The following is a 72,089-nucleotide window of genomic DNA, read 5'->3' on the forward strand; positions in this document are numbered from 1 at the left end:
GTACAATTATTCTGGTTGAAACTGACTAAAGTGGAAGTAAAAGTAAAATTACTGACTTTAAAATGTACTCAAAGTACAAGTACACAAAAGAGGCTCTATTACAGTAATTTGAGTAAATGCAATTAGTTACTCCCGCACCAGGAAGAGAACTTTTTATTTTTGCACCCTTAACTTTGAAACTTCACTGTGCCTGGATATTAAGACAGCGACCTCTCCAGGTGGTTTTAAGAGTAGCACTTCCTTTTTAATCTGCCTTTTAATTTGCAGTCATTTTTACCCTTACTTTACTTTAATCTTGTTTTGCACCATGTTTGTCTCTGGCCTCATGCTGTCAACATTTTTGGTATTATAAAAATGAGTGCTGGACTGCCACACAAGTTTGGTCTGAGACCCTGACTTGGTGGTTGGAAAACGCTCCAAAGTGTTTCTTATGTCAAATGCACAGCTTTACACTGTAGATATTTATATTCACATGGAGGAGTGCATGTACAAAATGACTCAATGTTTAGTTTTACTTTCTCTGTACAAGGAACCCCGTTAAGGACAAAAAGCTTAGATTTTCTCTTTAAATTGTTATGCTTTTACCTTGTCATTTGTACTGCCCTGAAATAAGAGGGCTTCACTTCCTGTTGGGTTAAAATCCTACTTTTGTTCTGAAAAAAAATAAGGAATTACTGTTCGATCAAAACTTAAATTAACCACAGCAAAAAGGGAACTTGCCATGGGTAAAATGAAAATGAGAAGAGCTACTGAGAATGTTAAAAAAAAGGGAAATGGTTTGTATCACAAGGTGCAGATGACTTGGCTTGTGGTCTGAGCTGTCTGGGAGTTTTTAAAGTGAAATGAGACGTTAAAGAGTAGTGGTGGGCTTATTTTACATCAATGTTAGAGCAGAAAGATGCAAGTACGAGTGAAATAGAGCTGCAGCCCCGTTCAAGTGTGCAAAATAATTACAAAGTAGCACTTGATTTATGTCATTGAAAATGTAAGCCATTCATTTTGGACCTAATCTTATCACTATGTTGTATTGAAATGTGTATCAAACACTGACAACCCTTGTATTTTTTACCTGTCCCCAAGACTGCAGACTTGTGATCTGATCATCTTATGATTCGTCTTTGCACTGGTTCATGTCAAAGTCAAGGCTCCAGTTCTGGATTCTTCAACCATGTCATAGACCTGTTTTTTTTAAACAACTGTACGAATCTTCATGTTAAGGAGATTATGAAACCTAGACAAAAGAATTTAGATGTCCACTTACTTTGTTATAATTGAGTAGATACCAGAATGTGACAGCTCAAGTCTTTCTTTATAGCTCCCCCTGCTGGCAGAAGAAAGGTCAAGCATTTTAACCACATAAACATGGAGGTGCACAGGTGCGTGTCATAACATTAGAATATCGTGGAAAGTTCATTGTTTTTCCTGATTTGATTCAAGAAGTGAAACTTCCATTCATCCTAGATTCATCATACGGGAAATATTTCAAGACTCTCCTCCTAATGTTGTTGATTACGGCTTACAGGTAAAAAAAATAAGATATCCACTATCTCAGAATATTGGAATATCATAAAAAAAATCAGTCGAAAAAGGATTTATAATACAGAAATGATGACCTGCTGGAAAATTATGTTCATTAATGAACTCAGTACTTGGTTTTGGCTCCTTTTGTATAAATTACTGGGTCAATGTGATGTTGCATGGAGCCGATCAGGCCGTGGTCCTGCTGGGGTGTTATGATGTCTAGGTTGCTCTGACAGCAGCCTTCAGCTCATCTGGATTGTTGAGTCCGTCTCTCGTTTTCCTCTTGACATTTCCCCAGAGATTCTTTATGTGGTTCAGGTCAGACCAGTTGGCTGGCCAATAAACACAGTAATACCATGTTTAGTAAACCAGTTTCTGATAGTTTTGGCTTCACTGTGGGCAGGTGCCAAGTTCTGCAGGAAAAGGAAATCAGAATCTTCATTAAGCTTCTCAGCAGATGGACGCATGGACTCTAAAAGACAGCTGATAATGTTGATTCCGGACTTAAATCACAGTGGACCAACAGCAACAGATGGTAGACATCCCAAACTAAAACTGTGGAGATTGAAAACACTGGACTTCAAGCACTTTAATTCTGTGCTTCTCCAAACTTCCTATAGACTCTGGGAGCTTATCTTGAAATGAAATTCAAAGCTTGGTTTTATATGAAAACAGGACTTTAGACCACTGAGCAACAGTCCAGTTCTTCTTCTCTTAGGCCCAGGTGAGACGCTGATGACGTCTTTGGTTCAGGAGAACACAACACTTGTAGACCATTTCCTGGACCTGATCCACTGACTCCAGCATTAGTCTACAGCGTGTAGGGTTCCTCTAAGTTGTTGAATCTGCTTTCTTTGACAATCCTCTGAAGGCTGAGCTCGTCCCTGTTGCTTGTGCACCTTTTCCCACCAAGTCAACTTTCCATGAACAAGCTTTGATACAGCCTCTGAGAATAGTCTGCCCTCTCAGCAGTGACTTTCTGTGGCTTACCCTCCTTGTGGAGGTTTCACTGATAGTCTTCTGGACATTTGTCTGGTCAGCAGTCTTCTCCATAATTGTGACTGTGTGTACTGAACCAGAGTGAGGGAATGAAGGCTCAGGAAACCTTTGCATATTGGACTTTCCTTAATATTCTAACATTTTTAGATGGTAGACTTCTGTGAGATTTAAGCCGTGATCGTCAAGGTTAAAACAAACAAAAAAGTCTTGGAATATTTGTTTTGTATAAGATAAATCTAAAACATATGGAAATTTAACTTTCTGAAGTAAAACACAGAAAAAAAACTTAAGATATTCTAATTTTCTTAGATGCACATTCATGTGTAAATAACAAAGAAACTGGAAGATAAAAAGGACCAGAAACAGTTTTCAAGTTTTTTTAAATATTATTTTTAATACTTTTCTTAAAAAAGATGCTGTACTCCATAATCTGAACAAGATGAATCTATTGACCTCAATGCCTCACTCACCAACATACCAACAGGTTGTTCTGGGTAAAATAAAATCAGAGCAAAGGAGAAAAAAAGAAAATAAGCTCAAAACAATCAAATATGAAAAGGGAAAAAAAGAAATGAATGAAACATTAAAAAAGCGATTAAGAATCTTGAACACTCACAGATCTCTGGGCCAACCTAAGAAGATCAGGAGAACGTCCTGCTTCCAGAAAAACACAATGGCACACGACATCCCAAATCAGTTAGCATGGACGATGAAAGGTTTTTAAAATAAGACAGGAAGACAAACAAAGGAGCTATGATACAGACAGAAGCTGTAAGGACAGAACGACTAAAAACATGTACAAGATGAAGGAAACTTAAGATGTAAGTACTGATGAGCTGAGTGCAGATATTGATGGGTTTTAGTAAAGTAGTGACATACAGTGATGTTGAACCGCTTCTTTAAACTATCACAGAGCAAACTGCTGCAGAACTTCAGATTTAAAAGGGGATAATGGAAAAATTAAATAGCAATAAAAACATAGCCTTTAATATAAAGTGAAAAGAAGATGCATCTTGCACGTAAAAAATGTGAATGAACTTTCAGCACTCAATAGATTGGTTTTGGCATAGAGTCGAGAAAAAAATAAACAGAAAAAAAAGGTATGAGAGAGATAAGACAGACAAAACAATCCTCTCGATAGAATCATAAAAAAGTTTTTTTTCTTTACAGTAAATTCTACAAAATCAAAACCAGAGCTCAGAGATGAACACAGAGACGAGCTTTGCTCCCCCGAAATCCTAATTCCTCTCATGTTCTTTTGCGTTGACATTGCGTCGTATATAATATATATTCATGTATCTATTGATATATATAATATGTATAATTTGTTGGGTATGATTGTTAGTTTACAGGCCAGAGCGCTAAGGCAAAGATCACACTCTGAGGCGTTCAAAACGGCCATTCCTTCCCCATCACCATCAGATAGTTGAGCCTCACTGACGCCTCCTTCTCTTGAAGAGAGAGGGTAAGAAGGAAGTGAAGGGAGGAAGGATATATTGAAAAGTGTGTGAATGTGTTGCGTTCCCACTGTGTCCTGAGGAAACAACCCACTCTCAGGTGCCCGACAAACTAGACCACACCAGCTTTGGTTAAAATCCAACGTAAAATAAAAACAAAGGAGATTAGAAGAGAAGAAAAGAGAAAACGATCTGTCTGTTTGTAAATTTGTTCACCTGATCCTTCTAAACTTCTCACATTAGAGAACAAGGTTTTCATTGTTTTCTTAAATTAAACCATTATTTTCATGTCAAAGTTCTGTCCCCTCAGTTTCTTTCTGTTCTTGTGTTTCTCCTCGACGGAGCCCACTATCGGATTAATTCACTGTCCGACCATGAACACCAAGCCAGACACCAAAACGTATCTGAGGTTGGAGGGAAAGAGGGTTTGCTTATTTCACTTGCCCCCTCTCATTCACATGACACAAGCCAGCTGTTTCAACTACTGAGAGAAAGGGACAGTTACTATCAAGTCTGTGTGTACGTGTGTATCTGTGAGAGCAGCGACCGTGTTTCAGAGCTTCGTGGTTTATATGCATGTTTGTAAATTTGCTTATGTGTGTCTACAGGTCCTTCCCTCGCTCACACCGTCTGCTCTCCTCCAATCAGAAGAGGTTTTCCTCAAAAATGGCCATCAGGTCACTCTGGAAGTTTATATCAATGGTGTCAACCTGCAGGAGAGAAGACAGAAAAAAGCAAGGATTAAAGTCTGACCTTAAAATAGACCTTTTATTGCAATTTCATAAACTTGATTCTTTTCCTTGGACATTAATGGGGCAGAGTGACAAAATTCACCAATAATAAGAGCTACTACTGGAATCCTGCACCAGGTCAGGCTACCACAGATACCTGATGTGTGACCTGCAAAAACATTCAGCTGCAGGTAGAAAAAAATAACTACATTTTCACGGGTAAAGGAAAAAATAAACTGGGTGTAGTGGAAAAAATAACAAAAACAAAAAAACATAGCCTTTATGACAAAAAACACTATACTTTTTACATCTAAATAAGCAAAATACTGCCAAGTATGATCAGAATTAGTTCCTTAATGCTTTAAGGCACTGCGGTAGACTTAAGAGGTGGCAGGCTGATTTCCTGCCACTTATTTGTGTATGCAATGTGCACAAGCATCAGGGAAAAATACATGTCCTTGCTGCTAATACAATGATTTGTTCAACAGCTAAAAAGAAAACACTTCCATAGAAAGTAGGGATGCACGATATTATGGCCTGATATCGGTATCAGCAAAGATAAATACTGGTATTGGCAGATATTAAAATTTCTGACGATATTTCAGCCATGAATATCAGCATATCGGCTGCAAAATTTGGCCATATAGTCTAATAAATTAATGGAGTTTTAGGCTGGACCAACAGACCTATGTAAGTTGAGATCTTTTTCTGTATTCATCTTCAGTCTTTAAAGTGTGTTTAAAGAAAAAAAGCTTTTTTTTTTCATCCTCAAATCTTAACTTGTGTTCAAAGGACTGAATTTTTAGTTATGTAAAACATATTCAAATATCAGTATCAATATCGGTATTGGCAAAAATCCAATATTGTGCATCCCTAATCGAAAGTGAGAGGTGGTACGTATATCCCCAACAGCTCAAGTCGGGTCAGGATGGGACGGGTCGTGCAAAATAGGACCTGTGCAGGACTCTGGCTACTACCTGGCAGCTGTTTGGTAACAGTGGTGGATCAAGAAGAAGGGCTGGGTTTTTTTTTTACCTTTGACCTACAACCTCAAAAATGTAATCAGTTCATTCTTGAGTAAGAGTTGATATTTTTGCAAAGTTTGAAGTAACACCCTCAGTATGTTCTTTGAGTGTATTCAAGAGACATAAACGTAAGTAAAATGCACCTTAATATCCTGCTCCCCTGGCTGGCCCTGGCCATCCCAGCCATGGAAACTAAATAACATCAATATAATTTTTACTTTTCTATCCTTTATGCAAACCCCTAAATTTATCATGTTCTTTAATCAGCTGTTCAAGCTCATTTCTCTCGACAGACCCCACTTTATTTTAGCCACATTTTTTTTTTGTCCTGAGGGGAAACAGCTACTTCTCAGATCCATCAATGCATGAATGTATTTTCAAAAATAAATATGTGATACTTGTGCTTTATTCTGACATCAAACCACAGTACATCTCTATGGCAGATACTAACATTGGGCAATAATATAGAAGGTTTTTGAGATAAATCCAAACAGTTTCAGACAAGGTTTAGGGTAAGACAATATTGTTTGGACAGTTGTAATTTATGACCATAAAGTTTATAATGCTGCTACTGCATCTTTGCCACTTTATAATAAAGCTCTTGCATATCCTATATTGTAACTGATGAAATTGTGGCCTCTGCAGCTACAACAGATAACTTTAGAAAGTATTTGTTTTAGATTACTTTTTAAAAACACTGTGAATAGGTTCTTGTTTTAATGTATAATGATGTCATTTATGCACTTTGTGTTGTCAGACGTATCATTCTTGCTGTGCTGACATTTTCATTTTACCTCTTGTGACAGTTTTTTGTGGGATTACCGATGGAGATCAGCAACTTGTGAAATATGTGATTCAAACACTTTCATTTATCATAAATGAATGACCAATGATATTTCATACTGGCCTTAAACAAACAACTAAACTTAACTGATTTCAAGGAAAAAGACTGCAAGCCTAAAGCTAAGTAAAAAACTGTTTACAGTACAAAGAATTAGGAGTAAAATGCTTATTGTTACATGGTGTTTACCATTGGTAGCTGCAAATGCTTCTAAGTGAAGCAAGCACAAATTTTCAGTAAATTAAGTGGGATTAATATAAAGAGTTTTATGCAATTTAAAATATGTTTGGTCTTTGATTTAAAAATACAGTTTCAAGTTTAATACCTGGATTCCCTACAACAGGTAATTTATTGATTTTAATTGTTAAAATTACTGATAAACTTAAGCGGTTTTCATGTGTTGTGTTTCTCAGAAAAGCTGAGGTAGAAAAAAGAGTTCTGCTTTAAAAAACCTGTCCGAGATAATCAGACACATTTTAAATCATTTATTAGCCATGTTTTGTAACTTCATACTATTTAGGAACAGAAAAGGAGGATTATTACAGCTTTAATCTAAAAACCTGAAATCAGAGATTTAATATTAGTCATGTACATACCGCCTCTCTCCGACGCCTCTCCTGCTCACGGCGGCGTGCCAGCTCCCTCTGGTCGAGGGCGTTCTGTGAAGCAGAGGAGGGCGGAGTTGGAGCTTGTTGTGGAGGGGGCAGAGCCTGTGGAGAGTGAGTGGGTGGGGTAGAAGCAGGAGGCGTGGGAGCAAGTGGCGACTGTTGCTCCTGGCGACGGCGGGTGTCTTCATGAGCTCGACGGGCATGCTCCATGGTGTCATCGTCGTCGCGGCTACAACATTTAAATAAAAAACCAGAAGTGTTAGACCTACAGCTGTATCATTTCAGGGGCTTTAATGATGTTCATTATATTTTCTCTGTTTTTCTACATATTCAGAATTGTCAGTTTTGTTTAAATAGATCAAACTTGAGTGAAAGCTGGGTTCAGATATTCATTGTGATGATTACCCACAGAATCTCAACCATTCATGCGTTCCAGTAGATAGTCATAGCTCAGTGGGATTCACTGAATGCAAGTGCTGCTGGGAAAGATGGTTATTTATTTGAAAATAAAAAAATTCAGTTCTCTTTAGGAGAAGAGATGAAGAGCTTAAAAACATCTCCTCTTCCTCTCATACCGTAGTTTCTCCTGCTCTCTCCTGGCCTGCTCAGCTTGTGCTTTCAGCAGTCTCTCTCTCTCCTCCTTCTCCTTGGCGGCTCGTTTGAACTGTTCGAAGCTGTCACTGGAGGAGCGCACAGAGGAGGCCGGCGTGGACTGGGACCGCTGAGCCAGACTCGCCCAGGAACCCATGTTCTTTAACTTCACGTCCTGGGAGAGGAAATAACAGATTCAATGGAGGAATTGAATTTTACATAAGACAGCAATGTTTAAATCCAGAATCCTACTGCAAACAGACCTGTGTCTTCTTGGCAGCAATGGGAGTTTTGGGCTCTTGTTTGATTTTCATCTCTTGCTGGGAGTGGGGGGGCAATGGGGAGTCTGTGAGGCGGGAACTAGCTCGAGAATTATCCAGCGACTTTGAGTCTAATCCTGAAGACAAGGATATGGGCATTAACAACACCTGAATCTTTCTGTATATAATTCACAGACATGACAATAATAGCTGGGAAAGTTTTGAACTCACTGTGTTTGATGTCAGTTTTGTGTGCATCCTGACGCATTACAGGACTGAAGGGCGATGGGGGCAGGACAGGCGACTGGGAAGGTTTCTCATCTTTGACCCCCACCAGGTTGGACCTTTGCTCCTGTAGAGCCACAGTGCGTTTTCATGAAGGCAGGCATTAATGAGACTTTTAGAATAAACCTTCTGCTACTGAAACACAGCAGACTGTTTTAGAGATTATAAATGCAGTCAACACACACATCATGAATCAGAGGTGTATCACTCACATGTTTCTTGGTCTGCAAGGGCGACTGCTGTCCCATTGTGTGGAACTGAGGCATCTGAGGAGAGTGCATCATGAGGGGAGACGGGCTCTCACGCAGACCTTATAAAGAGGATATGAAAAATCACATAGACCACCTAACACAATGGGACATACAGCTAAGAAGTGTAAAAATCTGCAATCTACGTGTTGTATTATTATCAAAACAGCCCACTGTGAGCAATCTGAATGCTTGACTTAAATATTACAAGAGTGGTACTAGTTCTTTGAAATTTCCATTGTATCTTCAGAGAATCTTTAAGAGCACAGATATTTAAAAAGAACAGATAATTAGCAGGAGTTACAAACTGTAGCATGTTTAGCTGCATCTTCTTTTTGTAGGTTGTAGTTTCTCCAAAACACAGCAACAAACAAGTATGAAACAAAAGAAGACTCAAGGACAAAATGCGACTCTTCTGTTTCTTAGACATAGCTTTTTTTCCATTTCATTTCAAAAAAAGAAGCTGTTCAATCCCCCTCTTTAAAAACTAAAAAAAAAAAAGATTTGTAAAGGCAGAATTATTTCTACACAGTGCATGCAAATGCAATTTTTCAAATATTCAATTCTAAGGTTTTGATGAAATCAAACAGTACTGACACATGTTTTAATATCACGGCTAGGGCCAGACCATCATGGTTTTTGGGGACCAATGCTGATATTAGGAAATAAAACATTCTGATAAGTGATATATCAGCTGATTAAATCTTTATATGAAAATGTTTTTATTAATAAATAAATAAAACAAATAACAGCTTCTGGTTCCTTGAATTTAGTTCAAATGTGTTAGAAATATATAAATTGTAGGCAGAACATTTTACTATTACCTAATACTTTATCAAAAAATAACTTTCATGAACAAACTAATGTGAAAAAATGCAGTAACCTCTGGGAGCAAGACATGTTGTTATTGGTGTGCATACGATGTGTGTGAAGAAGTTGTCAGTGAGTGTATTTGCAAATGACAAATTAATGATTATGTTCAGGTAACAGGTAATGGATAAACACCGCCATAAAAGTCACTGGTAAAATGAAACGCACCTCTGATGTTCTCTAAACGTTCATTCACATTAGCCGTGTTTCCATCAGGGGGTCTGGTTTGACTGAGTATGGTTTGGTATGCTATACCCCCAAATAGTGTGCAGTTCCACAGACATCCATGCCCTCACTTGGTGGGCAGGCTGTAAAGGCGATGAATGTGAGGTCACATGCAGCATGAGTCTGCTGGTTCAGCCTCAGAATTGTAGAGAGGATCAGTGACAAAAATCAGTCGCCAATAAGCATTAAACTGCTTTATTTCAGCTGGAAGTGCCTTTTTAAAAAAAAGAAAAATAACTACATATTAATTATATTAACCACTGTCAGTAAAGAGCTTCAGCTGATGGACCACATGTAAAGAGACGTTTTGACTTGTAACTGTACGTTAATATGTAAATATGTCTGGTCTAAAACTGTTTATATGACAAAATATACAAGTTTAGAGCTGTACTGTAAGAATTCGCCCCATTAATAATAAAGTAAAAGTTTAGCTGGCCTTAAAATCAAACTAGATTAAGTCAGAAATCCTGGGTGTGCTGATCTCATTTTAAAATAGGCTGCAGCCCAAAGTTTTATAAACATGTTCAACAACCACAGTGCGATGTTGTCAGAAGTTACCTAAAGTAAGTAGAGTAACGAGAAGTAACAGTACAGAGAATCAACTGTTCTAAGGCTGAGTATTCACAAAACTTCAGCATTAATTTAGTTTCACATCCACCATGGATAGACCAGGCTGATGTGAGCCCTCAGGCTCTGCTTTGTATTCTTAAAATCAGGTCCAGATAAACGTCAGGAAACTAGATTTGTGGCCAGATATCAATATTTATAAACTAGTAAACAGTTTGGAACTCCGTCGAGTCAAAATATCCCTGAATTAAGCAGATATTAGTCTGTTTTTCTCCTGTTTTCGCCCGCTTCTCATAGAGCAGACTTCCGTGTTTTGCAACCCCAGCTGAGCAGCTGTGTCGCGTGCTGACGTGACGTCAGTGTTATTCCCTATTGTGTGTGTAGCTCCACCTTTTTGGGAGGGATAGGTAAGATTTGGTACCCGTACGGAAGGGTGCCTAAAAGTGGGACGGTGCGGGTCGAGATTTTTTTGGGACCATTTCCAACTTTCCTCGATGGAAACGCAAAAAAAAAAAAAAAAACCGTGCCGTTCCAAACTGATCTGAGCCGGACCGCTTGGTGGAAACGACCTAATTTTCTTTCCTTCAGCTCTCTGAGCCATTATGACTCAAACTCCGACCAGAAATTGACTGAACGTAACATCACATGAGATATTGCACCATTACGTTAATTGTGCCGTTGCTGACTCTGCGGAAGTTTATAGCGGGATATTGTTAAGCTAGGTTATCCTTTAGCTTGCTAACATAAACAGATAAGCGTCGCCGTCACAATGAGGCACGACATGGCTCATGGACAAGCGGGTTGAATGATACAGGGAACTTATGGAGTGACTGCTAATTTCACAAACTACTTAGAAACTCACCACTGTGGTAAAATAACCCGTTCTCTTCAACAGTCAGTGCTCAGCCAAGCTGCTCTGAGCTCTAGTCTCTCTACTGTACTACTGTACTGTATCGCGTGGATTGAAAAAAGTCAGAGCGCCCTCTACTGGATCCATAATAGAACACATGCTGAGACATCACGTTTAAATAAAGCCAAGTCTTATCCCTTGCTCTTTATTAGCGAAAATTAAAGTGTTTACATCGTCGGTTATCGGCAAACACTTTTGGCCGATTACCGATTATTTTCAACAGGCTATAATCGATCAGTTAAATAGGTCAACTAAAGCTTAAATATCAAGCATGTTTGATATCACCCATTCCCTCTCAACCATCTGACAGCGAGCAGACAGGGGAGCGTCACCAGCCGCATCATATGTACTTTCACCGATCACAAGCATAATGTCCCAATTTTTGATTGTTTTTGTATACCTTACACTGTGTTTAATTTATCCTTATATCTTTCCCACTGAATCTGAGCACTTGTCTGTTAGTATCATACTGTTCAATAAAAAAAAAACAAAACAAAAAAAAAACGCCCACAAGTATAAACAAAACCTTCATTCCAGACAGGATTCAATCCCAATTCCTTTCCTTGTTTAATGATTTTTGTTGCACCTGCCAGAACAGCCTGTGGTGGAGGGACAGCAAGTCGACTATATCCATAGACATGCCATTGTTTTTTTGTTTTGTCTTTTTTTTTGTTTTTGTTTTCTGAGGTCACGTGATCAGGAGAGGTCGCATGTGGTCTGCAGGTGTGTGGTCTCACAGTCTGGCTGAGTCCTCTGGTGAGTGCGTTCAGAGAATTAAAGACCAAAAACCGTTTGAATTTGTCCTCATGTCTGTGGTCTCACACGTTTATAAAATCATTTAAGATTCTAAAATTGTCTAGTGTGTGGGCAGCTTTACTGCTGCCCTAGAAGAGGGTGCCAACAGATTTGCGTTATCGAGTTAGCGCTCTCTCTCATTCACTCACAGCAGCTTTGTGTTAAATATGTCTTAAGATCTGCACTTTAGGGTCTAGAGTCAGTGTCAACAAATGTTGACACACAGGTGTGTCAGTAGCCAAGCTCAAGCTCAACAGCATTTCCACCCCTAGCGATATGCCCAGAGACCGCTGCCAGTTTTCAGGACTTCGGGACATCCACAGCACAACCAGGGGCTCATGGCAACCCTACGACCTGCCCAGACAGTATCCTAGGCAGAGCCTACTCCCCACATTCACTCCTACTGTGCTCTAAAGGTTACTTTTCAGATTATTTTTACGTGCCCCTGGTAATATGCAAGGACATCTAGAGCACGACCAGCGTTGTGTCAATCTTCCTTTCTGCCTGATGACGCCCTCAGGCAGGCTTACTCACCAATACACACCTTAATTCAGCCTAAGTGCCTCAAAGTTCTGCACAGTGATCTATATAAGACATACTACCAAAAATAATAAATACTTATCATTTTTGGTAGTATTATTATTTTTACTGCTGCTTTATCCTTCAAGCATCTTGATTAAGAACCAGTCTCGATGGTTATGGTATCTTACCGGCTACAAAAGGCTCAGCTTTGCTGCGTGGTGACAGCTGCTGTTGGTGTTGCTGCATCTGATGCACCTTCTGCTGCAGGGCGACCCCCTTCTGCTGCTGCGTTGAAGTGTTCGTATGTGGGAACGGCTGTCTCATGTGAGAGTGGCCCGAGCCGTGTCTCTGTGTCAGGGCGGGGCTTGAAGTGGGCACAGCCTGTGAGTTCATCGACTGCATGAGCTGAGAGGCGCTCTGAACGGGCGAATGTGTGAGCGTGTGTGACGTCTGTGCCGAGGGTCGAGACTGGAGCGACTGCAGGAAGGTGTGAACCTGACTGAGGGGCGGGATTTCAGAACTAGGGGGCGTTGGTTCCTCATCGTCCTCCAGCAGAGCTTGGGGCGGTTGTGCGGAAAGGGTACCCAAGATGCCGTGCGAAGGGGGTGACGGGACGCGGGGGCGGGGGACAGGCTGGGGCAGTGAAAGTGGAAGCGAGGGCTGAAGGTGGGGTGAGGATGAGGGAGGCAGAGAGGGGAGTGTGGATGGGGGAGGCTGGGAGATTTTAGGAGGAAGTGGCGCTGCTCGGTTGCTGGGTCTTGACGGTTGTTGGGGCAGAGCGTTGTGGATCGCTGCAAATAAAAGAAAATGTATCAGAAATGAACAGAGCAAATTAACTTCTGTAAAGTTTACTCAGCACTTGTACATTTTAATGCCTAAAATAATCAACAAAACATTCACTTTTGCAATTTTTATAAACCCCTAAAATGAGACAAAATGAAAAGTGCTGCCCTACCCCTACATTTTGCACATTCACAACAAGGGTTAGGGCTATCTGCTGTTTTTAAGAACTTCCTTGCCCCTTCAGACAGAGTTACAAGGCAAAATCTCAAAATGGGACACTCCATCAGTGTTGATGTGATTGTGATGCTTACAAGGTTCACTTCATTATTCCTGTGAAGGGAAATGTGTTATGCAGTCAGCAGTCAAACCTACTGTACATGAAGACTGATCCTAAACACAGCTTAAAGACACAATAAACAGAAGCTCAATGAGTCAAGAGCAAAAAAATAAGATACTAGTGCTGCACAATAAATCCAATTGCTATCTCAGGCTATGCAACTACACAATCACATAAGAGACTGCAATTATTTTGTATCAGGTAGTCCTTGAAAGGTTTACAAAAATATACCTTTGCAGAAGTACTTGAATAAAAAAGGGGGGGGGGAGTAGAAATGTAAACCTCAGATTTTGTACTGTTATGCAACTTAATATTTGTATGTTTTGAGTTGAGAAATACAAGCTTCAAAACTATCATTATTCTCTGCATATTCCTTCATAGCCAAGCATAATGGCAATTGCAAATCACATTACCCAGAATAATCACAATCACACATTATCATGAGGCAGTATTAGAAAAAACAAGCATTATTAGTACTGTCAAGATTAATTGAGTTAATCGTGATTAATCAAGGTTCACAAGTCAGCAGTCATGTGAACCTTGTGTTATAAAACAGAAAGTCAATTCCGGAAGAAAAATATAGAATGACACAATTTTGTTTTAATGCATAATATAATTTTAAAATGTGATAGAAAACAGTGCAGTGGAAATTCTAAGATTTATTGCGATTGAATATTTTAATCTTTTGACAGCCTGCCATAGCTGCCATAAATTAACAGCACTGGTAATTACCAACACCATTTTTGTTGTTTCTGCAATGGTTAATACACCAATATGTAGAAGCTCTTTAACCCAAATGATATTTTTAATGCTAAAATATGATTATTATTGTTATCCATGAATTTTCAAGTTTACTGTTTTACAAAAAACTGAAAAAATAGTAAAGCACATTATTATTTCTTGATTAATATGTCATATTATAGTTATTTACTTGCATTCCTGAAGAGAAAAATGAGTTTTAGTGGTTGAATGTTATGCTTAATTAATTTCTGACTTCTCAGAGAAGCCCAGTGAGCTGGCTCAAATTTGGGTATAAAAAGGTGAATTCAGTTTGAAATTCCTCATTCCTGTTCAAAATGGTAAAACATAGGGAGCTCACTGAAAATGAAAGAGTCCGCATTAAAGCACTTCATGATGCAGCTGTGGCATAAACCTTACTTTGGGTGGTGGTCTAATAAATTTGTTAAGTGCTGTATTTCCACACACTCTTACAGGCTATTGTGATTTTAATACTGAGGGACCCTAACCAAATGTTAAACAGTTCAAAGCTAAGCTTCCTCAAAAGGTGCATACATTGATACACCTTTTAGCAAACTGCATCCACCTGGGACTCAAATCTAAGGTTGTCATCAATTATAGTACCAAGACATTTGTAGTAGGGCTCGGCAATCAATTGCAAATGAGATTTAGTAGCAATATGGCCTGCTGCAATTTACAAATCACAAAGGTTGCAATATTTCTTTAACTTGAACTGTGTCAGAATACCAGTTTCATAGTTTTTTTTGCAGCAGAGATTTTATGCACATTATGCAAACATTCAAGTTTTTAAAGTATAAAAATACCTGTTTTACCAATGAATGTTTTTTTAATTTAAAACGAGATTGACATAAAAATGATCATCCTCATCAATATAGCAATTGATGTCAAATCTGCAAACAAGCCAAAACAATTGCAATTATTTAAATTTTTTTGTGTTAAAAGATATCTGTTTTAAATCATTTTGTCTTGGTATATTCTATCTAATATTGTTTAGGTTATAATTTAGATGATGTATTTCTTGTCTTTATTGAAAAATATTTAAGATGAGGAATCTAAAAAGAATTGCATATTAAATTGCAATTGCAATACTGGGGAAAAATATTGCAATTAGATTATCTTTGCAAAACATTTAGCCCTACTTTGTAGTGCTGCACAGCTTCAACAGCCTGGTTTTTGTTGACACTTTGTACCATCATATCCCATAAAAATGGTTAACACAAATTTAAATAGTATTTTCAAAAGTTCAGTAGTTTTGACTGTGCCGATGTTGCTTCTGAAGCATGCAGCACGAATGGTTATAGACATAAACTTCATTTCTCATCACTTATTCCCCCCCAGAAAGATTGATTCAATTGTTTTCATCTCACAAGGCTGTGAATCACAATATAACCAGAGGTGCATGTTGTAAAGTTTGAATTGAAAGAAAAAATAGCGCAGTACACATCCTTGTACACAGGCAGAAGTGCTGCTGCTGGAAATGGATATACAGTCATAAGGCATTACAACATAAACATTTGCATCGTTTAACTCCAACCATGATGTAGCCTTTTCCTTTCTATTCTTATTTTCATTTGTACTTACTTAGTCCCCATTTTTAGTGTGTGTGCTGCAGCAATGCTTCAATTTCTACTCTAGGGGTTGATTAAGGGCTATCATATCTTGTCTCTTCTGTCAGTTTTGCTTGCAGGCTTTTTGTTGTTCCTTGTTTCTGCACAGCTACTGAAAAATGCCATGAAATACAGATGACGGCAAGTGCAAGACACACAGACAGAGCTTACGAAATGAAGAAATGACAGTTTAGGAGGAGACTGCCTTAGAAAGCTTTGGGACACCTCTTTGATGCTTGGTCAACAATGCCCTTATATTCAGTACCTGTGAGTTAAAAATGCCCTGATATTTCTCGTTCTTAGAAATCAGGTGAGGAAAGGCCCAGAAAATAAGTGTACTAAGTAGAGAGTCACATTCATAAACTTTCTTACTTGTTTTTGCAGCGTACACACCTGGGGAAGGTATGATGGGATGCTGGTTGAGGAAAGGGTGCGTCTCAGCGGGCGTCTGGTTTGTTGGCGCGTTTGTGTTGAGGGGGCCGGTCATGACAGGGGCACCAGCAGGGGTAATGTTTGTGTTTGGCTCTGCGTTCGACTGCGTCATGTGAGGGTTCATGAAGTGAGCCAGAGGGTCAAATCCAGGACTCAGCAGCTGGGAGTCCAGTGACGGGACAGGGACAGAGACCGGGGGAGGCGGGACAAATGGTGGTTTGGCCTGGGCCGCCTGAGGCTGAATCTGAGGTTGAGGAGCGACCGGGCCTGCTCCGCTATTGAGTGCCTGGTGGGGCGGTCTTTTGGTGTCTTTGTTAGTCGAGTTCTTCTTCTGCTGCTTGGGAACCAGCCCTGCTGAATGAAGATATTACAGTTTAATGTAGTGGTTCCGAATACAGTGTGTTCATTTGATCAGTTTGTGCTTTCATTCATGTTGAGATAAACTTTCCAGCTGTTCAGGAGCCAAAATCTCATCTACCATCTCTTAATATGATGAATGAATGAATGAAGATAGTCAAAGCTGATATTGTGGGTATGCTCTTACCATTCTCAGAGTCTTCACTATCAGAGGAGTCGCTGCTGCCAGAAGATGAGGATTCTGTCTTTAATTTCGTCATGTTTGTCATTTCTGAAGGCTTCTCTGCTGAAACAAAACACAAAACATACTGAAATTTGCTGTCTCACATTAACAACAGTAAAATGTTTTGAACAAAATACATCTGATACCTTGTTAAACAAGCTGAGACACATAAATTAAAGCATAATTCTGAGTCAAAGTCTGAAATGTTTGCAGACAAGCTTAATGACTATCAGCTAGATCGACATTATCACATCTTCATGTCTCAGTGCTGTGACTCAAACAGCCTACCTGACGGTTTCTTCTTCTTCTTCAGACAGCTGGAGACATATTTCTCCAGCTCTCTCAGCGTAGAAGGCTTCAGCGTCTCAAAGTCTATCTCTATTTCGTCGGGGTTGGAGTTCTTCAGTGATGGCTCACGTGTCTGGATTATGTGCACGACGCGGCCCAGTTTGTCACCGGGCAGCTTGTTGATGTCCAGGCTCAGTTGGCGTTTTTCCTCGTACGACATCGGCTTGCTCCTGTCTGTAGACCCTGCCCCGAAAACATCTGCAAAGCAAAGTTTGTAGCAGGTCAATGCAAGACTGTTAAAGATGATTTGGCAGGTTAGTTTATTTGACATTTATTCTAAAACATGTCTATTTTTAGTGGAGCTCTTAAATAAAACCTTTTTTTTTTTACCCAAACTGCCTTGTTATGTCACTGAAGGGACCTGGCCTTAGCTCAACCTGTAGTGGTAGGTTATAATGGGTGTGAGCAGTTGTTTCACACAGTTTATGTTGTTTTCAGAGCCGTCACTTAATTTTACTAGTTTTCAAACTGGTTCAATGTTGTGTTTGTGCCAGTTGCAAAAATTCTAGCTTGACTGGACACAGGCTGCACTGTCTCCTTGACAGGAAAAGGTGTGAAACTACTGTTTGGAGATGGGACTTCAGTTCCATTTGAACTGTCATGTTGGGGCCATATTGATGTATTGTTAATAGTTGTGGATTTGGAAAGGCAAATATTCATGCACAAAAATATTTTTTTCTGTTGTTGGTTTGTGGCATTTGTACCTTTCCCCTCCCGCCTAGGTTGGAGCTGCTACCTGCAGTTTAATTTAAGGGTACTGATGACACCTGTGAGTATCTCCTGTGTGAGTGGGAGCAAAACAGTTTTTTGACTGCAGAGGGCAGAGATGCAGAAATTGCTGTAGAATTCTTTTGTTTATCAATCCTCAGTCTAAGTTCTTGCTGAAGGTTTTTGTGAATAAATTCTTGAGCTGACGCTGGATCCGCTGCAGCCTTTTGTTTTGACTGCGTGTGTTGACCCGCTCAGCAGTGGCTTTTCTGGAAGATTGACGTTTGAAGCCACCACACGTCTGGTTAACTGATTTAAGCTACTAGACAAACAGCCCTGACTCTGCTCAATGGGCTCTGGTTGTAACTGGTTTTCAAAGCAGTGGCTGTAAACAAACTCCCTCCAGTGTTACTTCTAACTGCCATTGCTAGTTGTGGCTCTGCTAAAGCCCTGTCAATTACAGAGTAAAACTTTTATTCCAACACATTCTTCCCAGTAAAAGTCACCAGTTTTTTATTTACTGGAAGGCTTTTAATATGAAGCAAACTATCAGGATGTAGGAATGTTGAAATAGGCTAATCAGAATGCATCGCGATGTTGATGTGGACGATTCTGCATCGGTGCAGAGGCTGCTCATAATCAATGAAGCCAGGTGCTGGTTATGTATTTTCCACCCTGCAGCTAACCTGGCACACCAGATGGACTTGTTTCACACATCCATCTGCTAAATTACTCATAGACAGCATCTGGGAAAGGGCAGAGCCTTTAAAAAAACTCGGAGGGTGACTGGATTAAACTTCTGTCTGTCACATCTTTACAGGCCAATCAGAGCAACAAAACACGTGATGTCGTAGCCACTACAGAGAAGTAAATCTGTAGAGAACTGCTCCTGTGTTGTGAAAGCCAAACAACTGGTCGTTTATATGTTCTTGGCAGAAAGCTTGGACCTCCTTGTTGTGGATTTTAGTATTTATTTTATTCTCAGTACTCAATGCTTTTTAAAATGTAAGTACAATACTTCCCCAAAGATATACTTCAGTAAAAGTAAAAGTAGTGATTTTAAAAACTACTCAAAAAAGTACAAGTACTCAAAAAGCTACTCAATTACAGTAATTTGAGTAAATGTAATCAGTTACTTTTCCCCCCTGGTTGTCTGTGGCACACATTTTTGAGAAGAAGAATGTGACGTGATTGGATCTATCCCTATAGAAATACACTATTAGATACCAGTGGTTTATGCCAGTCACATGTAATAATCCATGTTCTGTTTGCTACTGGATCTAACCTGCTGGTCTCTTTGATACATTGCAGATGTATAATTACAAGCATGGAGTCCGTTATTTGCATATAAATAGGTATTTTCTTCCTCAGTGACAATGGTAAGTTCATGTTTATTCATGTTGGACATGATCAAACTCAGCAGGACTCCCTTTAGTTACATCACTTCCAGCTGTCTGGTTTAAATGTGGATGCAAAATTAAGTATTCACTCGTGACTCAAGGGTTTACTGAAGTGTGTCTTTCAAAGTTATTTATCCACTAATTGATTCACCGGGGCCTCCAACCTCTAAGTTACTCTTAAAGACACAAACCTTCACATTCAGCATCTCTGTCATATACTCACCTACGTCATCCTCTGCCTCCAGAGCAGCTGAGGGCACGAGAGGGGTCGGTCCAGGCGGAGCAGGCACAGCTGGGCGGCTATTTTTGACTCCTTCTTTCTTCCTGTGATTGACAAATGATCAGATTAGCTCCACATAAAGAGGCTACAATAACGTCACTTATCTTGTTACCTCTGGAACACCTACCCAGCTTTTTTCCGTTCCTTCTTTGCAACTAATGGCTCTTTGCTACTTTTGTTTTTCTTAGAAGTCTGAAGAGGAGAGCTTTCCAAAGGCTCATCTGCTGTCATCTTCTTCTTGTGCTTTTCTTTCTTCTTCTCTTTCTTTTTGGGTTTACTGGCTTGGGGTTGGGAAAGTGCTGCCAGCTGCTCGTGTACAGCTTTAAGCTAAAGAACACATACAGAGCAGTGATGTTACATGACAAAGAAAGAGCAGCGTGTAAATGTGTTTCTTCATGTTTCAGCGTTCACCCCTGGTCGGTAAAGCTGCTCTGCGTGGCCCACCCACCTGTCGTGTCTCATTAGCCTCCCTCCCCCTTCATTTTCCATCCTCTAACCTGTTCCTGTAACTCAGCCAATCGCTGCTGTCTTTCGTGCTCTGAGTCTCCTGCCGAGGACTCCGATTCAGAGGAACTGGAGCTGTCGTCCTCAGAAGCAGCAGAAGGAGGCGGGGCTTGTCGAGTGGAGGGGGCAGGGTGGAGGGCCGTTGATGGGGTGGGAACAGGGACGGGCTCCTCTGGTTCATCAGGCATTTTGGCAAAACGCATCTCAAACACATCCTGATGTGATGGAAGAAATCAAAGAGGAAATATGGGTCACAGTTACAGCCACAAAGCAATAATGTCCTGATCATTTTATTGATATCCATGCAAAAAGGGTCAGCTGTTAGTGTTGGGAAATGATTGTTACGCTCTTAAATTTCTATTTGGCCATAAGTATGTGGACACTTTTGCTGCTGTAGCAGCTTCAACTGAGCTGGTGTATTTTATTTGTTGTCTTGAAAGCCCTCTTTATTTACTAAAATATAAAATAAGATAGTTCGAGGTTAGGAGTCCCAAAGTCTCAAATTCACACTGGGACAATAACTGAGGAGTACTGAACATTACCCTTGCAGGGAGCCCTGTTGTTAGTTAGAGTGCTCTTGCACAAGTGAAATAAACAAACTAGTGGTTTTACTGAGGTAAAGAGTTTATTTGCATCCCTTATTAACTGCTCTAGCCGTGGTTATAGAGTATATGAAATACATACGGCAGATAACTTGACATACTGTACATAATATGTTTGATTACCTGTAGTTTGCGTGCCATGTTGACCACGTCATGGTCAGGAGGATTGTACTTGTAACAGTTGGAGAACATCAACCGGACGTCTGCTGCAAATTCTTGAGCATCTCTGTACTGTCTGCTGTCCAACTTTTTCTAAGAGAGACAAAAACAACGAAATGATTAAAACCATGCAACATGAAATAACACCTCAGTTTTTTTGAGTTGTGCATTTCAGTTGGAAGGGTTAAAGTATTTCAACTTGAACATCATGTATTTCTGTCATTCCTTAACTAAATCAGGCAACTAAAGGTTTAAAGTAAAAATGGCAGAATTTTTAAGAGCAGTTTTTTTAAATGTTTTATTTTTGATGTTATTAATGAAGGGACACTCTATTTTTTTCATGCCATTAGACCAAAGGAGCTGTGGGCTTGAGCTTGATGGTTTAGCACTAATGTTTCATACCAGAGATGTCATTTAGCCCTATCAGTGAGCAACTCAATTTAGTTAAAGAACACCTGCACAAATATCAATCATAAATCCCAATGAAGAAGTGTTTGGGTGAGGACAGTTATTATTAGTGATTATTAAGCTGAGCCAAATGATCAAGGTCACTAAAAAGACACAGAATTCCCATCACTAGATACATGCTCATCCTTCAACAATGCACAATCAGAATCATCTGCAAGTACCTACTTTACTTGTATTTATTGGAATTTTATCAAATATTAAACACTCTGTGAATTAATATACCATAAAAATGACAGTACTGACTGCTAAATTAATTTTTCAAAACTGCATTAAAGTTGTTGTGAATCTGTCCTTTGTAGTTTTATTTGATTCTGATTCATATGCAAGGATGTGATTATCTGAGGATTCAGTAAACTACAGAGCAATTCAGTCTGATTTGATTCAGCACAGTTCAGTTCTACCTGATGCAAGTTGATAATAGAATCCAAAGAACTTCTTTCGAATCAAGAAACTAAAAAAAGGGGGGGGGGCATATATTAAAACTTCTTTTTACTTGTACCTGAGTCTTTGCCCCTCTGTACTTCTCACTTCATAGGCTTTATGAAATCCAGCAAACAGTCAAAAACATGTTTCAATTATCTCAAGAAGGACAAATTAAAGGCAATTCAACAATTTAAGGAGATTTGAATTATCACAGTGACAGAGCTCTGTGTGTCTGCAAGTTTAAATATTATACACAGGGGGCGCAGGTGGCCGAGGGGTTAAGGCGCACCCCATGTACGCAGACGGCCCGGGTTTCGAGTCCGGCCTGAGGCCCTTTACGGTATGTCTCTCCCCCGCTCTCATCCCTGTTTCAGACTCTATCCACTGTCCTCCTCTATCACATAAAGGCACAAAAATGCCCCAAAAAACCCTTTAAAAAATACATATATATTTATTTAAATATTTATATATTTATATAAAAACAGTTATTGTTTGTTCTTGTTCTTAAATTGGCATCTAGCTGAGTTTTCTCTGTTAAACAGTATGCTGTGGCTGTAATCACCAAAACTGAAATGGCCAGTGGATGCTGCAACAATGCAAAACTTTGCTAAGTTGTGATTGATTTAAGTATTAATTTTTCAGGCCTGTTAGCATCCTAGCATAACTTAAGCCATTTACACAGGTGAGATTTGTGTGCTGCTGTCATTCTTAGTCACTTTTCTGCAGAGCCTGGAGACAGGCTGACATTTGGAAAGTTTTTTTTTCTGCAGCATAAGTCGACGGGACTTAATTTCTGAGGTTGAGGACTCTGAAATGCTTCTGCGATTAAAGGGGATTGATTTTCTTCTTGTAACACACCTGGATACCAAGCAAGTGCCAGGCCACTAACGTAATTCTTGTTGAAAGGAAAAAGGTTAACATGAGTCTTCAAGGCTGAGGATGCTGAGCTACAGTATGCATTTTTTACAGACTGACGCACTTGGATCTTTCATCTTTCATCCTTTCCTCACAATGCCTTTCCATCAAATATTTAAATTAAACACACAAAATACTTTAATTAAGCTATGCTTATTTTATGAGCAAACTGAAACGGTGTTTTTTACATATCTGTGACAAAAGAACAGCATTAAATGTCTGCAGAACTTTTAATCCTGCATTCTTAGGAGTGTTTGAGGTCTTGCTAGATGAAAGAGTTCACAACTTGTCGACACTGATCCAAATCAAAATCACCTTGATAGTGCTAAGGTCCATTGGGTGTTTGATGATGTCATGGTAGTCGTGGAGACCCAGAGCTTTAGCATCCACGGGCTTATAGAAAGGCCAGGCGTATGCTACGTGCTTCTTGGAAAGCATCTCTTTGACCAGGCGTGCGCAGAAACGCAGCTGATCCTGACGTTTCTGCATCACTGTCCCTGCAGTCTCCAAGGTGCCACCTAAATGGTGCTGTGAGTCTGGCTGTGATGCTTCTTTTTTGGGTTGTTTGGATGGGCGACTGCTCTCTCTGCGTGGCCGCATCTCAGCTGAGACAGGAGATGATTCGCTAAGTTGGTCGTTTGCCGTGGGTGTGGTGGTGTCAGCTTTCCTCTTCTGGCTCTTCCTTTGCTGCTGGAACAGTCAGGGATTAGAGGTTTGACATGAATCATTGTATGGTTGATAAAAATGGCTGCTGATTTCTCTTTACCTTAACGAGTGCAGGGGAGCTCTGCAGCATCGGGGCCTGATGGAGGCCTGGGTGTGAGGCCGGAGGGATAACAGACGTCATTCCTTGTGCCAGGACGTCAGGGGTGGAGAGGGGAAAAGAGGGTCCTAGATGGGGTGCATGGGAGGCAGGTGTAGGAGGCACGCGTGGGGGCTGAACTTGGGCCAGGGGCTGTGTCATGGACTGGGTCATGGGTTGTGTCATGGGTTGTGTCATGGGCTGGGTCATGGGCTGGGTCATGGGCTGGGTCATGGGCTGGGTCATGGGCTGGGTCATGGGCTGGGTCATGGGCTGGGTCATGGGCTGGGTCATGGGCTGGGCCAGGGGCTGGGTCAGGGCAGGAGGGCCTGGAGCAGCAGGTACAGTGCGGCTCTGTGGGGTTGTTGCAGGGGACGAGAAGCCTCGCGTGTGGGGGGTGGTGGAAGGTGAAGATGAATCTTGTCCTGAATCAGACTTGGATATCAGAGCTGGAAGGAGGAAAAAACAGAAAAATTTTAGTTTAATCACAGATTTAAAGACTCACAGACCATTTAGTTTAGAATAATTACAGTGACTTAGAAACGACAGAAGAGGTGTGGCAGGCCGTTGCCAGGACGGGGAAAATATTTGTACAAAGAACATTTTTGACATCAGGTGTTGCCATATCAAAACATACACAATGCAAAAGCAAAGACAAACAAACAAACAACTTCACGTCACACTTAAGAGCCTGAGGGGAGGGAGTGTTACCACAGAACATGACTATCTCTCTTCTCTCTGGACAACATGTTCTTGTTGATATTGAACTTTTGCATCTGACATCACAATGATTGTCCCACGGCTGTCCAAACACAGGCAGCAAACAAGACCTGTTACTTACCAGGTAGCAGTACTAAATTAATGCTTTTGTCCACAAATTCCTCATGGGAATCTGTAATCTACATGTTTGATCATGGTTGTCTTCTGTTTGTCTATTGATTGGATTAACAAGCAATGCTAATACAGCCTTCTGTCATGCAGAAGTGGATCATAACAATACTGTATGCCAGAGGAATTGACAGCTAACAAAATACAAATGATTTTGCGGTACATAATTTGTTCAAGACAGAAAGGAAAGGTTGAAATGTTGGTATTAGATATATGCAAATCATTTAAAAAAAACATAAAACATAGCATATTCTACAGAAAGGTCTCATTTGCAACAGTACTGCTGATTGGACTTCAAGTAACACAAGCAAACACTGGTGTTGTGGTTTCAAACATGGCCCTGCTTACTGAATGAGATGCTGAGATCTGAAAGAGAACTGGTGATTGCTTTTCAGTGTGCCTCTAAAAACATACATTCTACAAATTACTTGCTTCACTGTCATAAAGACATACAGAGTCTTTAAGAAAAAAGAAAACATGTATTTGGTTAACCTGAACTGCTGGATAGCATTGATGGTTTACTTAGCTAACTAGCCTCCTTCAGTCATCTTTCCATCAAAAATCTCTAACCCTGTTTAGAGGATACATCGACACAAATTTATACTTGCATTGGGTGTTCAATTTTAAAGAAGTGTGCCTTAAAGGTTGGTGAGGATGCACCTCGATGCACGCTTAAAACACTTTGATATCCGACAGCTCAGATTGCACACAGAAGTGGTCCAGGTTACCTTCATCTGGACTGGATTTGCATTAAAGATCACTCTAACTGTCGTGATCTGCTGTTATCCACTAGTAACGGAAGCATAGCTTTATTGTTGTTTGTGCAGCCTCACTCATACTGATGGGAAAGAAAGTGGTTTTATTTAGATATCGGGGTTATTTGTTTCAGCTCACTAATAAGAGTCAATTTTTCGGCTCTTAAACAGCTTTCTTTTTACATTTTTTTGTCTTTCAAACAACAAAAATGGAAACAAAGCAAATGGGAGACAGCTCCCATTGTTCACAAAAAGACCAGCTCGTTTGGAATCGACAGGTCACGGCTTCTGTATGTATTAAATTGAGCCGTCATTTCGATTGAACCTGATTCCAACATTTATTTGCTAACTGATACTTTATATGGTTGTTGGAAAGTATGTTTCTGACAAAAGAGGGCAAAAAGCTGTTAAAGCAGCACCACTGCCTCTAAGCTCATGGCTAATTTGCCCCAATTCATTCTGATCACCAGTAGCCTCACTGCCACACCATGAGGGGATACCAAACTGTGGTAAGAGAGCCATGGGAATGATGTTTGGGCTGCTGTTTTGTGTAAGAGTGGGCAATTGGAATTTGATAACACACTGTTGTATTGTTCCTGCATATTAAGGAGGCACGGACAAAAGCGCAGTCACTTAGTATCTGAATGCCCAAAAAGGATCACAAAGAAAAAATGTAAGCAGAGTCTCTGCTGAGCTACTTCTTGACATCGGATAAGCTCAGATGTTCAGACACGCTCCTTAAAATTGTGACTCCTAGGCAGGGTAAAGGCCAGTCTCCCTCCATATATAACTACATTTTAACATGACATCACTTTGAGTGGAGTTCCTCTGTTTTGCCTCTTTAATGCATCCAAATGTCACAATATTGTTTACTACTATTGTGGAATTTCTGTATGCAGTCAGCCAAGGCTCTCAGGATGGAGACATTAACACACCAGACTTTCTCACTAAACAAATTAAAAAGCTACAAGGATGGATTATGAAGCTCAACAATGGTACAATGATTGCCATGCAGTAAAAACAGGCAGAACGAGTACAGAACTGCTCACACTGGTCAGGCTGGTTATCATTAAAATTTAAAGTGTAGACATTTTCAGTTTGTACAACAACACATTCTCGTACCCGCCTCCCGTCGGCCCCCTCGGCGTCCCTTGCTGACCACGGCGATCTCCTTCTCCTCCTGTGGCATCTCTGTGATCTTATGGAGGAAGACTTTCTCCAAGGTTTTGGCCATCAGAACGATGTCATCCCCTGGCTGGACACACAACAGGCACACGTTCAGCTGCCTGTTTCTTAGAAGAAGCACATTATGGCACATGAGAGCGGATGTCAAGCGTGCAGCGGCTCACCTTGTTGTAGATGTAGCAGTTTGTGAACATTGTGTTGAAGTCTTGGATGCACTCCTGGGCGTTCCAGTAGTAGTTGTTTTCTAGTCGTTTTTTTATTGTGCCCATGTCCATTGGGGTCTTGATGATCTTGTAGTAGTCCTTAAAAAGAAGGAGAGCAGAGCTTTTTAGATAAGTATCAACTCTGCAGAAAAGCAGGTGAAAATAAGCAAAGACTAAAGAGTAGGAGTGAGGAATAACGCACAGGAAAAGAGCTGAAGATTGGACAGAACCGAGACTGGAGAATTATAGCCTCTGTATAATGGGCACAACCACACCCATTATACAGAGGCTATAAATGTGATCTATATCTATTACATACTGTTATTATCGATTGCTTAACTATACCTCATATCATTATTGCAATACTGAACTATGTTTGAACTGGCAACCAAACAAAGTACACAATAAACGACAAAGATGACCCAGAAAAACTGTAGTGACTGAATTCTGGGTATTTATTGACTGTAAAAGTGAGGTGAAACAGAAAAAAAGTCTTAGGTGAGGAGTCAACATGACCAATTTAGGGTTTCCTCAACCTTAAACATGTAGCTACTTCTAGAGAACTAATAAAAATGTAAACCAGCAGCCTTTTTTTTGTTCCTTTCTGTGTGCTTTTAACAAAACGATATAATGACAGCTGTAATAAACACACTGACTTACAGGCAAATTGAGTTTCACGGCGTCTACAGGAGTCTGGAAGGGCCATGCAAAGTTGTGTTTCCATAAAGTCTTCAACACTTCTTTGAGCAGGAACTGAAAAAAGCAGAGCAATTAGTTGATTTGAAGCTGTAACTTCAGAAAAAGAAAGAGTTAGTTAAACGTGTGAATGTACCTGTAACTGGTTGGTCTGTCGTTTGGGTCTAGAGGGGTTCCATGTTTCAGGAGGTGGGGGGTTGAAGGGTAAGGGGGGTTGGGGAGAGGGAGGGTTCTGGCTGCTGCCTGCCTCCAGTCCGTCTCCCATGGCAGAGGTGGGTTGCAGTGGCTGAGCCAAATGTTTAGGCAGATTGGACCTGTCAGGGGCAGGTGGGACCGGGGGGACCCCCCTCAGGCCATTACACTCCTTACTCGACTCTCTGGAAGGAAAACAAGTTCATCATCAGAGACAGAAATTCTTCCGGATTGAAACCACTTCTGATTCAGTTTCTTTAGTAAATAATCACAACTCGAACCTGAAACCAGCTCACCATCTTACTAGTGCTGGGCATCAATCAAGTTTTGATCTCAATTATCCAATTTCGATTTTCACTTCTTACTATCATGATAATTGAGATTAAACAATCAATATAGCTCATGCTTTGTTTTTTTTGTTGTTGTTGTTAAGTGTGATAAATGGAGATGACCCACCCTCCTTTTACAGCACAGCACGTTCTCTACCACTCCCATTAAAACAGCTCTCACTTTGATTTAACTGAGGTGCAGAGAGCCACGGCACATACATGGTACATGAAAGCAAGAGAGCTAAAGAAGATGACACAAGTTGCATGTAATCACTCTGGTTTTGAAGAGTTGAACATGAACAACACTAAATAATGTGTTTATTATCGTTGTCATGGCTGTGTTTGTTGTGCTTTTTCCTCATGCCAGCTTGCTTCCTGATTGGCTAATACTCTGTTCCAAGCAAATATCCTAACCATGCCTGCTTAGCTGTTCTCTGTGCTCCCCTACAAATAGAATTTCTGGTCATAAATACTGAACGTTTAATAGCTACGATCTTGAGTCAAAGCGGCTCTTGACTGTCTTCCTGGTAGTAGTGGGAGGTAATCCGGTATCAGTACCGGCACTGGGAAAATTTCTGCCACGGCATGGTTTTTTTCAACACTGTCATTACCAGTTTAAATGGGTGCGTTCCGTTACAGTGCCCATGTGAGGCATAACTGATGTAACTACTAGCGTAGCAACATGACTGAAAACAGCTCAGTCTGAGTCCAGTCAGCAGCAAATTCTGCTCTAACATTACGAGCAGCCAGGTGACTAACTGCCAGGTAACTAACCACGCCAGGCTGTGGCATGAAACGAAGTCTTACATTAAGATGTGAACACTTTGGTGGCATAAAGCTCCTGGTCCTGCTGCAGAAGCTGCTATAGTCATTAATGGGTAGATACACCTAAGCATTACAGAAGTGAAACTTAAAACTACAGGAGCAGTTACAAAGAAGTGAACACAGAGAGACTTATAAAATAATTTCTGTGATCTTATATGCAGACATGAGTTGGGGGGGGGGGCTGATCATTTTTGTTTAATTAATATTACATTTGATGCAGCATTTGCTGCTTTATGTCTTTCACTTGAGTTAAAGAAACATTTTCTAGTCATATATTCTGTTATCAAAGTTAAAAAAAAAGTAAAATCTCATCTCTTCAGCAAAGTGTCTCATCACACCCCTACTGCATATCTAAAATTTGCAATATTTACAGGCCACTCCCTTTCAACCATCTATTTATTTAAATTATCTAAAATTACTCTAATAAATAAAGAAAAACACATTAATATATAGTTCTATCCAGTCACATCAGTATTAAACAGTGCCTAAGCTCCTGAGTGTCTTACAATTTGTTCTTTGCTGCAAAAAAAATCTCTGATAAAAAAAACTTTAGTGAACATCTGCTGAAAAACAACATCAGAGCTAACTGATTCCTAAGAATGGGTGGTGAGTGAAGGCCATACTCAGCTTGTTTCAGTAAACTGTTTGACTCACCAAAAACATCATGCATGCATGGCTTTAGTGATGTAGACACTTGGTGTTTTCAAACATGCAAAAATCCACAAACAATTTCCTGAAGGTTTCAGGGCTATCACCCTGAGTTTACCTAAACATTATCCTTTCTTTCCCTGGCTAAACTCAAGTAAAGTCTGGGTGAGCTGATGTGTCAACACACAGCACTACTGAGTGAAGGTGATGACACTCATACAATTGAGAAACCATTACCTATTTAATGGTGCTCCTTTATTCTATTTTCTGCCCACAAGTATTTTCTTATACTGCTAATACATCCAGTTACAAGTAGCACTGATGTATAATAATGAGTGTTGCTTTGTCTGCAAAGATGCTAAGAAATGTGAGGTACAGTTTCATAATCACAACAAAGTATGTAAGATCTTGTTGCTCATCATGAGATATGTTTGGCAACATGAGAAAGAGACTAGAATTAAGAGGGAAAAGTTTGGGTGAGAAAGGTCACAAGATCTCTTTTAGATCAACATCCAACAGTTAAGATTGGCAGCTGAACACTTTGCAGGTCTTAAACCCTTTTACATCAATAGAAAACTTAGAAAGCAGCTGAACAGTTGCCATGGAAAGTTAAAAGCATTTTTTCCAACAAATTATTACAATACAGTCCATTTGGCTTTAACACTTCATTCCTTGTTAGGAATTTCACTCCCTCTGATCAAAGAATAGAAACCAGGTTTTTAAGTCAGGCTGCTCTGAAGACAGAGAAAGAGCTGTCAGTGCTGTAGTGTTAATAATCTGTGCTGTACCAGGGCTAATAACCAAGACGGCACTTTAATCATCGAGTACAAAATAACAAGGAAATACTGTCAAGATAAAATCTTTTATGTATAAGGACCAGCTGGTTGTAAAACGCAGCAGTAAGGTTATGTAAACTGGCTAAACTTCTAGACAGTAAGGGAAATTCAGTTAACATTCATGGTAACTGCTGAAATAACAAATAAGTACAATTATTAAGACTGTATTCTGATCTGTTTGGTTAATCTGTGCATTAGCCAGATATATTTAAACCGTTTGTTTTGGTTTTTTTCAAACAAGATACTGGCATGTTATTTTACCACCCCTTTGAGACAATACTTTTACAGAGATTTATATCCAAATGGGGGATTCTGATGCCAACTACTGCATTCTGTGGATGCACCTTAATGCATACTGACAACTGTTTGATATTCGATAACTCTGCATTAAGAGATGGTCCTTGTTGCCCTCATTCAGACTGGTTTAGTAGTGTAGATGCAACCTGAACTGGCATGTATTAAAGACCACTTCATCATTTGACATAATCTGCTGGTAAATAGAGAGCATGGCTTAATTTATGCCCATCCAGCCTTGCTCAGAGAAATGGGATTGAGGCTTTTTTTTTTTTAAGATCTAAATTATTTGGCTTAGATCAGTAATAAGGACCAGCCTTTCAGCTCCCAAAGGGCTCTTCTTTGGTACCATTTTGCCTATTCTTATATCTTTAAAACAACAAAAAAACTATGAAAGGAAGCCGTGTCTTAAATGGGAGCTGTTACCATTTTTCATAAAGCATGTTTCTGACAAAATTAGGGAGAATGGCTGTTAAAGATGCACTGCTACCCTCTTAGTTTGTGGCTAACTCAAACCCATCCTTTCTTTTTGTCAACTGCTTCACAGCACACAGTATGAAGGGATACCAAGCCATAGTACGAGAGCCAGGGAAATGATGTATGAGCTGTTGTTTGCATAAGAGGCGAGCAAGTGAGTCCCAATATCGGATTGCCACTGAAGACATACTGCATATTGTTAATGCTTAGTAAGGAAAAAGTGCAGTCCTTTGTTATTAAAAAGCCCAAAACAGAATAATAATCTGCAATGATGAATTGTCTTAAAACCTATCTGTCAACCCAAGCTAGGTGGTGAGTAGAGATGCAGCAAAATTAAAATTCCATAACACAAAAGAATTATCATGGTTATCAGTAGCACCTGTAACATGATCGTTTCACGGGGTGGTAGCAGCAGAGCTGCATTTAACTCTACAAATTTGATCCATCATCTCCAAACTAAACATGCAGTGGAATACGGTGACGTCCCTATAGCAACAGGCAGCTTCACCAAAGCAACACACTCTGGACTTTAAGAGGAAAGACAGGTATCCTCGAGGGAGCGATAAGGCAACAAAGATTACAGAAAAGTGGTCAAATTCAACACTTTAGACAACCATCCCATCTCCGTGGTGGAGAATTTAAGTTTTTGTTGTCTTCTTGAGCTTTTGAACCCCCGCTATGCCCTGCCCACTAGACAGTATATTACTGACACTGGCTTACCGGAGCAGTACAAGAAAGTACGTGACAGTATACTAGATACGTCACTGCCCTCAGCTTCAGTACAGACATTTAGAGCTCTGATGTTCGCCCTATGTCACTGCTGAACCTCACTACACAGTCTTCCACCTTCGAGTTAAAGTGTACCGTATTTCATGCATGCCAGTTTCGTGGGTCTCACACAGCAGAGCATGTAAAGCAGGCAATCGAGAATGTTCCTAAACAAGAACTTTCACTTCATTCTAAAGTAATAGTGGGTAAAGAAAATAAAGTGAGGGAGGGAAAAGTGATGGAGCAGCTCCAGTTGCACTTTAGGAATTGCACTGTAATAACAAGAGTGCCTTGTATTTTATTTGATATTTGGGTTTTATTGCAGTGTTAATGTTTTGGTTCATGTCTCAGATTAAGCTACTACATTTTAATAGGGATTGTTGTTTTGAATCTGTATGATTCATCTGTTTTTGATCCTATTCAAGTCAAACTGTTTACACCACTTTAAAGTGGAGTTAGGATGTTTTTAATTCATTTTTTGAGTTCAGTTTTTGCTGTGACCAATATAGTGAAGTTAATTACCACTTCTAAGTGGAATTATAATATTTCAAATTCATTTATTGAATTATTTTGTTATTGTGACCATTGACTCTGCTTTTACCACCTCTAAGTGGAACTGAGGTTATTTGAGTTCACTTTTTTGGCTGCTCAGGTCTATCAGCTGTTTCCACCACTTTAAAGTGGATTTTTGATTGATTTAATTCAAACACTGCACTAAGTGAAAATGTAACTTTATTTTTTGAAAAACGATTAAAGCAGAACAGCTATTACACCATTCTGAGCAGAAATGTGATTTTATGTTTTTTACAACAATGTTGGCTGGACTGAGTTAAATGGAATAAGTTTAAGATATATATTAGTTATCCCATTTACTTCAGTTATTCTTGCAAAAAAATCAAATGAAACTCTATTCTAGGTAATTTTAAGTATTGATCGGGACTCGGTATCGGCAGATATTCAATATTAAAAAATCGGATTGGGTCGGAGGCCAAAAATGCTGATCGGGACAACCCTAGTTATTAGAGTTAGGATGTGTGAAACGTATGATGGTAGCAGCTGCATTTGCAGTAGGGACATGGCAAGTCTTGGGATTTTATACCAGTTTGGTCTAACAATAGGATGCAACCCAACCTTAAAAGGAAAAAAATAGGTATTTAAGTGTGTCTTATACACAGGATTTTACAGTATATAACTTAGATTTTCATTCTGTTCAGTGCAATGACACTGTAAAGCACCAATTTTTCCCAGTGATTATTAAGACTTCTTATTCTGAAGACTTACATGTTTGTTGCTGTGCAGCTGTGGTCTAATCCTATTGGGTGATCATATCTCTGTTGGTGAGGCAGCGATATCCTGAGGTTAACACCGGAGGTCTGTCAGTGACACGCCGAGGGAGGAAACCACAATACCCAGGTAGGAGGCTAAGGGTCTCGCCTAGGAGAGAAGAGGGGTTACTGTTTATAATTGGGGTCATTTTTATATGAATGCATGATGTTGATTAACGTAAACAAAGTTTGTCAGCTTATGGGAAAACCCTTGCCTTCCAAGTACTTTGAGCACAGCCTTTTTGCTTGCATCTAATTAGATACAGTCAATGCAAAAACGTAATGTCAAACCCCATGAGAAAAATATATTGACAAGATTGTTTCATTTTAAAAATATAAACTATAAAGTTTTTTTCTAGATTAGGTGTATTTCAAGGTGCATATTGCAAATAAAAGCATACTACTGACCTTAAATCTTTTACAGTTTTATGAAGCATCTCCATTCTTTTAGGACTTCACACAACTCCTGATCAAAAAGTGCTACTTTTAAGTGGCCATGCTTTGTCTAAGAAACTGAAAATACATTTTTTTGAAACAGCAGCAGCACAAACAAATTTTGCGTTTCTTTATAACATGTTAAAAACATGATGGTACTTTGATTACACCTGAATTTCATTGTATGACCAGCTCACACTGAGATTGCACCTATTTCGGTCTCTCCTCTTGTGCAAGATTAAAAACAGATCCACCAACGCTTGATAAAAAGTGTTCATGTTTGTTTTTCTTCCTGTGAATGACTTTGTCTGACTGGAACTATGTAGATGAACTGGGACTTACACAACAGACAAATTACACAATTCTTAGTCAAAGACGGCCTTTTGACCTACTTCTGATGCCATTATAACAGGTTTCTAAGCTGCCAGTGCTGCACCTTACTTCCTGACTGATGTCATTACTGTAGTGTAATTATACATCTCTTTCATTGATCGATCTGTTTGCTGACAGTCTTCAAGAACTGTGTTCCTGCAGGCTAAAATATCTGCTTGTAATATGTTGTGTTTCCTCTTTATCTGTGAGAATGGTTGAAATGCTGTGACTTACATTTGTAACATGGAGTAAGTTTGCAGGTCTTTGCTCCATTTTCTTACCGGGTTTTAATCACCCTGTCTTGCATGCAAGTGATGAGTGTATGACCACCCTCCTTCAGCGTTCTTCCTTTCTCCACAAGGGCATTAGAATCAAATGATCAGTTTCTAAGATGAAGATCCCAGTGCCTTGTTTGTCTTTTCAGGCAACCTTCATCTTGTGCACGTTAAAAATTTGTAGCATTATCTTTACTTTTCAGTTAGATGAAGACAGATTTATGCTCTGCAGTTCTTAGTTGCACATCGTACCCTTACACTAAATATTAACTGTTCTTTAATACCTTAAATATGATGCAGTGTTGCTTTATCCCTGATGTGTACTATAAGCACCTTACAGTGTTACCCACACATTGACAATATTTGGGTGGGCTACCCAGGTATATTTAAAGCCACTCAAGTATATTTCTGACCATATATATATATTTTTTTAATCCATACACAGTCACCTTCTGAGCATGTGGTGACAAGTCTTTACTGCACTCAATACAAGCAGGCTGTTTTGCACCGACTCCTATAGTGGTATGTTGACAGCCTGTCAGCGGCACAGTGCGTTCCTGTTCGACGTAGCGCCCCGCTTTACCCCCCACTGCCTTGTTCCTATTTTCCTCTCTGTAGCTTGCTTTGAGGTGAGCAAAGAAACAGATAATAGGTAGATAACAAGACACAAAGAATGTCCAATCCAAAAGAATATTTCCTTGATTTTCTTTCACTTGCCTTGCTCTGCAGACTTTGTAAACTTATTTTACAAAGAGTAGACAACTGTAATAATATCCACTGCTGTCTTTAAAATGTATTGCGCTCTGACTTGTGTCAACACAGAGTAAAAACTATTCAACTCAAAGCAGCTAAAGGCTGCCAAGTAAAAACTGAAATTCATAGGGCAGAGAATTAAATACCTAATAGATCCAGTGTAGACAGCATGTGTGCGATGCTAACATGCAGTTAGGACTCATTGTGGGAGATGTCCATGAGTGCATCCCTCCTGTAATTGCACCAACTGAGCTGCAATGTCTTATGTTAAGCTTAATCTTAGGGATGCATGGCATGAACAATAATATATAGGTATTGGCAGCTATTTGCTTAAAAAGGTTATTATCAGTATAGGAAGATATGAAAATTTCTGCCTATATTTGCAGTCAATACTAGGGGTGCACCGATTACAATTTTCAGGCCGATCACTGATCTTTATAAAGACTGACCTGGTAATTCTGCTTTTGTCCGATACCAATTTTTTTTTTTTTTATAACTGACAGCATACACCTTCAAAGTTCCAATATTATTTTATTGAAAACATTGAACAATTGAACAATACCCGTGAAACAATACAAACTTGTTGTTTTAACTGCACATGAGGTAGTTCTCTCAAATATAAATGAAAGGTTTAGAGCATTGCTGTCCAAACTACTAAATTATATCAGTTCCTTTAGTCTTTCATTTTTCACATTTTAGTAGGTAGACGTAGATAAGATCGGTAGATAAGATCAGTTTCAATAGACCAACAGACCGAGGCCATCTGTCATCTTTTTCTTTGCTCATCTTCTTTCCTTTAGACTTCAAAGGATGTTTTACTTTAAATTCTATTTTAAAGGCTGTAGTTCTGAAATACTAATATCAGTATTGGCTAAAACGAAAGTTAATAACAGCGCACTGAATATCAGAGGAAATTGAGAGGCACCTGACTGCTGACATCCAAGAACATACGGCACTTAGACATCTGTAATACATGGTTTTTTTAAATCAGTAATCAATGGACCAACCAAACATGACCACTTGTGGATAAATTTCAAGTACTGATAGAGTAAACCTATTTTACAAGTGCCACTATATTCCTGCTTGTGCTTTCAACTAAACGGAGCCACATGAAAAGCATCTTGGGAACCTGATGCAGCATGAGGCCGAAATATGTCGGCACTTTAAAATGTCTTTCTCTCTCAAAATGTGAAATCTATCCACAAAAATTAAAAGTTGGTTTGCTGGTTAGTACATACGCCTTAAGGGGTTCTGTTTAAATGAAAACATAGAGCATAGAAAGCAACATGCCTGCATTTGTGAATGTCCAAGTGCCTATGCGTTCATGGATATCTGGTGTATTCGGCAGGGCTCTCTTGGAAAAAATATAGTACGCATCTTTTCTTCATATGCAGTCATTTTAATATTTTACTGCAGCTCCTTGCTGCCAACATAATCCTGTACTCCTGCACTGATGATGGCTGTGATATAATACCTCATCAACAATAAACCTTTACACAGCTCACCTGCTTTCAATATGGAAAACCAAGCAAATATTTCAAAATTAGAGTGACTGTATTTGGGCATATTTTACAGTGTACCGTTGATGAATACTGTCAAAAGAACAGACACTAAATAATCAAACACACAGGAAAGAGGCAGGGCAGGATGCTCATTTAACACTCAAGTGGAGTATCATTCTGTGGGGAATACTGTCTTAGAATATGCCACAGTGCCCTAATGTCTTTGGGGATTTTTCCTGAAAAGCAATCAGTCAAAAACCTGGAAATAAAGACAGTGCCTTCCTTCCTTCCTTCCCTATGTAGTGTGAGACAGATCCAGATTACTTCTGAATGTCTTGCAATTTAATGTTGAATTTAAGAGGCAAACCAATAATTGAGTGTACATATGTTAATGTTACGTGTATTTATTGCTTGCAAGTGTATGCATCATTTTCTAAATGTAATATGCTACAGGTCTTTATTACAAGGTTTCAGAAGATTCTTACTCTCACCCTATTTCTATTAAGACCCCCCAAAAAACACTGCAGTCCAATACTGTTATATAGTGAGCAAGCTTCCTCTTTCTAAATCCAACATAGTTATTTGTAAACAGTCATATAGTGTGATCTCTAAATCTCTAAACAGGAAGCCTGTAAGTGCCTCACTAATATTGCGCTAACAAAAAATCTAATTAACCACAAACCACTAGTAAAAGCTTCAGACTATTATTTTAATATTGGGTATCAGAAAAAAAATCCACTCAAGACGCCTAACTGGGTTTAACAGCTACGTTCGTATTATGTGGATAGTTTGTATTGGGTTTAAAGCAATGTCGCAGCAGCCTCAGGTCAAAGACAACGTCTGGACAGGGTGGTGGATTAATATAGACTTAAATATAGACTACCAATTTAATAAATGACTGTTACATTCATCAGCCATTTTGATATTATTCCGTATCGCGTCACTATGATCTTCATACAACCGGTAACGTTATCCGAGAGGAGCTAACGAGGCTAAGTGTCTCGGTGTCAGCATCCACGTTACAAGCTAAATTCAAAGACAAATCCAACAGATTATTTAAATTACAAACAATTTCTCGTTACACAACGTTGTTCCACACCTCTTCCTTGCTAACCTTTCATGTCAGTACACCGCCATGTCTTCTGTGAGCAGGTGACAGCTCCGCACGTAAACGGCCTTTCAGAATACGACTAGGACGGGATTGATATTCTCGAAATGACGTACGCTGCACTTCGTATGAGCTCCTGCGCCATCGCGCGTAAACTACGCTGCCAAGAGGACGTAACTTATGTCACGAATACGGCCTACGGGGCTACAAACAAACAGCCTAGCAGCTAACAGGCTAGCATGGTAGCGACCTGCAGCTAACGTGCACACTGACAGCACTGAGTGTCCACTACCACTAAAACGACCTTAAGACCAGTTTCAAGAGGATAAAGACACCACCTAGAATATGCACACTGACACCAAATATCGCTCATTTAAAAGACAAGAAATCATCTATCTCGTGTGCCCGAACCGGTGAAAGGCCTTGCGAAGACAGCTCATGCTCCGCTTGGCGAAGCGCACACTGACAGCGCGCGAAAAACGCTCCTGTTTCCCATTGTTAACCCTTTAGCAGGTCCTCGAAGTTTTATGCTTTCGTCTGATATAAAGGCTTCATCTATACAGAGTCAAAAAATGGTATTTTTACCTTCTTCAGTCGGTTGTCAGCGCTCGCAGACCTTCCTCGCCCCAAATCCAGAACAAACAGTCCCGTTTGACGTCGGTGACGTCAGACGCAAGAGGGCGTGCCCAAAGTGTGTCATTCAAAATGTCACCCATTACTCCACCTCCTCCCTGGAGTAACATCATGCAATATCGTGTGATGATATCTGCCAAGCTACAGGTTTTTATGAGTAAACGTTGTATTTGTTCTAGCTGTTAGATTTGAATAAAAAATAACCGAGAGAAAAAATCAAATTCATTCATGATTATATTGTATGCAAATTGTTCGTGATATCCTTTCTCTGTTTTTCTCTGAAATACGTCGTTTTTTTTTATATTATGATGAGTGACTGGCGCAGTGCTGGTCGGGACTTAAAAGTTGGTCTAAGAGCTGTTGTCAGTAGGTAAGAAAAAGATCTTTCATATGGATGGAGGGGGAATTTTAATCTCGCCACTGTTTCGGTATAACTTCCTCATTTAGATATTTCTTATTTTATTTATTCTTTATTGCTTCACCCGATATCGTTGTCTTTTTGATTTAAATCGTCTCTCTTTTAATCGAACATATTTTTAATTATTTTATTGAATCCATTTTGGTGTGCATTAGTCTCTAAATCCTTTTACCAATCTATCTTTTTGTCAATTACTTTTGTAATCTCCGGAAAAGCCCTTTGAACTGCAATTGAATTTGTTTGAAAGTTGCTATTATAAATAAAATATATCTAAAGTTTGAGTGATTAAATTTATAACAGTGAAAACAAAGGTTGTTTATCGAAATCAGCTAGTATAAACACCAGTCCTGTAGTCTGAGCAGCAGTCTTACAAGGTTGGTATTTAAAAATATTTTGTTTACAGAAGTTTGTAAATGCTCTAATTAACTAACTGGCTTAAATGTATATGCATCTCATTAAATATAAACAGGATTAGAATGAAACTTTATAAAAATGATGTGTGTACCATGATAGTACATGAGTTCAGCTGGGTACAGTATGAATAATGACATCGTTTCTTTTGAGAAAAGATTATCATGTTTAATAGTTGTATGTATTTGTGGTAGGACCCCTTTAAACGCGAGATGCTGCATCTCAAGAATTATCCTTTAAATAATCCTTATTAAAAAGCGTTAGGAATAACATGTCCAAAAACTTTTGGCAATATAACTTAAGGCATTAAGGATGCACAGTATTTTTGCACCTTATCATATTAGCGCATAGACTTAAAGATAGTTATTGAATAGGCAGATATGGATGTTTTTTTTAATCAGTAAATGAACCATACATCACAGCAGAATGTAAGAATACAGAATAATTTTACAGTATAAAGTTAAGGCATAAGGCACAAAGTTTCAAACATGTTGTATGTTGGGGAAAACATTCACCAAACAGCACGGACTGGGAATCAAAGCAATGACCAGTGTGTATAGGACCCCAACCACTGTATGTGGGCACCTGCTCTTCCAACTGAGCTAAACCAGTGCACTCATCCTCATTTCTTGAATTTTAAAGTGTGCTCTAAGGACTGAGGTAAATTTTAGGTCTAAACTACAGTGAGGTTATTTATTTATTTATTTATTTTGCAGTAATGAAGATTATGGTTTGGTTTTTTTGTGTCTTACAGAACTTGTTCAAATTGTCTTACACTTGGCAAATAGGTTTTTTTTAATCAGGAGAAATTATTTTATATTCAAAATTCCACAAAGATGGCATTTTTATTTAGTTCACTACAGAGCTCACTGCTACTGAATGAATGCACCCGTCATCTATAACAGAATTACACATCCTGTGTCCTTATCTAAGAAGAGTTGTGTCACGAAAAGAGTAACAGGTAAATCCCAGTACAGGAAAGGCTTGGCTTTATTATAAGGGTGAAAAAAACTCATGTATGTAATATTGGCATCAGCTAGAGTTTGAAAAATGAGTTTGAAAAAATCTAAAATTTATCAGGGTTTCTTTTTTTTTCACATTTACACCTCTGCCTCCAGACAAAATATGATTATATTTCCCTTTGCACTTTAATTGACTTCTGGTTTATATTTTTAAGTTTCATTTTTGAAAATTTACTTTAATTATTTGAGAGTTGATTAGTAATGCTGAGTTAAATTACAGCACAAATACACTGTATATTTATTTTCTCCATAACTGTTACTGTTTATTCATGTATTTACGCTTTCGCTGCTTTACCTGTTTTGTAACTGTCTGCTGTGACACCACAATTTCACAATTCAGGATCCTTGAAAAGTGAAAATCCGATATCGCTCACCCCAAAATATGAAATGAGTAAATGAAACCACAATATCCGAGTTATTTTTGGAGAATGACACTTCTGCTTTCAGCATACCTAAATAATTCAGCTGTCAGTGCCAAAAACATACCAGGATTAAGTAAATAATCATGTTTTTCTGACCTGATATTTCAGCTGCTGAAATTGGGAACGTGACAAGCTCATGGCATCCATTAATGCATTAGATTGGCTGTTTGGTTGTCAGTCAAGATACAATTTAGAACTGTTACACTGGCTGTGGGATCGATTATCAGTCTCAGTGCTGTTTGATGCATGTCTTCCCCCATTCTCTCTCCCCTTATTTTGTTCTCTCTTCAGCTGTCCTATCAAAATAAAAGCAAATAGCCCAAAAATAACCTTAAAAAGGCTGTTAGAAATTTACCAAGCAAATAACCAGGGTTCTTACACTTCTAAAAATCAGATTTAAGACTTTTTAAGATTTGTACCAAGAAAAAAAATCTTTTGTGCAACATTCAAAAAAGAAATTTGCTGTTTATGAAATGTCAAATGATGTAGGGCAGATATTTTATTAGCAATAAATGTACAAATTTTATTATTTCTGACACATTTACTGCTTCTATTTCATTACTTTATAATACACCGATTATTATTGTATTTTTGCAGGTATGCTGATTCCTCATTAACTAGTTTTTGCCTGAGAATTCTAATTGCCTTGAGATGAGCAGCAATTCAAAAGGGATTTTTTTTTCCTTTCTATGCGACTTAGACTATCATTAACATATTTTAATCCAGTGGACAAGCATTTGCACTTAAAGAAAAATTAAAATTGAAGAGATTTAACTAGAAAACAATAAATAGATGGACATGTCCTAGTCAAAATGCCATCTAAATTTTCAGACTTTCAACAGTAGAGATAAGACTTTTTAAGTTGTTTTAAGACCTTAAAATCTGAGGTCCAATTTAAGACTTCAACTATTTGCAGGAATCTTGATAATGGAAAACTAACGTTTCATATTTTCGTTCTCATATAAATTTTGAGATTTTTAAGGTTTCCCTACGGTAATTTAAAAATGCTTTTTGATTGATGCTTTGCTTTTGGGGAATTTTTGGAAATTTTACGACAAATAAAATGTGAAGAAAAGGAAACAAACAATGAATTATTTAATTTTTATTTGGAAACAGTGGAGCAGTAACTTATTAAACAAGCTCATTTCCTACTCAGAGTGAAACCAGATTTTACATGTTAGATATGAATCATGCTTGTTCCATACTCGCAGTGCCTTCAATCATCTCATCCCTTCTGCTTTTGGACAGAAAAACTGCATCCAGGTTTAGACTTTTACAAAATACTGGAAATTCATACACTAGCCACCAGTTATTGACAGACTGCTATGGCATTAAACTCATCACAAATATCTCTCCACTTAACAATGCTTATGATGTTTCAAGCAATCCTAAATAAGAAAAACTAAACATACTTTTTAAAACAAAAGGCACAAGAAAAAAAACTTAAGAAAAAAGTTTGAGAGTTTAACTTTTCTGCCTCCTTACTGACTTTTAAGAGAAAAACCCTCAAGTCATGTTTCTACCAACACTGCCTGAGAGAGCAGGTAGAAACACATCAGACAGTTCATAGTTTCATCAAACTCTAAAAAAATTAAAAGAATAAGACTGTTTCCCAAAAGAACAAGTATTCTTAAAATAAAAAAAAATCAAAGAAGCTCAGCATCAGCAGACAATGGAACAGGAAAGGAACAGGTAGATCTTTTTTTTAATATGCTCCTGGTAATGACACAGGGTTCAAAGGGACTGGGTTGGGTTCATCAACTGGTCTAGGCTGCAAAAGTCATTCATTCCCCCTCCTCCTCCTCTTCCTCCTCCTCCTCCTCCCCCTCTGCTGCCTCTACTCCCTCATCTCCCTCCTCTTCCTCCCCGGCAGGTAATCCCTCCTCCCCAACCTCATCATGAACCACAAAGCCCTCCTCCTCCTCTTCTCCAACTTCAAAACCCTCCTCTTCCTGGTTCTCCGGCTGCTCCTCCCCCTCCATGACCGGCTCCTGCTCCATCTTTTCCTCTTCCCCTGCTGCCTCTTCTGCTGCTTCACCCTCAGCCTCCTCCTGGTTTGTCTCTCCATCAGCTGCCTCGTCCTCTTTAGCTGCAGTCTTGTCTGTCTGGCCGTCTGCTGCCTCATTGGTTAAATCGATCTCAGAGACGTCCATCACCATGGAGTCCTCTGGGTCCTGCTCGTCTTGGTTGCCAATGAATGGATTTTCACCCTGACAATGAAAGAACAGTTTTGGTTACACTAATTATCTCCATTTTCAAGAACCAGAGTACGCTACTTGGTTCAAACTCTCTTGACAAAACTGCATGTCTGCCATAACGGAAGAAACTGTCAAATAGCAGTAATGTGTTTATTCTGCAGGTTTGATAAAAAATACAACATGAGATTCAAGCTGTAGAGTAAGAGGGTGGGCTTGCTAAAGTCATGAAACTAGTGAGGGATGTTCCGAAATGCAGAAATGTGGAAACATCGTCCACAAACACTCAACCTTTCTATTTTTAAAGCATGTAACAACAGTCGCAAGTTTTAGTTAAGCTTCTTTCACATTTTAAATGCTGTTTTGAAACTTAAATACATTGGGAGTGTGTGCACCAAGACAAACGTAACAGAATGTCCATGATGTGGTTGGTTACTCATTCTCACAAACACACAAAAAACTGCAACCGGCAGGAAAAACTTGTCAGTTGAGAGCCTAAACTATTGGGTAAAGGGGCCCTTCCTCAGGAAATTTTAGGAATCAAACACTTTATTTCCTACATTTTGGCAAATACTCATAAAACAGTATGTGGTTGACATTCAGATCTGTAATTCCTTTACAAAGCTCACATTCTAGTGAGCTTTAATTTTTTGTTTTCCACATGTTGATTTTTTGACTGAGTTTATTCAACACAAATCACATTAAATAAGCCTGTTTACTGATTCAACACACAAGAAATCAAGAATATCTAAAGCTAACCTGAAACAAAGTCAAACAGTAAAAAGTATAGTTTATAGATTTTAGCTAAATAAGGGATTATATTCATAAAGGTGACTTCAAATAATTTTAAATGATAAACTCCCAAGGTTAAAAACCTTAGAAACTCTTGCTGTAGCATGTTAACATTACTTATCAACAGAATAAGGATGACTTTAGTGCCTTCTTTTATCAGGTTATGCTGCCACCTGCAGGAGGTCCCACTACACTATAAAAGTAAAGTAAACTGACTAGGGCTGCAGTAATCAACTCTTTTTCTAATCAAGTTCTCTAATAAGAAATACTGCATTTTTTAATCAACACTTTTGCTTTTTCAAGAGCAATAGTACTAGACAAATGAGAAACAATGGGTCCCTTAAACGAACTACTTCTATATCAAAATTCATATTAACAAGTTCTCTAAAGAACATTCATTTTACAAAGAGCACCAAAACAGGACTTGAATTGTGAAGCCTGTCTGTGTCCTGTGAAACTGTCGGGTCAATCAGGTAAGTTTATGACAAACTGAGTGCTGTCTCACATGACCAATTCATATAGGCAGCGTGTAGTCGATCTGGGTAGGTTCACCGGTGCAGATGTATTTGCCTCAAGGAACTTTTTTAATTGAATCGTTTCAGCCCTACAACTGACCAGCCGTTAAACTAGCTGCGATATCTGCAGCAGAAAAGACAAAAAGAAAAATAACGAAGACTGTGTCGCATCCCCACTTTGGACATTTAGTGATGTGGAATGTCAATAAAAGCAGCCACGCCTCGACACAAAAGAAAGTCCACATTTAAAACTAAACCCTGGAAAAGTGTAGTATCCATTTGAGAAGCTTGGTAACACTGCAGCTGTGTGGCTGATGGGTACAATGTATTTATTTTCAAACTAAAATGTATTTGTAAACATGTAGCCTCAGAGCACTCATTGACATGATAATGTACATACCTTAAGGTAGCTCTCCAGCTTCTTGCCAATGAGTTTGTGGTTGAGGATGCTGCGAGCAACAGACAGACTGGCCCTCTTGGACTGCTCCATCATACCCTAGAACCACAGAAAAAACAGTTCCAATCATTTACAGGACTGACTGCACAGCATCCAGAGAACAAACATAACAAATTGAATGCAACATGGTGATGGTTAGTTTGCTGTATTCATACTGAAGATAACAGGTACATTTAATTTAATCCTGAGAGTGCATACCTTCCTGTTGTAGTTGTGGTCAGGAGATTTGATGTGTTTCTGGATCAGGTGAGGCTGCATGGGAATGAAAAGGTCACAAGCTGCACAGTGGGCAGCTTCCACTTTCCTCATGAAGTGCTCCATGCCAAGCTCTAAACAGATGTGAAAGATAATTTTAGTAAGCGGTTCATAAATTCTGTACTTTTTACTTACTGTGTGAACATCTGTTGCTTACCTCTGGTGAGGTCTTGCTCTCTGTACACCTGGCAGATGGCAGCGCTCTGGTTTTCCAGCTGACTCACCCTCTGCTCTGTTTTCTTGAACTTATTTAGCAAATACTCCTGAGGAAACACAACAATGTGTGATTAATTTACACAGCAAATACACCACAGAAAAGTCGATGTTTGATAAATTCACGTTATAATAGGGATGGTCTTGTCAAGTTTTTATTCGAAAGTCAACAGCAATTCTATATGTGATAATGAAACATCAGTATCCTAAATGTGCTGCAAATTAAACCACAGATGGACCAGTCTTAACTCATTAGCATACACCTGACACATAATTTAACACCAAATTGAACTTTAGAAATGATCCACTTTACTCAGCAACATCAAGTAAGACGTCTTTAAATTGATCATTCACTTTAAACTTTTAAGTAATAATTTTCTTACACTGTGGCTGAGCAGCATGCAAGCATCGGGCACTGCAAAGCATGGCAAGCCTGCTGTCCACACTGCATCCATAACATTTTTAATTCTCAGCCCTGTAATTTAATGTTTACTGAGCTAAAAAACATCCAGTGCTTTAAAATAAATGCAGATAAACAGAGGAGCAGTGCATTGTATGGACAAGCCTTTGACTGTTGTAAGTCACATAGTTTTGGCTCCATGTTAACACTAGTCCGGGTAGAATACACTTAAAGCATGAATATAGATATTATAAACACATAAATATGTCCACTTTGTAAAACAAGCCAACAGCTAGAAAGCTATATTGACTATGAGAGCTGAAAGAAAATCAATGTCAACAGACAGAGAGGAAAATAGGTACAGGGTAACAAGGAACAACAGCATTTATTGGCCTTTAGGATATTATAAAGGCAATCAATGTACTCAAGCTGATTTTGTCAATGCAACTGTCTAGTTAGTAGGGGTGGGAATCACTAATAGCCCCATGATACAATATCATCACGATACTTTGGTCACGATTCGAAATATTGCAATTTTAAACATTTTGCAATACAGTGAGTACTGCGATACCATATAATGTGATACATCGCAATATATACCATTTTTTCAACTATTTAACCGATTTAGCATAAGTCTTGCCCTCATGTTTGTCGTATTTCTGCTGTATTTTATTTTCATGTAGCACTTCTTGCAAGCCTTATGTGTCATGTCCATCTCATTCAGGCCCTGCTTGCAATCCTAATGTCCTTCCCCTGGTGCTGCCATGTTTGTTGTACTAACTTTCTCCTGCTCTACGACCATCACCTCTACTGAACTCACTGGACAAACAACTGTCCAAACAATTGATTTTATTTTCCCATTATCATAGACTTTAGTTCATATTGGCAATTGATTTGAAAAAAATCAATACGTGGTGGATGAGATGATACGATATATCACCAGGCAAAATATCACGAGACTATGCTGTATCGGTATTTTCTCCCATCCCTGCTAGTTAGAACATGCCATTAGAAACTCTACTATTTTTCACGCTACTGTTTTGTCACCTGCACTCTTCCTCTTTTTGTTTCTTTATGTGCATTTACTGTTTAAAGTATATACAACAAATGTGACGGTATTGTTAATTGCGCAGTGATAGAAGCGTCTTAGTGTTGTGGTAGAAGTGCAATGGTTTCAGGAAAAAAAGTGTTTTTTAAGTTGAGCAGAGTGAAGGGAAGTGGGAACTACAGTTGCCAACAGCCCTTGCATACCCATCATCAGTTGCACTCACAGCACAAACAAAGTGGATGCTACGAGTGGTGGGGGAAAACCAAGTGAAAAAGTTTTTGAGATTGTGGAGGCTCCAGTGACTTTTATATCTGACATGTGGAAGCATTTTGGTTTCCAGGAGTCAAGAAACAAGAAAGGAGAAAAGGTGATGGACAAACAAAAACAAGATGCAGAAACTGCCAAACTGTGGTGACAAACTTGAGGGGGAATATGAAAATCATGAGAAGCCACTTTGCAAATCATTACCAAAAAAAGATTTGGGAAGATACTAGGAGCAGAATCCAGCCTGGACAAAAGACTTGATCCCACTTTAACAGCTCAAAAGATCACAAGGCGTATCTGAGAATATATCGCCAAATACCTACAACCATTTTTTTTCTTGGACAACAAAGATCAGAAGGTTAGTAAACAGGCTGGAGCCGAAATTTAAGTATATTTTTAAGCCTAATGCACACATATGGCACTTTTTTGCATGTATTGTAATATTCAAAATGCAGTAATTCTTAATAAATTACCAACATCACATTTTCTCCCCATGTCTTACTTTGTTGTCTTGGGTTTTTTGAAATACAGCCCCATGGACTTGTTACCGAGGTAATATGGTTTCTTCCCTAATAAAACAGCAACTAAATGTGCTACAGGCCCTGGATAAAGTTTGCAGTGCTTCCAATTGGATTGGATGGAGGGAAGAGTAGGAAATTTAGGAGAGTGGGGTATGATGGGGAAAAAGAGCCAAAGACTGGGCTCAAACCCAGGCTACTTACATCAAGGACCATGGTCCCCCTACACGGGGTTAACCCAACAACTAGGCAGTCTCCGCCCAGAGAAAATATATTTTTTGAATGAAAAAAAAAAGTGCAAGAATCTTCCGCTTTCATAAATGACTGACTATTCAATCATTCAAAAACTGTGTCCAGAACCTACTCTTTACTCTTGTATATTACTGTCAGTTTTGATTTGGAATTCAAGTGATGAAGAACAATAATCCATTAAAAACATCGTAATTACACACAAATTATCAATATGTGAAGTTTGAAATCTCTCACTCACCTGTAGGAAGTCTGTAGTGGGCTTAGTAAGCTGGTTGGACAGGAACTTAAAGCTGTCCTTATGGAAACGACTCTCCAGATGAGTTTCCATCTCCTCCTTGTAGAATGAACGGAACCTGCATACAGAGCATGCAAACATCACCCTGGAAAATAAAGAAAGGCCGTCAAAAAGGAGCACAGAGAGAAAAAGTGGACAAAACAGGTCATTAGAAATGATCCAATTTACTGAAGATTCATTAATGAGCAGTTTCAACACACAAAAGTTATTTAAATAAACAAAGAGTCAGAGCATCAAGAAAGGCAGAAAAAAAAACAGAAAAATTAAGTAGTAAATCTTGACCCAGAGGTTAAGAGGTACTCAGTTTGTGATTACACCTTTCCAGGAAGCCCCTCCTCTTTCTCAATTTTGGGGGTTTGTCCTGACCCGGGGTTGAGGTCTGTTTGCCCTGTGGACTTTTCTTTTCTTCTGGTTTGGCTGAAGCTGAACACAAAAGCACATTAGGCAAGTCTCCATGTCCATAGGAGGGTTAACAAAGTCAAGTGCCTGCTGCAGACTGACAAACATGTTCTGAACAAGAAATAAAGAGAGGAGGATGTGTGGTTGAGCCTACCTTTATCCCCATCTGCAGCAGGTTCCTGTGAGGGAAAGACTCTTATTACTTATGTAGCTTAGAAGAAGCAAATGGCACATGTATGAGGTGGCTATCATACTAAAAGTAAGATAGTTTGTTAAATAGGTTGAATCTTCATAGCCTGAGCAGTAAACAGTAGGCCCTTCAACAAAAATGTCAGTGAACCTTTGATGAAATAACACCAGCCATTGTTGAAAACTCAACTTCAATTTTGTGTTGCTCAATTCAACCAGGTAGCTCAGATGTTTATTTAGAGGGTAGAATTAAAAACAAGGGAAACTGCATCCACGGTCGACTCACCCCATCCCCAGTCTTGGGTTCACTATCATCACCGTTTCTTTCTGTTTGTTCTGTAAAAACAGGAAACATCCAGATCACACTTGGACCTGGAAATGTTGTTTGCCAACTACTGTTTTCATGAATTGTATCACTAATATACATTACCTTTGGGAGCATCTGACTCCGAATTCTCTGTCTTATTCATCTTTGACTCTGGCTCATCGCCTGAAGTCGGTGTCTGCTTTCTCTTCTTCTGCAAATCCCTTTGCGGTTTCACCTGCTACAGTCGACAAAATCAATTTGCATTCACACAAAAACACATGGGAAACAGGCAGAAGTTATACTACTTACTCTACAGTTGAAATGTGTTCCTTCCCTGGGAATTTCTTTATCAATAGTCTTAGCCTTATCTTAAGACTACCCAGGGATGGGGCAAGAGAAAAAAGAAGAAAAAAACCAAAACAAAATCCCCAAAAATGAAATCATTCAGCACCCCCCACTGCTAAACGAGACAAAGAACTGAAGAAAGAGTTCTCACTTGCTTTAACTGTATAGAAAGGGGAGCTCCATGATGCAAGGCTGATATATTAAAGAGGGGCAAGTGATGAATCAAATGTGTGTCAGGGGTTATTTGCTTTACATGGCACATAGCAGGCTCTAGCACTTTAGCAGGCTGACTTGCTAGTTGGTTGAGGTTACATAAGGAGGGAATCAGAAAGGGTGCAACCTTTGCCCCATGTCTGAGGAGGTCTTATTTGGCTGGAGGTACTTACTTTGTTGAGGGGTCTCTTGCGGCCTCGCTGGCGGCCAGCCCGTGGGCCCCCTCCGAAATGCCTCCCAGGAAAGTCGTGAGGGCCTTGAATGGAACCCTGGAAGCCCCCACTCTCAGGGTACATGCGGTTGGACAGGAGGGATGGGAGCTTTCCTCTACCACCTCCAGGAGAGTGGCCCCGGTGGCCACCACTACCACCGCCCCGCCCGCCTCCCATTGGAGTGGGGTCAGACCTGCGGCTTCCAAACCCTCCTCCAGCTCCTCGACCCCCGGCACTTCCACCCCTTCTGGGGGAACGTCGGCCCGCTCCGGCCCATCCTCCAGAACCTCCTCCCTGAACACTGCTGAAGGAGTCTCGCATATTCTGTCGCATTTTAGCGACTCCATAGGAAGAAGAGGGGCTGTCAAAGCCTCCTCCTCCTCCTAGACCCATTCCCCCTCCGAAGCCTGAGCCTCCTCGCTGTCCCAACAGCATGCTGTCCCCACGGCCATCGCCATAACCATAGCTACCGCCGCCAGATCTGTAGAGATCTCGGAAGGAGGAGGGTGAGGAGCGCGAGTCGAATGACTCGTACTGGTCATACCTGCGGGAGGGAGGGAGAGGGTTGACAGCAAAGCAGAGAGCAGGGGAGGCAGGGAGGGCAGTCAGGTTTGGATTTCTCCACCTGCATTTCCTTCTCCTCCACAGTCTCGCTTCTTCATTTTTTTATGTCACTCCCAGCTTTATTTCAGAAATCACAATAGATCAAAAATGATGATCCACATTGATTTAACACTCCAGTTGTGGTGATAAATTAAGCATTTATGATTTTCAAGCTATCTTTGAATTAACAGGAACTCATTCAACCACATTCTCTATCAGAGGTCAAACAGTATCCTGTAGATCACTGTGAAAATGGTTTCTTAACTTTGAAACTTGTAGCAGACATGAGCATGGTCCCTCAGAACCAGGAAGGTCTTAAAACGAGCAAGAGATGAAAGGCATTCTGGGATTTTTTTCCTATTATATCAATTCTAGGGGTAAAAAATAAAAATCGGGCTTTATTGCTATGAAGAGGAGTGCTTTTGTTGATATCATGCTAACACCTGTAAGATCATCTCTCGTGCAACCTAAGGCCAGAACACAGGGTTAGGTCACATGGATGATGACAGAAATAAAAAAAGAGTATGAATAAAGAAAAACCAAAGTCAACAAAAAAAGAAATGTTCAAAGGGTGCTTCATAAAAAAATGGATTGGCCTCATGTGCGTTGATGTCAATCTGAAACTAATGGAATTATTTCTCTACAACAGCACCTCCACAGAAAAAGGCCATGCACTTTCATTTTTAAGGAATCAGACAAACCACAGCATGAAAAATGGGCAACAATCAAAGTGTAGAGATGCATTTAAATACAGCCCAAGGACAACATACACCCTTTACATCCAAATAAGGGGCGCGGAAAACATGATTTACCAAGGTTATGTGTTCGGTGTAGACCAGTAACATGGCAGTTTCACAGCCCAATCAAGACCACCAGTTAAATACATCAACACCTAAGTTTCCAACTGTACTGTAATGGTCTTATTGTAAACTGTTAAAATGTCATTTGTAAAACTGCTCCACCACCAAGCTCATTCAAAAGCAACAAACCAGGAAATGACCGCTCTCAATCCGTCATTACCAACAGCACCATGTAATATCTCAGCAAAATGTCAATCAGTACGTTTACATGCAATTAGAAAAAAACAAATCAAATGAAAACTGGACTTTTAGAGTGCATGTAAAAATGTCAGCCAGACTGGAATGGCTTTAATTTGAATTTCACACATCTAGTTATACAGTTGGATGTGTATTTAATCATGCATACACCCCAGACTTGAAATGGACTATATGTTGTGCACATGTTCCATAGCTTCTACACAGGACTTTGACCAAGAGGTCAAACTACATAAATGCTAAGCATTGCAGAAGTTTCAACACTCATCTGCCTTTGGCTAGCAAAATATACTGAGAGAATACAGTGCATTTTATCTGTATTACAAGTAGGGTTGAATGTTTTTTTTTTCCTCTGCAATATTGCGACTGTGATTTAATATGTGATTATTTCTTAAGTTCCTCATCTTATGTATTTTACAACAAATACAAGCAATAAAGCATTCTAGATTATAACCAACACAACATTAGATAAAAAAGAGCTGAACAACTTTAAAAAATATCTAGGTTAATTGTGATGGTTTTGTCTAATATTGGATTTGGATATGAATTATTGTATTGAAGGGAATAACAGCCTAAATTTTGTTATCCTCATAATTAATCCAAAAAGTGCACAAAAATTAAGAAAGTAGGATTTTTTGTAAACTATTCTAAAAAATAGGTATTGAATGATTGCGTGATATGTAATGCATGACATATCTGCTGCTGCAGCAAAAAAGTTTTAAACTGGTGTTTTGACTCAAATATCAGGTTAAAGAAATATTGCAACTTCAGCAATTTGAAAATTGCAGCAGGCCATATTGTGATTTAATCTAATTGTATTATCCATTATATCAATTGCCCAGCCCTAATAACAAGTAAAGCACAGAGCATGTACAAAGCTGTACAATTGTTCATCTTTTCACTTATCAGCTTAAACCAACTGGGAGCAGGTCCAATAGTAACTTGCTGAAAAGGGGGCCTATCATCATCTAGCCGATGATCCCCTGCTTGTATGAACGTAAACAGCAGGTCAGTTTGACCTCAGCCACTTTTTGCACAGCTTGGTTTAACTGTGCATGTAAACGTACTGAGTTGTAAAGTCTACTGACATACTTTTAAGATTAGTCTTTGACGCTAATGAGGCAACATTCAGGATAAAACCAGTCGTTAAAATCTTCTCAAAGGGGTTAAATTGATAGCAAAGACAGACTTTCATAATTTATCAGATGATGCTTCAGGATCTCATAGCCATTAACACAGCTAAATACACAACCAGCCAGTTAATCTTTGTTAGCATGAAGGCCAGGCAACATATCACATCTAAATCACAACTTTCAAAGAGAATTTTAAGTCAACTTGCAACCATTTTTTTAGCAACCCTTCTAATATTTTGTGTTTGTTAAGCAAATGCCTAAAGAACGCTTTTTTTAATCTATGAAATGGCTTTACTGGGTTTAATCTTTCAAAGACAAAGAATTAAGCCAATTCAACAGGTCACTGAAAACTAGAAAAGTTAGTTCAGTTTAATTACTAAAAAATCTGGTTTAAATGGGCTTTTGTCATTATCAGGATATTCCTAAAGGTGGCCTCGTTATCATGAAACACATCATGATTGATACCGATGGATCCAACTGAAAAACAGCCCATGGTCATATTTTATCCCTGCTCTTTTTTATCTCATACCATAAAAAAACAAAACGAAATCTTGTTCACCGGCTTAGATCAGTGATATGTTATTAAAGGGATGAAAAGGGTTATTACCTGTCACCTCGAGACCCCTTCAACCCCCCCTCCAACTGAGTGAGCATGTCCAGGCGCTGGTTGATCTTTGCAATGACAGCATCGGCGTGAGTGCCTGAGGACGAAAGTGGGGATGCTCCTGAGAGACCTCTCTTCATGTGCCCTCCTCCATAGCCCCCGAGCCCAGACATGGAGTCCTTATAACCTCCCCCATACATGTCAAAGCCACCAGAACCTAGAAAAGTGAAGATTTACTTGTTTTTCACACACTGAAGCTATTAGATGTATCCACTGGATACATCAGTTAGAATTCTAAAAAACCTTTTAAGCTAATTTTGTTATTCTATATATTTAAAATGATAATGTTCAATACCTCAACACTTTAGCTAACCCCTCGCAAAACATATTTTTTGTTGTTAGAAAAAAGCCATTATTCTACTTATTGTCACTTGATTTTTGGTCAGGAACACACAAAAGTGATGATTTCTGCCTCTTTCCCATCTATATATTTGTGTTGTGATTTTTACCGTAACACGCAAAGATAAAATACTCAAAAATGGTTTAGTGGAATTAATGTAGGAAGAAAACGAAGCTGGATAAAGACACGTATAAGTCATAGTGCCTTCTAACATTTAAGAACTGCTCATTGTAAAATTAAGACTTGAAGACATTTTAATGGCCTTGACTTTAAAAAGTCAAATTTAAGACTTCTAAGGATCTGCAAGAACTGTGCTCACCTTTAATCAAAATCACATTTTAAACATTAGCACTAGTGTTTCTGAACATCTAAATCCAATTAAAACCTCTGTTGCAAATGGAAAGTCCATAATGAGTGCTTTGTTTTTATTTGCGACCTGATCCACACAGGTATCCAATGCCTGAAATTCAAATGTTCCATGTACAAAATAAATATGCACTTTAAAGATACCTGAGGATCATGTGAACTTGAGTATCTATTTATTTGAAATAACATTACACTTATGCTGTCCAACCAGGGGTCAGAGACATTTTGACGTCTGTTTCATTGTCAAACATGATATTCAGTCAAATTTACTGTTCTATCTAGTTTTGTAAGTTTAAGTTTTACAAGCAAATTTTTCACTTCTTTTAACTCAAGTTTATTGTAAGGGTTGCATAGTGTCATCAGTATAATATTGGTATCATTAGATAATAGTACAAAAAGTTGGTAACTTATATTGGTATATACAAAATTAACACACTATGCATCAATTTGTGGAGTTTTAAGGAGGACCAATGGTGCTTCCCATGCTGATTTATTTTTTAAATCAATTTTCATTCCTAGACTAAGTGGGCTATAATCACTGAAGTTTCTGTTCAGGATCTAAAATGAGTTAGATCTTTAGTATTTAAGTCTGTGTTTCTTTATTTATTAGAATGGCTTTATAAAGACTGGCTCAGAATCACCCAGCAAACATCTATCTTATTCAAACTAATCTTAACCGGAAAGCATAAGCTCTGTAAAAAAGGTCATATCAATATTTTGTGGACTACAAGGCTCACTGTGTGTCAGCAGGTAGTTATATTGCGTTAGTAGCTTTCTAAAGGACATTTAAAGCTTGGTTTTACTGCCGCTAGGGATGCACAATGTTGGATTTTTGCCAATATGAGGATAGTCAGAGTTAATTATAGCCTATACCGATATTGATATATATATCAACATGACTGAGGCTTAAAACTTGAGTCCTTAAAAATTACAACGAACAAAGAAAAAGACTTTAGCTGACATAGGTCTGTGTGTCCTGCCTAAAACTCCTTACTCGTAGTTAAACATACAGACAATATTTAGAGTACACATAGGCCGATTTCTACAGCTTATAAATCATTTGAAATATCCCCATCAACCAGTAGCAACAATAAACTTTTAATCAGCCAACACTAACATCATGCTGATAATATTGTGCATCTATGACTGTCAGGCTCAGTTCAGACCAAAGATTGCAACATGACTGTTTTGGACAGCGACGGTTGCAGCTATATGAACCAAGCCACTGCAGCTTGAGTCAAGCCGTCCGACGACGGTGCCTACGATTTAGCTCATTGAGTCCTTGCAGACAGCTGGTTTCAGTATTTTGAATGTGAAAAAATAATTAAAAACTTTGTTTTGAATGCAGCGAATTTTGTTGAATAGAATCATGTGGGGTTTTTTTTGTTTTCACAAGAAACTTCAGCTTGATAATCACTCTTGTCTCCTCCATCAGCTGCAGACAAAAGGCAGGACATGCAGCACTACATGAGTGAATATGTGAGATATTTAGCTTCAAGACTAAGACAGTAATGACAAATTAGTTTGTGATGACCAGAAATCATACTGCCTGATGTTCTGCATTATCTCAATGACAAAAATAAAAAAAACTCATTCTTGCATTACTGTCATTCTTGTAGATTCACATGTATAGCACAGTCACTTCAGGGAAAAAAAAGTCACTTTCAACTGAGGGCCTGTGAAAGTCATGGCTGTGAAAATGATGCATTATCTCCTCCAGCACTGCAGTGTGACCTCACAAGTCTTTAAAACATAGCAGAGCAGAAAGTTTCAACTTATTTTGTGTTGAATCTTTGGTCTGAACTGGGCCTTACAGCTAAAAATGCATTTTGGACATAATGTACATCCATTTCAGAGAAATTACATTCACTTTTTTGTTGTACTTAAAAGAATATATATGTAATTTATTGAAGAATCAAGTATGGTTTGTCATGTTTTATATTTGTTTTTGAAACAAGCAGACCTGTAACAATAGGTGTACTAGGTACTTTCTTGTACAGGACACTTAGTGATCTTTCTGGCAAAGATCCAATATTATGCATCCCTTGTGTATTTATTCATGTTCTTACCTCTGCTGCCCGATCCTCCACCTCCCCAGCTGGAGTAACCTGAACAAGGAGATAAAACTGTGAGCTTCATGAAAGACTATGGAGCATTTACAAAAACGACAAAAAGACGAAGTGGTAGAAAAGTATTTTTGCTCGTACATCAAGAACAATTTAATCAGGCATTAGTCCTAAGATTTCAACTCTATGGAAGTAGGCCGGCATCAATCAAATAATTAATCTGTCGTTTCCGGTCTGACATGGGGAGATTTTCAGTTTCTTAACATACAATAATGATCGTGTTAAACCACATTTAAACCCAGAAGCAGGTTTGTCGAGGCGGCCATTTTATTAGCAGGCCTTTAAAAACCCTTTTCCTTCACTGACTCCATTTTATCAGAATTGGAAAGGCTACCTCTAGCAAAGCAGTTCACACGCCTACAAAACCAACAATGGGCCATATCCCACAGAACGTTAGCATTATTAGCATGAAACTACGACAGTTTACCTATCGAGCTAATATTTCATACACATTGCTAACACAAATGTTATGCCGCTAACGTCCATCTTGTTTTCATTAGTAAATTTATAGACATAGTTTTAATTGAAAAATAGACACAAAAACCTGCATTGCAGTTAGCTAACACTCTTTGTTCGAGCTGTATCCTCCCCCTGTTCCAGCAAACCACAAAGCGGACCTTGCTAAGGACTAGCACCCTGCCACTGTTAGCATGTCGCTAAATGGTGACGGTTACGTATCTACACCAGACGTTAGGTTACATTGCGTTAGTTTAATCGATACCATATAACGTATTAATACCTGAGCCGTAGCCTCTATCCATGGTTTAGATGAGATAGTGAGACGGTCCGAGGAAGAAACGCTGCGCTAACTCCGACGATGGCTGCGCCTTGTGGCAGAGTACCGCTCGTGCAATGTTGCCAACTTCTCAGTAAGGAAAGTAGCTATTGGCTGTCCTAAAAATTGCTAAATGACGTCCTCACCTAATTTGCATAATTATCCGTATAGCTTTGATAGCATAATCCAGTAAATCTAATATGAGTCTAATATTATTGTGTATTAATCTGTTCTGTAGAAAGCCTGATTGTGTCTCACTTATAATCTTGTCCATACCACTTTTTCATCTGTTTGGTACAGCGTGAGTAAAAATGTTGTAATCAACATTTAATAATGTAATTGGTCTTAAATTATCAATCACTGTTTTATCTTTGTTTGGTTTGGGTATTTAAGTAATTATACCTTGCTTCATTGTTGTCAATAATGTATTATACTCTAGACATTCTTTAAGTGCTTCAAATATCAGTTCTCTAATTTCAGGCCAAAAAAAACTGATAAAAGTTAATTGTAAGACCATCCTGACCAGGTGATTTTCCTAGAGTCATTTTCTTTCTAGCAGCATCAAGCTCTTCAATTGTTAAATCTGAGTCACATGTCTCCTTAAATTCTATATCAATTTGTGGGATAAATTGTGTAACTTTATCAAAAAAGTCCTGAGATTTTGTGTCAGAAAATGATGAGGAATAAAGGTTTTGATACAGTTTAAACATTTCATTTGATATTTCTTGAGGGTTATTTATAATTGTAATATTTATATTCAGTGTTGTAATGGCATTGTTTTCTCCTATTTTGCCCCTTTCCCCCCATTTTTGGCCATTTTGGCACCTATAACTTATTTTTATTGCCACTTAAACCCTTTTTTGCCAGTTTTCATCACTTAGATCAGGGTTCCCCAATTAATTTTTCCTGGGGGCCAAAATTTTTCAAGGACAGAAAGCCGAGAGCCAGACATGATTTCTTGAATGTTCACATATGTGTGTGTATATATATAGAGTGCTTAGAAAATTTATTAGACCACCCTAACCCTAACCAAAGTAAGGTTTATTCCACAGCTGCCCTAAACTAACAACACTGCTAATTACCAAAATCATTTTTGATGTTTCTGCAATGGTTAATACAACAATATGTAGAAGCTCCTTAACCCAAATGATATTCTAATGCTAAAATATTATTATTATTGTTATCCATGAATTTTCAAATTTATTGATTTACAAAAAACTGAATAAATAGTAAAGCACATTAATATTTCTTGATTAATTTGTGAAATTATAGTTATTTACTTGCATTCCTGAACAGAAAAATGAGTTTTAGTGGTTGAATGTTATGCTTGATTAATTTCTGACTTCTCAGAGAAGCTCAGTGAGCCGGCTCAAATTTGGGTGAATTCAGTTTGAAATTCCTCATTCCTGTTCAAAATGGTAAAACATAGGGAGCTCACTGAAAATGAAAGAGTCCGCATTAAAGCACTTCATGATGCTGGAAGGTCTCTGAGACAAATATGACAAGTGGTCTAATAAATTTGTTAAGCACTGTACTTCCCAGTGTTTACTATCAATTAATCTGCCAAAAACAATGGTTACTATTACTTCTTTTAATAAAACAGCTGTCTGGGAAGGCCATAGTTCTCAAAATGTTGTTCCAAAGGGGGCATCTGGGCTTGATTGAGATTTTTGAAGATGTTGCAATTCAGCTTTAGAGCAGGAGAAGCCTTTTAGAAGAAAAGAACCTCAACAAAGTCCAGCTGCTCCCTTAGGAACAAGATTTGGTATAAATCAGCTGTTCTCAGAGGGACACAGTGGGCAAATAGCCTTTAATACTTAACACAATAGATCTTTGGCCTTATTTTCAAAGATAATGGTGTTCTATATTGAGTGTGTTTGGTGTTTTTCAGTGTGTTTCTTAATATATGTATGGCCATTTACCACACAGCAATCCATTATATTATGGACTTCATATTTCTTTATCCACATGGTTGTTGTCATTGGTTGATGGTTGATGTTGTCATTGGTTTTATTTAAATTTTAAATGTTTTTACTTTTTCTACATACACAGACAGATAAAATACCAGATCGATTACACAGACATAATGAATTGATAAGAGACTAAAAACAGTAAAAGAGAGGGAAACACCGGTTTACAGAGCGTCTGCATGGCCTATAAAACATCATTCATCACTGTGGACTCGCGTGGTCCAGTCTGTGTTTGATTGCCAGTCTGCACCGTGCTGTCCCACTGGCATAAGTTGATTTATAGCTCCACTAAAATACTTTTTAACCCGTTTCATTTCCCCAGTGAAAGTAATATCCATCCATCTCTGAAATCAACATCAAATGGTTCTGCTGTAATTAATACTGATATTGTTTTTGTGTCAGATACGCTCCAAACATTGTTATGCTTTGAGAGCTGAAATCATACATTCACTATTGATCTTTGTGGGTCAACCAACAGAATGGTTTTTGTATGTTTTGCCATCAGAATAAATGGCATTCTGGGGCCAAAAAATGAAAGTTTATGCCTGCTTGTAAAGCCACATTATGTAATAACGCCGCATTATGTAATAACCCTAACCACAGGACTTAGTCTGGGCTCCAAGGTATGCCCTACCCCACTACCTTGTCCTAACCCTAACCGCTTAGTGGCTTAGAAAATTCGGCATTATTACATGATGGATGGAGAATGTATTACATTATTACATAATGTGGCGTTATTAATGCGGCACTACGCTGCTTTATCACACAGCACAAGCCATTGTTCCAGTTCAAAAGAATCAGACATCTTATAAGAAAGACTGAGTTAGACATGCTGTGTAATCAGGTCATTTTAAAATCATTAAGAGGATGTGGTGTAATGGTTAGGCCTGTCTCTGGGTATCAAATGTTGAGGACCAGACCCAAATGTGTGATAGATTCTGTATCTGTATTTTTTTTTTTTTTTTTTTTTTTAAATTCTTGTTATTTCTATTCATTTTGCTGCCTTTGGGTCCTCGGGCATTGTTGTTGTTCATATATTGTATTTTTAAGCATGCTTCATCTGAAAAGATCTCCGATACATTATTTTACAAATTTCTGCACATCAAGTCAATGGATATCTCAGATGATTTGAATATATATTTTTAAAAAGTCTACTCTGTACATTTGAAAGAAGATGACTAAAGAACATCAGAGCACATTGACCTTGTTAGTTATACTCAAATGTTTGATAGTTAAATGGTGACATCTGCTGGTCATTGCAATAATTGCAGACTGGGAAGTATGCTCATGTTTGATTACTCATGTTAATGCAACATGAGTAATAACCAACAGCAGGCTTACATTAAGTGGCTGACATAGTAAAATAATTGCCACACTGGAGGTTCCTCTTCAAAATGTTTGTCTAATGTAATTTTCTTTAACCAAATGTTTTCTAAAGTCGTTTTTGTTCAGTTTATCTTCACACATGTTCAAGCAGCTCATGACAATTATTCCACTGTGCCTGTGAAAACCTTCAGTGCATGAATAAACTAGGAAAAGAACTTAAATAACAAGAAACAACTTTAAAAAAGAGAAAATTTAACTGTACAATTACAACACTTATTAGATAATGGTCTTAAATGATAGTACATTTGGGATGGACCCATTGCTGCTGGTACTTCTGTTTGACCTTTTTGATTTACACATAATATTAGCCACCAACTGTCATGTAAGAGCTTTAAATGGAGGAAACAACAATATCAAAAGAATATCCATCTAAATGTATGCTAGAAAACTTTTAGAGTACTTTTTAAACAGCCGTTCTTTAAATTAAACACGTTCTGCTTGTGTTATAGTACAACACAGAATTAATTCAAAATTTAAACTTTCTACCACTAGAGGGAGTCAGTGTACAAAATTAGCCAGAGGCAGAAAAAGAAAAGTTTAAACCTATCAGTGAAAAAACAAAACTTTGAGGCAATTTCTTTAAAATCACAAACCTGCAACTGCTGGAAAACAATTTGGGAGTGTTAAGGGAGTGTTTCATTGTGAGGATGTCTGAGCTGTTGAAGTAGCCTGAAATTAACCTTTAAACAGCAACTGAGACCATCTTTGTAGAGCAGGGGTGTCAAACTCAATCACAGCTGGGGCCGGATCCTGGATTCAGGTCTAACCTGAGGGGAAAAGAGGGTCAACACAATCTTAAACTGTCAACCTCATTTTCACCAGTGATAGAAGATGAAAAAAAAAAAAAAAAAAAAAGAAAACAGCACTGATGAGAAATCATTTGGAAATTCAAAAAGTAAAAAATGTAAGTTTAAAGGCTCAAATCTGAGGTAAAAAAAATTTCAATTTCTGAGTTCAATTTATGAGTAGAAAAATAATGTTTTTAAGGAGCAAATATATGAGGAGAAAGGTGAAATCATGAGTTTGATGGTCAAAATGTGAGATCAAAATTGAAATCATGAGTTTAAAAGTCAAAATATGACTTAAAATTTTTAAATTGTGAGTCTGAAAGTTTAAATTATGGGATTAGAAAGCCAAAATTAGGAGTTGAAAATGTCAAAATATGAGCTAGAATTCAAAATTATGACTTGAAAGGTTAAAAATATGATTTAAATTCAAAATATGGAGTGTAAAAGGTCAACACATGATATAAAAAGAAAAAATAATTCCTTTAAAATGTCAAAATATGAGAAAAAAAATTGAAATCATGTTTTTAAAAGTCAAAATATTGGATTAAAAAGCCAAAAAAGTATGAAATGTAATCTTGAGATACAAAATTGAACTATGAAATAAAACACAAATTTACATTATTATACTGGAGGAAATCTGCATACTGACCTCATACTGGTGGGCCAGTTATTATACAAATATGATATGATCTTGTGGGCCGGACATAATCATTCCATGGGCCAGATTTGGCCCCTGGGCCTCGAGTTTGACACCTGTATTGTAGAAAATGACTATCAATATTTATTTGAGGTAATTTTTGAGGTACAAAACTGTTGAAAGTGGGTAGGTATCAGAAAAAATGAGCAGATAAAACCCTTTCTCAACATTTTCCTTGGCAAAGATTCACTGTGGCTGACACAAATGGCTGTCGACTTGCTTACTTTGATCTCCCAGAAGTTCCTTATTTTCCCGCAACATTAAAGCATGTTTTCATGTGAACAGGAAGTGCCCATTAGCTTGAGACAGTACAAATCGCAGAGCAAAAAAACCCCAAACAAACATTAAAAAGAACAGTTTGCTGATAAAATCTTCTAGTTTAAGTATTAACTGTAAATAGGCAACAGAATGTGAACTTTGATGCCACCACATTAAAGCAGAGATTGTTTGACTTCAGGGAGTCATTTTGTACATGCACTCCTGCACAATTCTTAATTTACAACAATGTTAAACATTGAATTTGACATTAAAGAGAACTTTGAAGTTGTCGCCTATATTTAAATCATGGTTTCCGACCACACTGGTGTAACGATGCATATCGCCTTAGCTTTGACATCTTTATTGCATTTAAAAATGTAAATTAAAACAGAATGCAATGATTTCTCAAGTCTCATAAACCCATATTTTATTCATGTTAGAAGTGAAACAACATATCAGACATTTGAACTGAGACATTTTATCATTTCATGAAAAATGTTAGCTTCTTTTCAATTTGATGGCATAAACATGTCTCAAAAAAGTAGAGACAGGGCACTCTTTACCATTGTGTAGCATCCCCTCTTCTTTGAAACAACAGTCTGTAAATATCTGAAGGGTGAGGAGACCATTGCTGAAGTTTTGGGAGAGGAATGTTGTCCCATTCTTGTCTGATGTTGGATTCTAGCTGCTTAAATAGTCCTGGGTCTTCTTTGCTGGATTATCTGGTGAAAGGTCTGGATCGCAGGCAGGATAGTTCAGCACGCAGACTCATCTATTGTGAAGCCACGCTGTTGTGATGGATGCGGTATGTGGGGTAGCATTGTCATGCTGAAATATTCAAGGCCTTCTTTGAAAGAGACGTTGTCTAGATGGGAGCATATGTTGCTCTAAAACCCTTATACTCCTAAGCATTGACAGTGCCTGTCCAGATGTGTGAGCTGCCCACAGCATAGACACTAATGCAACCCCATACCATCAGAGATGCAGGCTTTTAAATTGATAACAAGCTGGATGGTCCCTCTCCTCTTAGGCCTGCAGGACACGGTGTCTAAAGTTTCCAAAAAAAATTTCAAATTTTGAATCTTCTCACCACAGAACAGTTTTCCATTTTCCCTAATTCCTTCTGAAATGAGCTTCGGCCAAAAGAATCGGCAACATTTCTGGATCATGTTCACAAATGGCTTCCTCTTTGCATGCTTTAACTTGCATTTTGAATGGCACAGTAAACTGCTGTGACAGACCATGATTTCTTGTGTCCCTGAGCCTGTGCAGTGATTTCCAGAACAGAATCACGCCTGTTTGTAATGCAGGGCCCAAAGATGAGGAGCTTCTAATATTTACCCTTGTTTCTTGCAGACATTCTTTGAATCTTTTGGTGATATTATTGCCTGCAGATGGTATGACATTCAAAATCTTTGCAAGTTAATGTTGTGAACATGGGCAGAGCTGGGGGTGGCTTATGGGGCTTCAGCCCTGAATGTTTTCTTAAAAGCCCCCAATCTTTCAAATTGGTTTTAAGCATGTTGCTAATGTCCTTGCTGATCATAGCATGGAAATGTAATTTCTAAAGCAATTTTAAAAATCCAATAGTTTTTTTACTTTTAAGAATGCATGTACAGAGGAGGATTAATGACAATTAACAAAAAATGGTCTGCATTTTTTATTCTAAGAAACATGACAGAATTTTGACTTTTTCTTAGAATAAATAAACATGCATGCCAATTTTTTAATGGCAGTTAAAAAATACTTTTAAAATAATTCTAAAAAATACAATTTTCCTCATTTACATGAAGAAATTAATATCTCTTACTTAAAATGTTGCCTTTTATGTGCTTTGTTTGAAAATGCAAGGCTTCAATTGTAAACTTTTTCACCAAATTCCTACCCTGCCTATGCAATGTTACTTAAAATATAAACTCCAGACATTTTTAGGAGGCAGAAGTGAAAATTATTGGACTCCAGCATGATGTATCATGATTTTAGGATGATACTGACACTTTTAGCACAGTTAAGAAAAATAATGATGTTATCAACTATGTACTTTTTTAGGTTGAGTAACATTATTTTTGTCTAAATTATGCATAGATTTGTTGCCATTTTGAATTTATTTATTTATTTATTTTTTTTAAGTGCGCAAAAATTGTGCATTGAACTGTCCGATACACAAATAAATTCTAGGGAAGTGCCCACCCCTCGGCCATCTTTAGTTTGGGCTTAGCCCCTGATTTTAAACATGTCTGGTTCTGCCCCTGTGTTGTGGAAGATGTTTTCTAAAATTGTTCCACAGTTTTTCACATGCACATTTTCTCAGATTGGTGAACCTCTGCCCAACTTTTCTCCCGAGTGACTCTCTCTCTCTATAATGCTCCTTTTATACCCAGCCATGTCAATGACTTGTTGCCAGTTAATCTAATAAGTTGCAAAATGTTCCTCCCTGTGTTTTTTCATAGGTAACACTTACTGTCCCAACCTCCTGTTGCCCTACTTTTTGAGAAGTGTTGCTGCCATGAAATAACAAAAAAGAAAAAAAAAAAAATTCATGAAAAGGTAAAATGTCTCATTTTCAACGTCTGATTTGTGATTTATGCTCTACTGTGAATACAATTTGGCTTTAGCACATTTGTAAGTCCTTGCATTCTGGTTTTATTTACATTTTACGCAGTGTCCCAACTTTTTTGGAATTTGGGCATTATCTATTATCTATTGTAATGTTTCTTAGCTTTTGCAACATGAATATAGTAGACTAGCTGCATGCTAACAGTGTAATTTGAGGTCTTTTTTCATGACCACACAGACGCAGAGCTCAGACTGTCGTGAGAGTCAACAGCTGGCGGAGGAAGCTGGATCTCTGGTATTTCTCTCTCCTTTCCAGTCCTCTAAAGTCTGTGTACGCCCCTCTGTTTTCGCCCCCTCTCCCCCTCTCCCTCAGACAGCCTCTCCCTCCTCTCAGTCTGCCGAAGTTTCAGTTGACCAGCGTCGCAACTGGGCGATGCACCTCCAGGACAGCGTTGACATTTTTGCGGCGGATTTGACCCTCACACCGCAGCCTAAAGCCTCACCACCTATCTGACAAGTATTTGTTCCTCCGCTCGGTGATTTCTTTAGCTAACGTCTCTTTGATTTGAAGAGAAAAAAAACTCTCCCAGGACAAGGTTTTCTGCTCTGAAAACTGACCTCTCTTGACAAACATTTCTCCTCTTGAACGATCTCCTGTGGGAGGATTTGCTTTCGTTATTTTGCAACCAGCCGAGACAACTGATAACTTCATCGGAGATGGTACCAGAGACGGCGCTCACACTCGCTTGATTTTGTATTTTTGTGCTCTGTTTGTGTGAACCGGAGGTTCAGAAGCATCACCAGAAAAGCCAAGAGAGCAGAGGAGGCTGTTTCTCTGTCAACAAGCTGTTTCAAGGTAAATCTGATATTTTTAATCAAATGAACAGTCCACTAAGCTGTTGTTCTCATGTTTGCAAGCCCATGTGATGAGTTTTATCTGGTTGTGAAACAGACTGGCAGTAATAATGTGACCTGTTTATGAGCAAACACCATCCGTGAGAAGACTATTTCTGTTTACAAGCTGGCTTTAATGTCTGTTAATGCTGCAGCAGAAAAACAAGACAAAGCCAAGCTTTTTATTTATTTTAAAGCACATTTTCACTATTTTTGAGATAATTGACACGTATAAAGGAAGCCGTGTGAGATTCACTGTCAAAAAACACCACTGGCAAAAGTACAGAGAAGTAAAATGATATAATTTACCACTTTGTCAACAGGGGGCGCCAAAATCAACTCAAACGTAAAGTTATTCACCTGAGTTTTAAAGTGTATGTTTTTTTCAGTTTAAAAAGGCTAATAAAACAGATTATTGTAGCTGCTGTGTACAAAACCTGACATAAATATTCAAGGCCACCTGTTTCTGAATGCCTGGTGGTGATTGACATTGTATTTGATGCTGACACAAGCAGATTTGAGAATCAATTTAAATGCTAACTAGGAATATCCGAGGCCAGGGGCATTATGCTGTCTGTGTCTCTTTATGTCCATATTTTAATATTGTTGTGAATGCAATAACTTAGAAATGCTTTGAGAGTCTTTCTTAAATCTTTGCACAAATGTCCACTCTGACTCCAGGATGTACTGGTTAGACTTTAAGGCCAGTGGCCATTGGGCCTCATGTTCATCCTTTGCTTGTGAACACAATAGTAAAAGAGCACTTTGAAGGATTTTATTTGGGTTACAATGTCCACTCTGACTCAAGAATGAATGGATTAGATTTGGGAGTCATTGGTCAAGTGTATTGAGCCTCATGACTTTGCTTGTGAGCACACTATGTCAAGAATGCTTTGATGGATTCTCTTCAAACTTTGCACTAATGTACTTTTCTCCAGATTCAAGAATGAACAGATTAGATTTGGGGGTCAAAGTCTGACCCCGAATTTCCATATAAAGCATGTGCGCCGCGGAACGCCGGAAAATCGAACTGCGGAGCATTTCGCTCCCTCTCTAGTCTATCAGAGCATTCCCACAGCCGGCGCTCTAGATCGGCAGCGGCGCGTGCCTGGAGCGGCACTCCGCTCTGCTTCGTTTCAGATACGCTGCGGGTCTATTTCAGCGCCGGCCTCTGCCAAACCTCGTAAATTCACTGTTGTTCAGAAAGTAGCGACCATGGAAGTCACAAGCGTAGAACATCTTATTCTTTCAAAATAAGGCACAATGCACGGACTCCCGATTGTAAATCATCACTTTATCAACGTTACGTCTCATCCTGCAGTGAGAGCAAAGGGTCACCGAAAGGTCAGTGGGCCACCGAGCTACAATGGCTCCATTGATGAGGAAAAGCTAACTTTTGGGGATATCTAGCCAAAGAATTTTGCATAAAACCACAGATCCTTTAAGCAAACATTAACCTTTTAACTTCCCAATGTACTCACTCAATGGAGGAAGCAATAATATCATGGACTCATACCGGAAAGGATGATAAATGAACCCTAAGAGTTAAAATAGTCCGCTGTTTACATGCTATTTCTGCGTGAACTCCTGTGATCTCTTCCTGCTGATCAGGGCTTGCGCGCCGTGGCGCGGTGCTCTAGACTCGCTTCCAGTGGGCGAGGTCACTCGCCTTTCGGTTGGAGCAAACCTGTGGCGCTTCAGTGTGCGGCACGCACGCTGTATATGGAAATTCGGGGTGAGTGTATTGGGCCTCATGTCCATATGTTGCCTATGAACCCTATATACCAAGAATGCTTTGAAGGATTTTCTCAGAACATGGCTCTTAGGTCCACACTGACTCCACAATTAACTAATTAGATTATGGGGGTCACAGACCAAAGATCAGGGTTGTTGAGCCTCATATTCATCCCTTGCTTGCGAGCATGGCATTTGAGAAAACCTTGAGGTATTTTTTTTAAACTCTGTGCAAATGTCCACTCTAACTCTAGGATGAACTAATTAGATTTAGGAAGTTTGTGGTCAAGGTCACTGGGCCTCATGTTCATAGTTTGCTTGTAGACACAATATTTCAAGCATCCTTTGCTGGATTTCTTCAAACTCGGCTCAAATCCATATCCACTCTGGCTCATCAATGAACTGAGTAGATTTAGGGTTCAAGCTCATTAGGCCTCATTTTCATCCCTTGCTCATTACCAGGCATTTCAAAATTTCATTACTTGCACTAGGACATTAAAGATATTGTATCAGAAAGCAAAATCTCAGGAACGAGTTGAGGGATTTTTCTTTAGACTTTGCACAAATGTCCACTTTGACTCAAGGATAAACCAAAGATTTTCAGAAGTCAAAGGCCATGCTCAGTGAGACTCATGTTTATCACTTGAAGGCAATATGCCAGGAACCTTTTGAGGGATTTTCCTTAAATTTGCTCTAATGCCAACTTTAATTATGGATTAAGTCTAGGTTATTTGGCTTCATGTTCACCTCTTTCTTGAAAGCACAACGTATTGAAAAGGCCTTGAAAGACTTTCCTCAAACTTAGCTCTAATGAGTAATGATCCTTCTGGTACATGGATGAACTGGGAAGGTTTTTCGAGTCAAAGGTCAAGCCTATTGGGCATCATGCTAATGCCTTGCTTGTGAATGAAGAGGTACTGAAGGATGTTCTTCAAACTTTGGCCAACAAAGGCCAAGGTCAGCAGGCCTCATGTTCATCCCTTTCTTGTTAGATTTTTATGAACCACATTACCAGAAAATTCACCACAGTCCCTCTGGCTCAGTTTGGAGCTGACGGGGCATGATGCGAAATCCTAATACTGCTTTTTATGTGGAGCTCCACAAGGATCTGTCCTGAGCCCACAGTTAATCTCATTAAAACTAACAACGTATATGTGAATACAAAACAATAACTGGCTCTGGCCATTGAACAACATGAAGTTGGGTGCATACCTATTAAATTTTAGCCACGTCAACTAAAATTACGTCACATATGTGCGACCAGTTGGACATTAATGCGATGAAGAAATTCATTGCTACATTCAGAACCACACTGAGATATTAAACAGAAACAGACTTTTGTCAGATTTTTCCAATGTGAAGAGCAATCCTTAAAGCACCAATAAGGGCTGCCAGTACAAGTCTAAATTTTTGGTTGCATCTGGCAAAAGGAGTAAGAACAACTGGGGAGATTCTGGCACTGATTTAGGCATTCACTTTCCAATAGCCCTGACTGCTTTTTTCCAGAAAGGAGAAACAAAGGAGCAGTCCCACACTGAACAGAGAAAAGCATCAGATTATTTTGGAATCCTTGTTCTTCATGGATGAGTTACGTTGTTTACATATCCTCTTCTGTTTCACAATATCAAACGAGAACCCTGAAAGCATGACAAAGATTGAAGCATTTGCTACCTCTTAGAAAAAGTTTCACCTTGCATGAAATAAGATTTTGCTACAGCAGTTCATGTGAACATGTTTAATGGCAGTTGCAAATGGCACGCCTCAGGCTGTGTAAAAAGCCACTGGTTAAGGAGAGCAGCAAAGATGCATTGAATCATGACAGTACAGTAATTGTGCACTAAATTATTAGTTTGTGGTTTTTGACTTGTGCAGCTGCAGGACTGCCCAAGGTGGGCTGGCACAGGTATTATTGTGTCTGGGCGCACTGCTGGTGCCGTCACGAGGGAGCTCCAAACTACTGCTGGCAACCTCATGAAGGACGCTGACTGCTTGGCATCATGAGGCAATATTACGCTCTGAACTGAGGCTAAAAGAAGAGGGAGAAATGTATTACTGAATAGGTTTAATCTGTGGGATGAGAGCTTTATAGTCTGGTTGATTTCAGGTCTCTAGTTCGTCCATGTTGCGGCTGAATTAATCTGTGATTTTGTTTCTGTATTTGATGTGTAAATATTGTTTTTTTTTTAAGTTGTTACTACAATAATGGATTATTGTTTTCATCTGTGTTGAGGTTTTGAGGGAGAGTCAGCCGCTGTTTTTGGTATTGCTGTGCGTGTATTTCATGTGTTCTTGAATCTTACCATTAAAGACAGCATGAACTGATTTATACTCGGTAAGTAATATTACGTATTGACAAATGAATAACATTTGTTTTTGTTGAGCTGCATTCTTATGTTGCACTTGGCTGTACTCTTAAAAGTGAACTGAAGTGAAGGCTGTCAGTGTTTTCATCCTCACCTTTGGTCCGATTTAAGAAAGTTGCAAAGCTTGGCATACCCAAGATTTATGGAGTATGACTTATGAGTGGAGAATCCTTTGGTGGGAGTAGGTGCCTGTAGAGGTTTTGCAAATGTAGCTTAAGCTAACATAGCTAACTAAGCTTTCTTTGCTGTAGTGGTATTAGATAGTTTACGTGGATAAAAGACGGTTAAAGATGCCCAGTCTCCAGGTATGTTACCTATGTTGCTACATTAACTACATAGCTAATGTACTGTAGCTAAGTAGTTGACAAAACAACATCATAAACATTACTAAGTTAGCTTTTGCAAATGTAGCTTAAAATTACAGAGATAAACTGTCTTTGCTTAAGCTTTAGCTATATTTGATAGTTTACATGGTAACATAGAAGACTGGGCATCTTTTAGAGTTTTTCAAATATAATAAACCCATATTTTAGCAGATGTAGCTACATTAACTATGTAGTAAATATACTGTTGCTATGCAGATATCAAAACTACGTCATAAACATTGCTAAGTTAGCTTTTGCAAATGTAGCTTAAAATAACATAGCTAACTATGCTTTCTTTGCTTAAGCCAAGCAGCAACCTCCAGTCCTAAAAAATGAAGCCAACGCGGAAGTGCCAAAAATTGCTATACTGCGACTGTCCGCTTGAGGCTGGCTGCAGCAACGCCTGAAGTTCCGTCTGCACACATGTTAAACAGCTGGTTTTGAGACACAAAATAAACTGGTTTACAGCCTGGTTCAAAACACCAAACGTGTCTCATTAGCTAGTGTCTTATTGTGCTCCCACTGTAGGGGGGGTGAACCTTTTTGTACCACGATTGTTTGGCTGATATTCAGGATGAAAGCTGATTGGTGTGTCTCATTTGATTGACAGATAGCTCGGCAGGCAGAGGCTCCGTTTCTGTCAACTGGAATGCTAGCTAGCAGGCTGACAGGAAGTTGCGCTTAGTGGGCGGGCGTTACATTCGGCTGAGACCGCGATTTCAATATGGAGGCCTCCATGAATGGACTTTAAAAGCCGTTTTGGCCTGCCTATTGTAAGCAGACGACTGATGTCACACGGGGTTTGTCCAATTCTTTCTACAGTCTATGGCTTAAGCTTTAGCTATATTGGATAGTTAACATGGCTAAAGTATGGGTTAATGATTTTTGCAAAAGTATAAAAGGTGCACAGTCTTCAGCTGTGTTATCTATGAAGCTGATGTAGCTAACATAGCATAGTTTTGCTGTGTTATTGTTTTAATGGAGGACAAGCTTTTTTCTGTTGGCAGACTGTTAACTTGGCTTTATTAATTGTTTTGTAATCAGGTTTTGCAGATCCAGTTTTTGATTTTTTTACTTTTGGTATCCCAACCCGAACCTTAACCCTTACCCTTTCTGCTTTTTCCCTAACCTAACCCTAGCTGGAAGTTTAACCCATTTTATTTTAAAAGTCTTAGTGTGCATTTCTGTCCTGACGGAGGCGGTGTCTCACAGTGGTGGTCTGCAAAAGCGGCGGCCTGCAGCCAGACTGTCTTGTCCTGGTGGGCCCCTAAGACACTGCAGGGCAGCATTAAGAGGTCATTCACAATCAATAGAAATCAGAAACATCATTTTCAAAACTGAAATGACATTTTAAAAGATCAGTAGACACTTTATTAATTGTTGATGTTGTGAGATAAATAGCTGCATAGACAAATCTACCTGTTAATATCTGAAAATATCAAGTATGAATTTCCTCATCCATATCTCTGAGCAAAAAGATTCCCCAGCATAATATGCTCAGTTTCAGCTCATGACGACGTAGATTTGAGGTGTAACAGCTTATTCACCTACACAGACTCCCAAGTAATGTAACTCCCTGCTGAAGCTTGTTTTTCATCACAACAGTTTGGTTCATCAAATCTCACAAGTCCTCCACCCCGACTACGACACTGAATCACAGAGCATCACTGACTTGTCCTCCTTCATTCAGTATCAGTATCAGCTCGCCTCCCCGTGAGAAAAACCTCCAAACTTCAGCTGCAAAGCATTTCATGCTTTTACTTCGGAGACCCAAAAGTCAGGGCGGCTTCAGGGAGGGGCTCACGAGTGCGTCAGCTCCACTCAAAGCCCTTTCTTAGTTTTCAGAGATGCATCATGGTGGTCAGGGTGGAGGGATTTGGAAGATGTGAGGGTTTTGTGCGGAGGCAGTGAAGTTGCAGGTTGCAGCCTCGTTGCATCATGCTGTTCTCCAAAGATTGGACCCAGAGCCAAGCAGACTCCTTTCCTGTTGTTGTTGGGTGCGTCTGCCTCAGAGCCCACTTCCACCCACACTGTCTGCAACGGGGTGGGAGTGTGGCTCATATGTATGGCATATATGACTGTGTATGTGGAGGAGTGAGTGTTTGTGTGCTTTAATACTGAAAATAGGACATATACGACAAGAAATGAGAGGCACATAGACAAGAAAAGCAGTCTAGACAAAATTAAAGGGACTAATTCAGTTCAAAAGAAGAGCAAACAAGGCAAAAGGACAAAAATAACTTGTAGTTTTATGATGCTAACCAGTTTCTCTGGATCTAGTCAAAATAGAGGCATCTTTCCTCTGTCATCTTTTCCCTTAATCTATGCAAGCAAAGAATGGCAGGAGAAATGACTGAAGCAAGGAAAGGATGACAAAGGAAGGAAGAAAGAAGAAGTAAAGATGTAGGGAACAGTGGAAAAACAATGGAATAATTGGAGCAAATAAGAAAAAAGGGATGGCAGAAAATTAAGAAAGGAAGGAAAGAGGAGGTAAATTAGGGCAGATAAAGCAGGTACAAAAGAAAGAAGCAAAACAATAGAAAAACCAATAAATAAAATGAAGAACAAACACTGGCTGCAGGAAGAAAGGACGAATAACAAATAATGAAAATGGCTGCAAGCCTCAGTTTGTGTGTTCCAGCCCTTTAAGTCAAAACACCAACAAACAGGTTTCAGTATTTACAAGGCTTCAGTGGATTTCATTCTGTTTAAAGAAAGAATGAGAACAGCAAACATCCATGTCATCATCAGCCTGCAGCGTTTCTGTAAGAACACGCTCAAAGTTGTGCCATTTGTCTTCCCTTCATCGGATA

General features: G+C 38.9%; 3 protein-coding genes across 10 annotated transcripts in view; 1 reads left to right on the top strand and 2 right to left on the bottom strand.

Annotated features, from left to right (window-relative positions):
- Positions 1-2,902: 2,902 nt before the first annotated feature.
- On the bottom strand, positions 2,903-38,134 carry LOC121508004 (bromodomain-containing protein 4-like). 7 transcript variants are annotated; one of them, XM_041784458.1, is made up of 22 exons: positions 38,014-38,134; positions 32,940-33,092; positions 27,426-27,666; positions 27,254-27,346; positions 26,555-26,692; positions 26,328-26,460; positions 23,527-24,011; positions 23,076-23,447; positions 20,919-21,047; positions 20,187-20,408; positions 19,817-20,016; positions 19,633-19,733; positions 17,242-17,499; positions 16,918-17,013; positions 16,314-16,724; positions 12,644-13,246; positions 8,531-8,628; positions 8,265-8,385; positions 8,037-8,170; positions 7,758-7,948; positions 7,171-7,411; positions 2,903-4,687 (listed from the first exon to the last, which is right to left on the bottom strand). In XM_041784458.1, the coding sequence occupies exons 3-22, from the start codon at positions 27,552-27,554 to the stop codon at positions 4,622-4,624; spliced, it is 4,221 nt and encodes a 1,406-aa protein (XP_041640392.1). In that variant the 5' UTR covers positions 27,555-27,666; positions 32,940-33,092; positions 38,014-38,134; the 3' UTR covers positions 2,903-4,621. The 7 variants fall into 7 exon arrangements, with proteins under 7 accessions (XP_041640392.1, XP_041640390.1, XP_041640394.1 ...); XM_041784456.1 differs by having other exon boundaries at positions 16,314-16,727; XM_041784460.1 differs by having other exon boundaries at positions 16,335-16,724; positions 16,918-17,016.
- A 3,289-nt stretch (positions 38,135-41,423) lies between these two features.
- Positions 41,424-56,360, bottom strand: akap8l (A kinase (PRKA) anchor protein 8-like). Of its 2 annotated transcripts, none has more exons than XM_041784864.1 (13): positions 56,230-56,360; positions 55,434-55,472; positions 52,602-52,695; positions 49,165-49,747; positions 48,557-48,671; positions 48,413-48,462; positions 48,092-48,116; positions 47,856-47,961; positions 47,482-47,623; positions 44,706-44,811; positions 44,492-44,622; positions 44,237-44,332; positions 41,424-42,544 (listed from the first exon to the last, which is right to left on the bottom strand). In XM_041784864.1, exons 1-13 carry the CDS (start codon positions 56,249-56,251, stop codon positions 42,119-42,121), a joined length of 1,935 nt encoding a protein of 644 aa, XP_041640798.1. In that variant the 5' UTR covers positions 56,252-56,360; the 3' UTR covers positions 41,424-42,118. The 2 variants fall into 2 exon arrangements, with proteins under 2 accessions (XP_041640798.1, XP_041640797.1); XM_041784863.1 differs by having other exon boundaries at positions 52,602-52,815.
- A 7,941-nt stretch (positions 56,361-64,301) lies between these two features.
- Positions 64,302-72,089, top strand: part of LOC121509110 (zinc finger protein GLIS2-like) — a 57,585-nt gene continuing 49,797 nt past the window's right edge. The window contains exon 1 of the mRNA XM_041786343.1: positions 64,302-64,776. The gene's annotated coding sequence lies outside the window, so the exon portion shown is untranslated. The remainder of the gene's footprint in view (positions 64,777-72,089) is intronic.

The sequence above is a fragment of the Cheilinus undulatus genome, linkage group 4 (assembly GCF_018320785.1).
Source record: "Cheilinus undulatus linkage group 4, ASM1832078v1, whole genome shotgun sequence".
NCBI lineage: Eukaryota > Metazoa > Chordata > Actinopteri > Labriformes > Labridae > Cheilinus > Cheilinus undulatus.

Excerpts from the sequence above, each read along its gene's own strand:
- LOC121508004 (XM_041784454.1), bottom strand. The coding sequence starts at position 27,554 with ATGGGAGACGGACTGGAGGCAGGCAGCAGCCAGAACCCTCCCTCTCCC. Across the intron at positions 20,409-20,918 it reads ACATGGCACGCAAACTACAG|GATGTGTTTGAGATGCGTTT; the intron begins GTAATCAAACAT and ends CCATCACATCAG. Across the intron at positions 20,017-20,186 it reads TGGCTGAGTTACAGGAACAG|CTTAAAGCTGTACACGAGCA; the intron begins GTTAGAGGATGG and ends TGTGTTCTTTAG.
- akap8l (XM_041784863.1), bottom strand. The coding sequence starts at position 56,251 with ATGGATAGAGGCTACGGCTCAG. Across the intron at positions 49,748-52,601 it reads AAGGGGTCTCGAGGTGACAG|GTATGACCAGTACGAGTCAT; the intron begins GTAATAACCCTT and ends TCCCTCCCGCAG. Across the intron at positions 42,545-44,236 it reads AGCTGGAGAGCTACCTTAAG|GGTGAAAATCCATTCATTGG; the intron begins GTATGTACATTA and ends TTTCATTGTCAG.